Below are 60,948 nucleotides of genomic sequence, written 5' to 3' on the forward strand. Positions count from 1 at the left end.
TAGCCTCCCAAAGTGCTAGGATGGGTTTACAGGTGTGAGCCACCATGCCCAGCCTGGAATGCTGCTTTTCTAATGAGGGGTTCCATGCCTGAATAGATATTCTCTTTTAACTCAGCATTTTGGGGGCTTGAGAGAAAGGTGGGAGTTGCTAATTGTCAGCTTGAAACTTGCCAGTTTGGAAAAGTTGAGTTCCTGGTAACTTAGTCAAATAGGAGAGGTCTTCTGTGCTGGCTGTGAACTCTTAAAGGCCAGCAGCTCCTGGCAGCAGGGAGGGAGCAGGGCAGATAGAGGTGCGGCATGCATTAAAAAAAAAAAAAAAAAAAAAAAAAAAAAAAAAAACCTTACAGCTCTTGCCTGTAATCCCAGTTGGGAGGCCAAGGTGGAAAGATCACTTGAGCCCAGGGTTTCAAGACCTATCTAGGCAACATGACAAGACCCCACCTCTATAAAATAATACAAAAATCAGACTGGGCAGTGTGGCTTACACCTGTAATCCCAGCACTTTGGGAGGCCAAGGCAGGCAGATCACTTGAGGTCAGGAGTTTGAGATCAGTCTGGCCAACAATGGCGAAACCCTTTCTCTACTCAAAATACAAAAATTAGCTGGTTGTGGTGGCAGGTGCCTGTAATCCCACCTACTTTGGAGGCTGAGATGGGAGAATCACTTGAACCCAGGAGGCGGAGGTTGCTGTGAGCCAAGACCATGCCACTGCACTCCAGCCTGGATGACAGGGCGAGACTCCATTAAAAAAAAAAAAAAAAAAAAGTACAAAATTAAGACAGGCCTGGTGGTGGGTGCCTGTATTCCCAACTGCTGGGGAAGCTGGAGTGAGAACATCACTTGAGCCCGGGAAGTGAAGGCTGCAGTCAGCAGGGATTGTGCCACTGTACTCCAACCTGGATGTCTGAGTGAGACCCTGTCTGTCATCATCCTCTCTATCTACACTGGGAATGAAACTTCATGATAAACCCTATGTGTTTTCCAGGAAGAACTGTTTAAATTTACTTGAAGGCAGTATACTGAGATAATTTTGTCGACACTTTTGTTCAAATTGGTTTATTGATTTTTATTTTTTATTTTTTTGAGACAGAGTCTCACTCTGTTGGCCTGGCTGAAGTGCAGTGGCACAATCTCAGCGCACTGCAACCTTTGCTTCCTGAATTCAAGCAATTCTTGTGCCTCAGCCTCCTGAGTAGCTGGGACTACAGGAATGTGCTACCACACCCAGCTAATTTGTGTTTTTTTTTTTTTTTGAGACGGAGTCTCGCTCTGTCACCCGGGCTGGAGTGCTCACTGCAAGCTCCGCCTCCCGGGTTCACGCCATTCTCCTGTCTCAGCCTCCCGGGTAGCTGGGACTACAGGCGCCGCCACGTCGCCCGGCTAGTTTTTTGTAGTTTTTAGTAGAGACGGGGTTTCACCGTGTTAGCCAGGATGGTCTCGATCTCCTGACCTCGTGATCCGCCCGTCTCGGCCTCCCAAAGTGCTGGGATTACAGGCTTGAGCCACCGCGCCCGGTCGCTAATTTGTGTATTTTTAAGTAGAGATGGGGTTTCACCATGTTGGCCAGGTTGGTCTTGAACCCCTGACCTCAGATATCCGCCCACTTCAGCCTCCCAAAGTGCTGGGATTATAGGTGTGAAGTGCTGGGATTATAGGCGTGAGCCACCACGCTCACCTCGAGTTGATATTTAACTTTAGTGAAGTTCAACATAAGCTAGCCCACAAATATTTTTTTTTTTTTTTTTTTTTTTGAGACAGAATCTAGCTCTGTCTCTTTTTTTTGAGACAGAATCTAGCTCTGTTGCCCAGGCTGGAGTGTAGTGGCACAATCTTGGCTCACTGCAACCTCTGCCTCCTAGGTTCAAGTGATTCTCCTGCCACGGCCTCCTAAGTAGCTGGGATTACAGGTGCCTGCCACCACGCCTGGCTAATTGTTTGTATTTTTAGCAGAGATGGGGTTTCAACATGTTGGCCAGGCTGGTCTTGAACTCCTGACCTCAGGTTATCTGCCCACCTCAGCCTCCCAAAGTACTAGGATTACAGGCATTGAGCCACCGCGCCCAGCCAAGTATTCATTTAAAAGATGGGTATGTAATACCCATTACCTGTTAAATAGTTAAACTCTAGGATACTTGTCTAAGATAATAGGATATTTTTGTAACAGTTTGTACATTTCAGTCTTTTTTTTTTTGAGATGGAGTCTCACTCTCCAACCAGCCTAGGCTGGTTGTGCAGTGGTGCAATGTCGGCTCACTGCAACCTCCACCTCCCAGGTTCAAATGATTCTATGCATCAGTCTCCCAAGTAGCTGGGATTACAGGCAGGCACCACCACGCCAGCTAATTTTTGTATTTTTAGTAGAGATGGGGTTTCACCATGTTGGCGAGGTTGGTCTTGAAGTCCTAACCTCAGGTGATCACCCACTTCGGCCTCCCAAAGTGCTGGGATTATAGGTGTGAGCCACCATGCCCAGCCACATTTCAGTCTTAATACTATTCTTGGTAAGGGGTCCATAGACTTTTCCAAATTAAGTGCCAGATAAACATTTTAAGCTTTGAGGGCCACACAGTCTCTGTCGCAACTACTTTGACTCTGCTGTTGCATCACTAAAACAACCATAGACAATATGTAAAAATGAGTAAGTGTGACTTGATTCTAATAATTCCATCTCTGGACACTGAAATTTGAATTTCACATAATTTTAAAATGTAAAAATACTTTTGGCTCGCAGACTGTACAAAAACAGGTGGTGAACTGCAGATTGCCAGTCCTGTTCTAGATCATAAATGATAGCTGCCTGTTAGCAGAATGAAGTGACTTTGGCCCATGTATGCAGGTTTAAAATATGAAGGATGCTTCTTGCCACCTAATCATAACAGTAACAAGCACTCTGTATCAAGAATCGATTTTAGGTGCATTTCCCCATTTCTTTCTCCTAAATCTGTTTTCTTTTTAGTATTCTTAGTTTCTAGGTGAGGAAACAAGGAAACCTACCTATGGTCATGTCCTTAAATTTGGAATATTCCATAACTAAAGAAACTTATGTGACCATAGATCTCAGTGCATACAACTCTGGCTAATAAGCCAAGTTTCTGTTTTTATCCTTTGTTAGTATCCAATAATTCAAGAGTTTTACCAATTGAATCTGGTAGTTTATTTTATTAGATACAGGTGATTTGGTAGTGTGACCATGTTAATGTTAATTCTGATTTCAGAGAGATGGTGTTTAACAAAGATTGTTAATTGCATTTTTGTGGTATAATGCGTACCCCTAATAATTTTAATTAAGTTTTAAAATGGATTAATCTAGAGTAGAGTTACAACCTTGCAGAGGTTTGAGAATGTTGTTTATATATGAAATGTTTCTCAGGCTGGAAGTATACAGTTGCGGTTCACCTTACAGGTGCTGCTGGTGAGTAGCAGCCGGTACCCAGACCAGTGGATTGTCCCAGGAGGAGGAATGGAACCTGAGGAGGAACCTGGCGGTGCAGCCGTGAGGGAAGTTTATGAGGAGGTGAGATGTTCTTTCACACAAATTCTGTTTCGGAGTTTTAAAAACAAGGCCTTTTGCTACATAACACTAAGACAAGGAGATGGGTGCAGCAGTGCTTTTTGTTGCCTGACGCAACTTTAATTTTAATTTTTTTTTTTTTTTTTTGAGATGGAGTCTTGCTCTGTTGCTAGGCTGGGATACAGTGGCACGATCTTGGCTCACTGTCACCTCTGCCTCCCAGGTTCAAGTGATTCTCCAGCCTCCCAAGTAGCTGGGATTACAGGCACGTGCCAACGTGTCTGGCTAATTTTTGTATTTTTAGTAGAGACAGGGTTTCACCATGTTGGCCAGACTGGTCTCGAACTCCTGACCTCAGGTGATTCACCCGCCTCAGCCTCCCAGAGTGCTGGGGATTATAGGCATGAGCCACTACACCTGGCCTTAATTTTTGTATTTTTAGTAGGGACAAGATTTCACCATGTTGGCCAGGCTGGTCTCAAACCCCTGACCTCAAGTGATCCTTCCGCCTCAGCCTCCCAAAGTGCTGGGATTACAGGCATGAGCCATAGTGCCCAGCCAGAAATACTAATTTTTGATCAGTCCTTGCTACTTATGAAGTAAATGACAATAAAAACTTCACAGAAGCAGGAAGATAGTGAGTTGATATGGGGAGAGGTATTGTATTTAGATTTAATAGCCGAGTATAAGTTGTATTTATATACATTTTGTTATAAAAAGGTAAACATTTTATATTTTATCTTTTTTTAATAGGCTGGAGTCAAAGGAAAACTAGGCAGACTTCTGGGCATATTTGAGGTGAGTTAAAAAGTAATCTTCACTTTGCTGATAATAGAATTAATGATTTCTTCCTAACCAACCAAATAATGTGGCAGCAGCCTGAACCAGACATTTCTGTCAGACTAGCAGTAGGCATCAGTCCAGGATTAGGGAGGGAGGGAAGTAAAAGCCACTTTTTCATATGCCATCACGTTTGTTTGTTTATTTATTTATTTACTTATATTTTTTATTTTCTTTAAGACAGAGTCTCGCTCTGTCGCCAGCCTGGAGTGCAGTGGCACAATCTTGGGTCACTGCAACCTCTGCCTCCTGGATTCAAGTGATTCTCCTGTCTCAGCCTCCTGAGTAGCTGGGACTACAGGCACGCACCACCACGCCCAGCTAAGTTTTGTATTTTTAGTAGAGACGGGGTTTCTTCATGTTGGCCAGGATGGTCTCCATCTCTTGACCTTATGATCCGCTTGCCTCGGCCTCCCAAAGTGCTGGGATTACAGGCGTGAGCCACGGCACCCAGCTGACATCACTCCCCCCACCCCCCCCAAATTACATGTTTTATTTTCGTGTTTGTAAAACGAAGAGCTTTTTTCTGGATGGTTTTCTCATCAGCTTTTCATACAACAGTCAAGTAAACCTCGTGGCACTAGCCAGAAATCGTTGCAACTTTGGAACTTCCAAGACAATCTGGCCTCTTATCAATGGGCAGACAGCGACCCTCATTCAAAATGAAGCTGCTAGTCAGTGACATCCGACATTCATTATCTTCACTGGCTGATCGTCCACACCCAGAATGCCATTAAGAGTGTCAGGTTTTAACCAAGCGGTTTTCCATTAAATAACGCTCCAGCATGTTCTGGAATTATTTCATGTATCTTTGCATCTTCAGAGCTGCTCTGCTGTGCCACGACAGCGCCATTGTTCCACACTACCAAACGATCACGAAGGCCTACGTAAAAGACCAACATCACTTTTATACAGCATTATTATGTAGTGATTACTTCTGTTTGACAATACAGTGGAGCTGATACTGAAATGTTTCTCTTAATCCACTGTAGACTATTTAGGGTATAGATATTTTAGGAGGTACAATATTTTTAGTATGACCTAAAGGCTTAGGTCTCATGTATTTTATCTGGAAATGTCCCCATTGCCCTTAGCAAATAATATTGTATGAAATACATAGTGACTTAAAGGATTGTATGAAAATACAAATCTCAGGTACATAGAACAGATGCTAAAAGAACACAATTCTCTTTCATATATTCTCTTATTACTGAAGGCAGAATAGAATTTTCAGGGAGGGAATTTGAATGTGATAGGCACTCTTTGGAAGCCAGGGAGAAAGGAGGTCCAGATGTATTTTCATCCAAGATTCAGACCTAGATACAGAGTATACCAGAAACATGGTCACTTTCCTTTTTTTCAGAGTACTATTTATAGCTTAGTTCAGTCTTTATAGTACTATGAACCATATAAATTTTATTTTTAAGCCTTAGGAAATCAGAAAAAAATCCCGATTCTATAGCACTTGGTAGAATTGATGACTTTTACCAGAATACAGTAATTATTAAGGGTAAAGTTGACCGGGTGTGGTGGCTCATGCCTGTAATCCCAGCACTTTGGGGAGGCCAAGGCAGGCAGATCACGAGGTCAGGAATTCAAGACCAGCTTGGCGAATATGGTGAAACCCTGTCTCTACGAAATAAATACAAAAATTAGCCGGGTGTGGTGATGTGTGCCTGTAGTCCCAGCTACTTGGGAGGCTGAGGCAGAAGAATTGCTTGAACCTGGGAGGTGGAAGTTGCAGAGTGAGACTCCGTCTCAAAAAAAAAAAAAAAAAAAAAAAAAAAGAGAAAAGTCATTCAGGTAGAGTTCAGTCTTTTCCAGAATTCAGCAGTTGCTTCACCCAGTTAAATAGCACCATCTCCTGGTTAAACTGAAAAACATATTGAGGTTTTTACAAATAACATATTTGTCAGTAAGCTGACAAGGTTTTTGAAGAAAACATCTCACATTATAAATAAAGCTTAAATAATATGGGAAGGTAACAGTATTAAGTGCTTTACAAATACTGTTTACCAGGACATGTCAGTCAAAAAATACCTTTCCCCTTAGAAAGTATAAGGGAAAATTGGATTGCCCTGCCCATTCATCCCAGTGATTTTAATGAATTTGTGAATGTAGCATAATAAATGTATTGATTTGTCAGACATAGAAATAAAACAACTGATGCTTAAAAATAATGATGTGTTAAGTGACAGTTGCCTCTAATTTATTGTTTTTATTCCTTCTCAGATATAAAAATATCCTTCCCAACGATAAAAACCCACTGTTTTGAGTAGATTATTCAGGTTGTTTGTGGCCAAAATCGGGACAAGTATCTAAAGTTGTGGACTATGGCAAAGAAGGCTAACTTGTTTAATTTTTAACCTAGAAACAAGCGGGTGCCTGTTTTATTTATTTATGGTTTTTTTTTTGTTTGTTTGTTTTTCTTTTTTTTTTGAGATGGGGTATCATTCTGTCATCCAGGCTGGAGTGCAGTGGCATGATCTGGGCTCATTGCCACGTCCACCTCCTGGGCTCGAGATCCTTCCACTTCAGCCTCCTGAGTAGCTGGGATTACAGGCATGCGCCACCACGCCCAGCTAATATTTTTATATTTTTAGTAGAGACGGGATTTCACCATGTTGGACAGGCTGGGCTCGACCTCCTGACCTCAAGTGATCCGCCCGCCTTGACCTCCCAAAGTACTGGGATTACAGACGTGAGCTACTGCGCCAGGCTATGGACTGTTGTTTATGTGTACCTTGATAGGCCTGTGTAGGAGGAGTGCTTAAAGGAACTGGTGCTGTTTGCTCTTACAAAGGTCCTAAAGGAAGCAGTTTTCCATGGCATTGAAAGGTTGTCATGATTAGCCCCAGGGAAGAGGGGATAGGATAAAAACTATGGGAATGCAGGTCTATTATTTTAATAAGATTCCATTCAACTCTTAAGATTTTCTTTATGAAAATAACATCAGATAGGCTGGGCACGGTGGCTCACACCTGTAATCCCAGCACTTTGGCAGGCCAAGGTGGGCAGATCATGAGGTCAGGGTCTGAGACCAGCCTGACCAACATGGTGAAACCCCATCTCTACTAAAAATACAAAAATTAGCCAGGCGTGGTGGCGCACACCTGTAATCCCAGCTACTCAGGAGGCTAAGGCAGGAGAATCACTTGAACCCAGGAGGCAGAGATTATGGTGAGCTGAGATCGCGCCACTGCACTCCAGCCTGGGTGACTTTTTTTTGTTCTCAAAACAAAAAAAAGAAAATAACATCAGATATACAGAAATCAGTGTTAAAAGTTTAGTACTGGAGGCTGGGTCCTCATACCTGTAAGCTCAGTTTTTGGGAAGGCCAAAGCAGGAGGTTCCCTTGAGGGCAGGAGTGGAGCAGCCTGGGCAACATCTTCAGACTTCTACAAAAAAAGTAGTATGGAGAGCCAATTTCACCACCAGTAGTGATGACGCTGTAGTTCTAGTCTTCTATCTTTTTAACTTTTAAATGTTTTGTCTTATATAAAATCACTTTCGTGCTGGACTGTACAACTGAATATATTTGTGCTGGGAAATATGCTATACTAATCAGCAGTAAGGCAGACTAATTTTTTCCCTTGGAAAATGTGTCAGTGGCTAGCTCCTGTAGATTAAAATGCATTTGCTTTTTATATTCAAGCAGAACCAAGACCGAAAGCATAGAACATATGTTTATGTTCTAACAGTCACTGAAATATTAGAAGATTGGGAAGATTCTGTTAATATTGGTAAGTTCCCTTTTGATATCTGAATACTCTATTCTAACAGAAGGTTGGGAAGATTATGTTAATATAAGTAAGCTCCCTTTTGTTTTCTGAATACTGTTAAGTCAGATGCTATATTTCTGTGTCCAGTTTCCATCTTAGATTATTTCTGGTCACTTCATTTAGAGCAGGGAAGGTAACTGAAATGTAGAGATGCACATTCATCTTAGTTCTTCCCCAGCATGTTGTTGTCCCAGTCATTTGTCAGGGAGTAAGTGGACATTACTTACATGGTTTACTTTTTAAAATGGACTGTCTTGTAACCAATGTCATTCTTTTCTCTAGGAAGGAAGAGAGAGTGGTTCAAAGTAGAAGATGCTATCAAAGTTCTCCAGTGTCATAAACCTGTACATGCAGAGTATCTGGAAAAGCTAAAGCTGGGTTGTTCCCCAGCCAACGGAAATTCTACGGTCCCTTCCCTTCCAGATAATAATGCCTTGTTTGTAACTGCTGCACAGACCTCTGGGTTGCCATCTAGTAGTATAAGATAGAGAGAACTGGGTAGGCCTCTGCCACCATGTGCAGTCTCACGGGGAGAGGCTTGTTTTCCTCATCAAACATCTGAATGACGCTTGCAAACTGTCTGAATTTGCCATGCAAGGTTTTCAAACAATTTGCATGTTTTTCAGATGCTTTCAAAATTAAAAAAAAAAAAAAAAAATAGTGTAAAATATTTCAATAAGCCAAAGCCATGTGGAATTTTTTTTTAGATGCCTTAACTGTGCCACACCCCGCAAACCCCTATATTATTTTGGTTATCTGTTTCTCACAGCATATTTTCAATTTTTTGTCCACTTGACCTCAGTCTGTGATTTATTTTGTCATCAGATTACTTGTGAGTATACTTCCCCCAAAATTGTTTTCTCATTCGCAGCATTAGCATATTCAGCAGATCCATCTGTGGTGGGAATGAAAAATATTATTGGTATTAAAGAAATCCAAGCACCCCAAAACTTGTTTTACAGGATTACAATTTTAATTCAAAAGTTCCAGATTTGGGCTATTTCTGTATGAGCCACTAAGTTATTTTGTCACGGGGCTTAATTTGCCATTTTTGGGGATTTGTTGACTCATTTGTCTGAATTTTCACAACTGGTATTATGTCACTAGCTACCTGATATGCCTATTTCCCTTATAACTCAATAGTACCTTAACACAAAGTATAACTCTATAGAGTTGGTGAATATTTTAGGGAAATATTAGCAAAATGCATGTAGTAAAGACATGAAAACTGTATTCATGGAATTTGGTTCAGCATGCTCAGTTGCCAGTTCCCATTATCGATACTCTTTCTACGCATAATACCTTAGAACCGTGTTTCCCTCAATGTACATTGCTCTTAAAATGTATTCAGTTACTTAATCTAGTGGCCCCCCACAGGAGTGGAGTCTTGAAATCTAACTCTAAATGCCAGTCAGTGATGACTGCATCACAGTTGAGTGAAATGGCCTTCCTGTTCAGCTGTTAGAGACTGAAGATTGTTAGGGCACCTTAGAATGTCTCATCTTTTCTAGGTTGTCAACAGGTACTATTTGTCACATAACTAACTTTCGAGGCACTGGAACATACCTGAACTAAGAATTAAATCTTTTACTTTATACTCATTTAAAATCCAGAATCCCATCTAAAACACATAGTAAGATACCTTATCTGAAACTCTTGCACTTCCCCAACCAGGGCAGAAATGAGGTGGGAGAAGTTTGACTAAAATGAGGGATGGGGGAAAGTAAAAGATTTTTTTTTTTTTGGAGACTCCCTTTGTTGCCCAGGCTGGAGTGCAATGGCACGATCTCGACTCACTGCAACCTCTGCCTCCCGGGTTCAAGCGATTCTCCTGCCTCAGCCTCTCGAGTAGCTGGAATTACAGGCACCTCCCACCAGGCCCAGCTAATTTTGTATTTTTAGTAGAGATGGGGTTTCTTCATGTTGGTCAGGCTGGTCTCAAACTCCTAACCTCATGATCCACCCACCTTGACCTCCCAAAGTGCTGGGATTGCAGGCATGAGCCACCGCGCCCAGTCAAAGATCTTTTTTTATGTAGACTTCAGCCCTTTGTAAATATTGTAACTGGGGAGTATAGAGTAGAAAAAAGTATAGTTAAAACATTTGTTCTACAAATTAACCTTTAAAAATAAAATTACTGCTAAAAATAGAGTGCTGTTACACTTAAGGAAAATTAGTGCCATTTTGAAAATGAGATCTCGTGCCATAAATACAGCTGAACTAAATATAAATGTTCACAAATTAATGTTGTCAAAGGAATGAGTAAAGCAGAAAAACTTTTAACCAGCAGCATTTCATTCTAAAGTATGTAGTGTGATCAAACGTGATCATCCAGAATTTTTATATTTTTTCTTTGTACAGAGGTTACATATTCTGGGTGTTCTTTTATACAGGAAACATTTTAAATCCCACAAATTGACGCTTTCTATCTTCAAATATTTTTTTGGTCAGTAATCTCTGAAATTTCCTTAAATTATATACTTAATATAGCAGAGAAACTGGATTGTTTTTGTATATAAGACTGCTTCCACCTGAAATGCTGTCATAAGTACTGGGGGGTAGGGGAGTGCCTATCTTGTACATGATATTCTTAGAGGTAATAAGGTAATAATGCATGAACTTGTTTTATAAACTCTTGGACTATGTATTTGACATGTAAAATATGTACAGTATTAATGTCAACCATCTCTTTAAAGTTAGCCTATAAATATTGTTGTATAATTTTCTTTGGTCAGAAACATTTGGACTGAATAGTGACACTCGCTAAGGATTTTCAGTGCCATTTAGCAAACCAACTGTCTTTAGTCTATGCAACTAGCAAAAATCTGCATAATGCAACAATACAGTTTTTACACTTCAAATTTTACATGAGGGGTTCTTCACGATTCTCCTGGAACCCAGTCTAGCAAAATTAGAGGAAAGGCCCTAGGGAGATTTATTTCTGTTATATATAGTTAACTCTACTGAGTATAACAAATAGTGTCTACTATCTCAACCCTCCAACATTTGCAGTGTTGGGACTGTCATTTGTGATTTCTTTTTGATGGGGTAGTTGAATAAAATTGGGCAGTGAAATTTTTCAGTTCCATGTGGCTCCCAAATAAAAAACAGAAAATAAGTAGTTTTTTGTGAATTGACTTGCAGACAAAGTAGGAACTGTCCTGCATGATGTTGTTATTTTGTAAATGGATGACATTTTCCAACCAAGCACATGCCATCCAATTTTCTGTCAATCACACTGTTGTATAAAGCAGCAGAACTGAAGGGGAAAAATGATTGTTGTACACACTGAATTGCTTTGCATGGTCTCATTTGAGATAATTGGTGTAAGAATCTTGACTTTTTTATATTTGGAAACATCAAATAAAAATGGAAAAAATGATCATGGCTTTTTGAAAAACACACACACACACGAACTCAGATTTGCAAACCAGCTTTCTGAAACTTTGGGTAAGGTGCATGCTTTTAACTTTGAAATGTATAAACACCCAGTGGAAACGTATACCTTTCAGGGCATAGTGCATTATGTGCCCACCATGGGTTGTTTCAACTTTGGTCAAATATTCCCCCTCCAAGTGGAAGCCTGTCGGGAATTCCACAGTAACACCTTTACTGTTCTCCCATTGATGATCATATCCATTATCTCTTCCTAGTGGTACATTTGTATGATCCTTACTAGTGGAATTACTGGGTTAAAAGGAACTGCTTACCACTAAGATATCAGTATTCTCCTGATGGATATTCTCCATCTTAATGTTGCCAGTCTAATGGTTGCTTTATTGTTGTTCTCCCCACCCGCATGGAGTTGTCATTATTTTAATGAATATGAGCTCTTGACTTACTCTAGAATTCTAATACATTACAGATACTTTCTGCACTACTATCACTTTTATTATTGCAGTTCCATTTAAAAGCATAAGTGGCTAAGGCATTCCCTACCCGCATCGGCATTACATTTCTTAAAACTGCTATCCAAGACCAACTGTAGAATCTTCATGTAAAAGTATTGTTCAAGTGTCATTTAGTTTTTATTAGGGTTTTAATAGTTGGAGGGGATGAGAAACTTGGCCCTTTGCAGTGTTGTCTTCACTTTGGAGGATAAGAATTCTCTACAGGACTCTTGACCTTATTTTTGGTAGAAATGGGGTCTGGCTGTGTTGCCCAGGCTGGTCTCAAACTCCCAGGCTTAGGTAGTCCTCCAGCCTCAGCCCTTGCAAAAGTGCTAGGATAGGCCGGGCGTGGTGGCTCAAGCCTGTAATCAGCACTTTGGGAGGCCGAGACGGGCGGATCACGAGGTCAGGAGATCGAGACCATCCTGGCTAACACTGTGAAACCCCGTCTCTACTAAAAAATATAAAAAACTAGCCGGGCGAGGTGGTGGGCGCCTGTAGTCCCAGCTACTCGGGAGGCTGAGGCAGGAGAATGGCGTGAACCCGGGAGGCGGAGCTTGCAGTGAGCTGAGATCCGGCCACTGCACTCCAGCCCCGGCGACAGAGTGAGACTCCGTCTCAAAAAAAAAAAAAGTGCTAGGCTAATTGACACGAGCCACCTCATCTGGCCTACAGGTCTTTTAAGGCATTTGCTGTTTGATAACAAGCATCTTTATGCCTAGTATTTGTGATAAGAACAAAAAACAAGTTTCTGATCTCAAGGAGTTTATATTCTAGTGGGGTAGAGATAAGTGATTTACCTTGGTGTGGTTTTGTTTTGTTGTTTTGTTTTTTTGAGACAGTCTCGCACTGTCGCCCAGGCTGTGGCACAGTCTCGGCTCACTGCAACCTCCACCTCCCGGGTTCAAGCGATTCTCCTGCCTCAGCCTCCCTAGTAGCTGGGATTACAGGTGCTTGCCACCACGCTGGGCTAATTTTTTTGTATTTTTAGTAGAGACGAGGTTTCACCTTGTTGGCCAGGATGGTCTCAAACTCCTGACCTTGTGATCCGCCTGCCTCAGCCTCCCAAAGTGCTGGGATTATGGGCATGAGCCACCATGCCCGGCTTATCTTGGTGTTTTTACATCCTTTAGTATTTTTCAAGGTTTTACAGCTTTTTATATGTAGGCTTGTATCATCTTCAAAAGCAATACGGTTTTATTTGTAGATGTGATTTCTTCCACGAAATGCGTAATATTTTATGGAGCTGTAGGACAAAAGTCAGGATGAAAAGTAATCTATCTCTGGTGCTACTTTAATACCTTCCTGACTGGTGCCACTGGCTAAATTCGAGCAGTAAGATGAGAGGGCCATTAAGGCCTATTTTAGCAAGACATTATAGCAAAGACCTAAACACTCAAAAGGTTCAATGTCTTTTAGCCAGGGAACTATTCTTTAATTCTTCCACCTTGATATGATTTCAACAAATTATGATACCTGATATTATTATTAATGCATTTTTGTAACATTTGACATACATCTCCCAATATGTAGACTGCCACTCTCCTGATGCTAATCAGTATCAGACAATGAAAGTAAATTTTTCTGTGTTTCTCGGCTTTTACTCAAATTCATTCCTTAAGTTAGTAAAATACTTTTCATTTGGCCATCATTATCAACCTTAAGAAACATGCCTATTGACTAAATATACTAGGAATTCAACTTATCTACAGGAATGTGGACAAAGACTTACATACCAAGACAAGGCACCAGAGTGGAAAGCCATGAAAATAAAATGCTCAGCAGCAAAGGGATTGTAATGGTTAATTTCCATATAGTGGAATATTATAGTCATTAGATATTATAGTCATTAGAAATGACATTCGGGTAAGGATCTGAGTGTGGAAACTGATACACCCTGTCGGAGAGCTACTGAGTAGTATTTATCACAGCTGCATACATACCCTTTCACCCAACAGTTCCACTTCTGGGAATCTAGTCAACAAATGCACAAGTTGCACAACCAAACTATGGTCAGATATGTGTGTTGTTGGACTTAATGAAACTGGTACCAATGTAATATTCAAATGGCATTAAGTCATGGCAATCTATTTAATGGATACTTCGTGGTTACCAAAGAGCTATGTGCTGCCACAAGGAGAATCCTTTCAATAGTGATTGAAAAAGGCAGAACACTAGACAGAACTACCTGTTTTATGCACGCATTTGCATACACTGAAAAAGCTTAGTCACTTAAAGTGAGGTTGTACAGATTTTAGATTTTGTTTTTAAAGGCCTGTATGGTTTAAAAAATGTTTTGGGAAATAGACATGAGCAGTGAGGAATCGGTGCCAGAAAAGCAGGGCAGAGAACTACAACCTACAGGCCAAACCCCACCCCACTGCCTATTTGTATGGCCTTCAAGTTAAAAATTTTTTTTAATGTTTTAGGTGTTTAAAAAAAAAAAAAACTATGCCCATTTGTTTACAAATCGTCTATGGGTTCTTTCTCACTACAATGGCAGAATTCAGTAGTTGAGACAGACCTGTGGCCCACAAAGGCCAAAATATTTACTGTTTTAGAAGAAAAAAACATGAATTGCAAGAACTTGGCCCTACTTGGTTGCTCAGTCCTAATGCATCCTGCTAAAACCTAAGGGAAACAGGGCCAAGTTCAATCTAGTGCAACCAACCTATCACATCTAAGCTGCTTTTGCCAGATCTGATATCTACTCCTGACCTTAAGCCAGAAGACTTTGTAAACTCACTAGGTTATAATAAAACTTAAGCACTATCGATATTTACTAATAGATCATGGAACTATGTCAAAAGCAGTCATATGGTGAGATGGATCAGGAGTCTTAAAAAAAAGGAAATATGCTATTACTAGTTGGTAACATGGGGTTAAATCTTTTCTAATTGCTAAAACATTCTGTCCCCATAGATAAGGTGATTGGCAGAAAGAAAAAGTTCCTTAATGATCACTATAAAATGCTCTACTACAAGGAACTTTAAACGTTCAGGCAGTTATATGTTTCTACAATCCACAAGAAACTGAAAAAAATCATGATCAAATCAGTAGTAGAAGCACAGCTTGGTATCAAGTCTACGTTCATACACTTAGGAGTGCCACCCAACAGGGCCATACAAGATACATGAAATGAGATCAGCTCAAGGGTGACAAAGATGAAACTGGGAGAGGGCTGGGGAGACCCGAACTCTTAATATTCGGTTCCACACTTAACAGGAAAAATTTTAGTCCAGCTCCCATCATGGCAGCTAATGGCAAGTTACCCAGTTAGTACCATAAAGCCAACTCTTAGAATAGACCTAATTTCCATGATAAAATGGAGACTAGTGCAGTGGTGAGTGTATAGTTAAGAAAACAAACAACATATTACCAGTCCAGGTGGTAGATTACAGATTTTTATTATTTACACTTCTCTCAAATTATTACATTCAGCATGTTTTGCTTTTTATGTTATTTAAAATATAAACCTTCATATAATTCCCTAAGATGGATGGCATACCAAGTAGCTAAATGAAATATCATCCCAGCCCAAAAGTACTTATTCATATATTACATTTTTCTTATATAAAGCAATAATTTAGGTACCCTATTATAGTATTTTCTTTTTTTGGCCAGCTTTTCTAGATAAGGTGGTATTGCTACTGCAACTAACAAAAAAAGATGTGGCGGGGCCGGGTGCGGTAGCTCACGCCTGTAATCCCAGCACTTTGGGAGGCCGAGGAGGGCGGATCATGATGTCAGGAGATGGAGACCATCCTGGCCCAACATGGTGAAACCCCATCTCTACTAAAAAATCCAAAAAATTAGCCGGGCGTGGTGGCAGGTGTCTGTAGTCTCAGCTACTAGGGAGGCTGAGGCAGGAGAATCGCTTGAATGCAGGAGGCAGAGGCTGCAGTGAGCCGAGATTGTGCCACTGCACTCCAGCCTAACCTACAGAGTGAGACTGTCTCAAAAAAAAAAAAAAAAAAAAAAAAGTGGCTAGAGCAGCCAAAAAAAAGGTTCCTGAATCATTTAACAGAAAAATAAAGCCTATTCCTATCATTTCCATGATCCCATTTAGCTCCACTTAGGTCACTGTGTTTATAATGTCTTGTAGGATAGATTTCCTTCCCCATTCTCCACAAAACCACCATAGCACCTGTCGCTTTTATCTACTGGTTTGTATTTAATCTTATTTGTAAGTGCTTCTTTGAAATTGTTTTACAAGTACATTCTTGGTGTAGAGTAAGGTTCTATATACAGTCGGCCCTCGATATCCATGGGTCCACTTCCATGGATTCAAACAACTAGATAGAAAATATTCCAAAAAACGTTGTCTGTAGTCAACATGTATATTTTTGTCATTACTCCTTAAACAATAGTGTAACTATTTACATAGCACTTACATTATAATAGGTATTATAAGTAACCTAAATATTAAAGTATGCGGGAGGATTTGTGTAGATTGTATGCAAATACTGCATCATTTTATTGCAGAGACTTGAGCATCTGTGGATTTGGATATCCAAGGGAAGTCCTAGAAACAGTTCCAGACAAATACCAAGAGATGACTTTACTTTAGACCTAATATCTTGCTAGACAGCCTTTGAGAGGACTAAGGGTAACTAGAGCACAAGCAAATCACAGCAAAGTAGACTACAACAAATCAAGAAAGTCAAAAAACATAAAGCTCCTATCAACACCTCAAGATTTTAGAAAAGCCTCTTAACAGGCAATTTTAAATAGAGACTGGGTCCCGCTATGTTACCCAGGCTGGTCACAAACTCCTGGACTCAAGTGATCCTTCTGCCTCGGCCTCCTAAAGTGCTGGGGATCACAGGCGTGAGCCACTGTGCCTGGCCTGGGCAGTCGATTTTCAGGAAGCTGCTTATTAATGTTCAGATTCTTTTCTTCTCTCCCAGAACTCTGCAGATGCTGCTGTTCTGTTCCCTCTGCCTGGAGATGTTCCTCTGGCCTGAATCCAAAAGTCTGTCCAAGTCACTTCCCTTTTCCATGACAGAGTTACAACTATTTGTCTGTCCCCCTTCCCCATTAGAGTAAAAGGTCCCAAAGGAAAGCTCCATGCCATTAACTCACCACCTAATGATCCCCAACAACTAGTGGGCAAACATGAAACACTTTTGTTGAATAATGTTTCCTTTAGCCCAGGGATTACAAAGTCAAAGGCTTACAAGGGGGAAGGACTAGCAGGTGTGCTTGGAGGAGACTCTAGCCAACTGGAGAGTAGCTGGTAAGAAGACATGACATGCTCTTACGGTGTTTGCTACTCAGATCCTCTCAGTTAAGTCCCATGCACGAAGGTGGGTCAGGTTTACTGTTGCCAGATCTTAAGCTCATTCGAAAGTTACCAGAATCCTGCATTTTCATGTAAATCTCCCAATTTTTAAAAATGTCAGCATCAAATTCAGAATGTTTTAACCAGCCAAACTGTGTGGGCCAGGGAAAACAGGCCCAAAGGCCAGGTGAAGCTGCAGTTTTCAACTGCTGCCTTGGCCTCTCCCAGAGCCCCTTAAGTCCTAAGGCGGCTCAGTGAACATACTGGCAGTTGTTTCATCCCACTGGTTGAGAAAGAAAGTCTTATCAAAGCAATGGGGATTCTTACCAAAACTGCAAAGGAAAAAAATGTGATACCATGAAATTAGAAATTCACGGCATTTGAAATGAAAATGACTTATTTCTGTACTTCTGTAACTCACAAATTTAGCAGACATCATTTAGCCATATTTTTGTAGTGCAACAGATTTAAATCTGGAATTTCATGGTTTGTAAATCACTACGTGATACTAGCTATAACCATGAGCGATACTACAGGCAGTAAATGTTGATCTCTATTTCGTTTCTTGAAGTTTTGTGTGGTTCATTTTTAAAGTGAGATTCAGTTTCCTTAGCTATAGTCAAATGCACCCTTTAAACAACCCAAGAACTGTTATGACGACTGCTGTTATTATTTCAAATTTTACAATATTAGGGTTAACAATTTTAGTCTGCATTAAGCTAACATTTGTTACCAAGCAATGCATTTATTTGGAAGGATACCAGTTACCAGTCATCAAAAGCTTTTGTATGTTGAAAATGTAATTTTAATAGTTAATTCTTCATCTTACATAGGAGCACAATAAAATACACCACAATCTGAAGAAACTCCAGAATTACGAGAAAAAGAGTGAAGAAAATTCAGATGGGCTACAATATCCATTACCTTAAACTGCAAGAGACAACGTTCCAACCCAAAGGTTAACACATTTATGTATTTATGACTGGCTACATTTATGACTTAAAAATTACAAGAATCAGGAATTAGATATGGAGAGAAGTGGGAAAGAACAGTTTTGTGAAGGGAGGAATTCTGTCAATAAAGAAGAAAAATTACTGAATTCCAAATTAAAGAATAAAAGGAGCTCCCATAGCAAATACTAGAGGGATGAAAGCAAGAATCATTAATTGAGGACTTGCTACTCTCAAAGGAATAAACCTTTCTGATGACACGCAAGCTGGATGCTTGAGATCTGCTCATCAGGTTTATAAGGAAGACTCACAAATGCCTCAGCAAATCCCAAATGATTATCAGATCAGTGTTTCTTAATAACACATGAGAGGTTACAGATGAAATTTTCAGACAAGAACCAAGAAAAACGTCATAACCCAAATTTTAGGCAAAAATGTGGCACAACTGTGAAAGTCCTACATGTCAGTCACAACTGCTATCTTTGCTGTGACTTTCCTGTACAGTAATTTTTAAACATTGTGGCAAGACACCAATGATCGTCTAATCAGACAACACAAACACATTTATTTCAAATTCCTAGGAGGTTAAAAAAAGGTCAGATACTGATGCTTTATGCATGCTCAGGGCCAGTTTATAAATACTCCATTCAGTACTATCTTAACACAAATCTGCATCAGCGAAAAGAAACTGGCGAAATCCACCTCTTGCCATTCAATTTGTCAGATGGTGAAGACCAAGACAGAATGTTCCATAGTTTTAATTTTAAAATACGATTGTCACATTGGGAAAATGAAATAAACACAGTAAAATAAACTGTACAAAGGCAAAGTAGAATAACAAAAAATATTTTACTAAAACATAAGATTTACAGAAGTTTCCAGACAAGCCATACAAAATGGTCACAAGCTTTTTTTGAAGGGGGGAATCTACACTTGACAGCAATGTTATTAGTGAGGGCTGTGATGTTTGTTTAATGTTCCCATTTTGGTTCAAACAATCAAGCTTGTCCATCTACAGCGTCTAAATAAAGTTAGACTTGGCTAGAGAGCATATTCTAAAGACCTGGTTAGCTGCTTTTAACCAATGCAATTAGATCACCAAAAAAAAAGGGGGAAAGGAGCCCATAAAATTAAAAATAAAACTACCTCCCCCCTCAAAAAAAATAAAATAAAATAAAAACACCCACACCCCTGCAGCTAACCTGACAACTACCTTCATTCACAGTGCTTTATACTTAAACCAGGATGGGGGAAATGAATAAAAGCAGGGAGGGGCCACTGCTTTTAAACGTTTCACAACAATCCAGATGATACTTCTAGCCTCTGTTCATGCTTTATGACAGTGAATCAGGACAAGACATAGATTTGCTAATGTGCATTTAATCACCAAAGGACTGAAGATGTCTGGGCTTTTTTATTCTGTAATGTTTCTAAGACTGTGTCCATTAAATGCAAACAAAAAGGAGGAAGTCTTGGCAGAACAGGAGAAGTGATGCACACTTGATGATCGGATCAATTTAAATATTATTCATGGCATATAGCCTAGTCCATGCTCTAGCTGTAGACAGAAACAAACGCACGATTATTATTTTACTTAGTTCAATATGTTACTTTCCAAACTATAAATGGCAAACAAACACTATTAAGTTAATTATGGAGATGCCATGCTGTAATCTCTTAAATTCATGCCTTTTTCTATAAATTGGATCAGGGCTGAAAGATTTTGTATATGTCCAATTACCAAAACACTACAATAAAATTCAGAAGTTCTAGAAAATTCAAGAGGATGAACCAAGTTGTCCATTTCTGGATACACAATTCTCCCCACTAATTTTCTTAAAATCTGTAGCAGAAGCTTTTTGACTCCAAATTCTCTAGCCATAAACAGCTGAATACTTTCATCAAATGGGTTACAAAAACAGTTCAAAAGTTTTCCAGTGTTCTTTACATATAACTAGATAAATGGTACACACTCATTATTTGTTAAACCAGGTGTAGTTACAAGAGACTCCAAGATCTCCCAATTACAGGTTGTCTTTAAATTTGGGGGGGTTCCCATAGCAGGCCATTTTGTTATAAGAGGTATTTACATACTATAAGCAGGATCTCACTCATTACAATATATATTTTTTTCTATTTATTTTCCTTGCCAAGAGAAACTTTAGAGAAGTTTAAGTGGCAATACAAATTTGTTTGTAAAAGTGGAAGTGGTGTGAAGGAGAATAAATATTAGATACCTGTTTCTATGGCTTGGGCTTCGTTGGTCTTCCACTGCTCCGCTACATCATTTGCTAATGGATCATCTGGATTGGGAGCACTTAACAAGGCCTGGATCGATAGCAGAACTGTGCGGATCTGCAGTGCTGGGGACCACTTATCTATGAAGGCAACAGGCCCAGTATGATGAAGCATGAAAAAACAGGCCCAGACCTGCTTCACTTCCCTCCCGCAGACCTCTCTGGTCTTTGTATATTTACATTCTAAACATGGAATGCTTAAGAGAAAAAGGAGAAAGCTTAATAATAGCATATGCTGATAAAGATAACACTTACCTTTCAAAATATCTAAACATATTCTTCCCAACTTGTCTACATTAGGATGATAAATTTTGGTCATGAAACGTACTTTAGGGGCTGCCATTGGGTATTCTTCAGGAAGGAATAGTTCAAGTTTAAAAGTCCCTCCCTCAAAGGGGGAATCTTGAGGGCCAGCAATGACCACATGAAAATAACGGGCGTTGCTCTCATCTGGTTCTGCTTTGATGCCAGGAACTGGTTCTGCCAGCAAACGCTGGGTTTCCTACAACAGAAAAACAAACACATTTGTGAAACAAATGTCATTTTACTAGACACCAAAAGTAAAATTAGAAAGTTCATCTCGCCGGGTGTGGTGGCTCAAGCCTGTAATCCCAGCACTTTGGGAGGCCGAGACGGGCAGATCATGAGGTCAGGAGATCAAGACTATCCTGGCTAACACGGTGAAACCCCGTCTCTACTAAAAAATACAAAAAACTAGCCGGGCGAGGTGGCGGGCGCCTGTAGTCCCAGCTACTCCGGAGGCTGAGGCAGGAGAATGGCGTGAACCCGGGAGGCGGAGCTTGCAGTGAGCTGAGATCAGGCCACTGCACTCCATCCCGGGTGACAGAGCGAGACTCCGTCTCAAAAAAAAAAAAAAGAAAGAAAGTTCATCTCTTGGAAATAGGCATAACAGAACATCTCCGATCTTCCAACAGGATTTATTTAGTTTATAAAATGCAAAATTCAAAAAAATTACCATTTAAATAATTACAACCAGCTGAATGCAACTGCAAGCAAATACCAATGATGCTGTCATACATTTTGGCTACAAATGTCTACAAATATGTTGATAATAAAATTAGGTTAATAAAACTGATATTTTACTGAAGGAAAATAAAGTAACATTAGGATTACACAGCTTAAGTAAGGCAACTTGCTCTAAACTCAACCAAAACCAAGCTATTTAAATTTAAAAAGTAAAATTAGGTTTTTTTGGTGATGTTTTATTGTTTGTTTTTGAGACAGGGTCTCACTCTGTCACTCAGGCTGGAGTGCAGTGGCAAGATCTTGGCTCACTGCAGCCTCGACCTCCCTGGACCCAGGTGATCCTCCCAACTCGGCCTCTGGAATAGCTGGGATTACAGGTATGCACCACCACGCCCAGCTAATTTTTGTATTTTTAGTAGAGACGGTATCACCCTGCTGGCCTCTTGGCCTCAAGTGATCTGCCCGCCGAGTGCTGGGATTGCAGGTATAGGCCAACACACCCGGCCAAAAATTAGTTTTTTTTTTTTTTTTTTTTTTTTTTTGAGACGGAGTCTCGCTCTGTCGCCCAGGCTGGAGTGCAGTGGCCGGATCTCAGTTCACTGCAACCTTCGCCTCCTGGGTTTACGCCATTCTCCTGCCTCAGCTTCCCGAGTAGCTGGGAATACGGTAATACAGGCACCCGCTACCTCGCCCGGCTAGATTTTTGTATTTTTTAGTGGAGACAGGGTTTCACCGTGTTAGCCAGGATGGTCTCGATCTCCTGACCTCGTGATCCGCCCGTCTCGGCCTCCCAAAGTGCTGGGATTACAGGCTTGAGCCACCGCGCCCAGCCAAAAATTAAGTTTTTAAACCCACTGAAAACTTCCCCTCTGAAAAATGTAATGGACTAAAGAAAGGAGATAAGAGGCCCAGGTACCTGAACAGGGCTAAAGAAATATATTTAACAATGCTGATTAGTCTAAAATTGACAATTAACTTCAGAGGAACCCTTAATACTCCCAACAAACATATCATTAGTTGTCTCTTTCATCATTCTCCCTCTCTCCTAAATAACTGTATTATTCTTTCCCTTCTCTCTTCAAACCTCCAGCATCTCAATCCCTATTCTCACTTGTGGCTGATGTTCTGCTTCCTATTTCAGGACAAGTTAGATACTTCCATCAGTTCCCACTGTAGCATCTGGACATTTCCCTGCATCTGCACCTATACGCTCTGGCTTTTCTCCTGTATAGATGAAATGCCACGTACTCTTAGCTAGGGCCAATCGGTCTTCTTGAGCACTAGATCTTACTTATCTCTGGCTTGAAATGTTTGTTCCTCAGTGCCGTAAAGAAATAGCACTTGAACATAAATTTACTTAGTAAGGCCATTTTTACTTCCTGCAGAAAGGGTACACTCGCCAGGAATTTTGCCACGAGAGTACACTGAACAAAGGAGACAGGGTCATTTATAACCTGACGCGTCCACCCTACTGCTGTGTCCGGTTTCCATTGGCTCGAATGGGACCTCGCATTCTATATTTATCCTGATTGGCTAGCAACTTAGAACTTTTAAAAGAAGTACAGGTAGAGGGGAACACAGGAAGGAGGAAGTAACTTGTGGAATGCTGAGAAAGGTAAAAAGGAAGAGGAACAGGCTATGACCTACTGCTTGCTTGCAGCAGTATAAGCATGCCAGGGCAAATATTTAGGCTAAACTGTGGGAGCTAAGAACATGAAGTATATTGATTTCTTTATTATGGTTAGCAGATATTTAAGAATGTTAGCACAGGTCTTTGAATAAATTTTGCTTCTAAGAGAAGTTACTATTTATTCCTAATTAGATGGGGAGGAAAGTCTTTGAAGAGGAACCTCTACTTTGCTTATTTTTTTTTTTTTTGTTTTGAGACAGAGTCTCACTCTTTAGCCCAGGTTGGAGTGCAGTGGCGCGATCTCGGCTCACTGCAAGCTCCGCCTCCTGGGTTCATGCCATTCTCCTGCCTCCGCCTCCTCAGTAGCTGGGACTACAGGCGCCCGCCACCGCGCTCAGCTAAGTTTTTGTAATTTTAGTAGAGATGGGGTTTCACCATGTTAGCCAGGATGGTCTCGATCTCCTGACCTCGTGATCCACCCACCTCGGCCTCCCACAGTGCTGGGATTACAGGTGTTAGCCACCGTGCCCGGCCCTACTTTACTTTTTACACCTCCTTCTCAACTATTCAAGGACACTGAATAGCATCTCTTTCCTATTCTGAATCATCAGTTCTCCCTTCTTTACTGGATCTTTCCCCAAACTACACAAACTTGCTGTTATGTTCCCATAAAAGGAGAAAACTAAACTTACCCCCACTCACCCAAACAGCTACTGCTACTGCCCCTTGCTTTGCTCCTCTTTGAAAAGATCTGTAATTGCTCGTCTCCAATTTCTCTCCTCCTCTTCTGTCTTGAACACACCCTTCAATCAAGCTGTAGTTATCACTAACTTGTTTGTTAAGGTCACCAAAACTTGTTTGTTAAGGTCACCAATGATTTCCACAAGGTTAAATCAAATGTCCAGTGCTTAATCTTTATCTTACTTGACCTAAATGCAACATCTTATCCAGCTGGTCTCCTTCCTCTTTGCAAAGCTTTATCTAACTTCCTATCACCACATTCTCATGGCTGTCTTCCTCCTTGTCTGGCAGCAGCTTCCTTTAGTTTCCTTGTTGGTTTCCTCCTATCTCCCACCATGGCAACACTGAAGTGCACCTGGGGCTCTGTCCCAGGGCTTCCTCTCTGTTTATACATTTCCACAGTGATCTCATGTAATGCAATGAATTTAAACACTAAATAGACTCTATAAGCTGAAGCCTCCCCTAATTCATATCCAGCCCAGACCTCTCCCCTGATTGTGCCTCTTGCCTCTGTAACTCCCTGCTCGATATATGCTCTTCAATGTCTAATAAGCATCCCAAACTTAACATGATCTCCCTACCCACAACCTTTGCTCCTCCCATAAAGACTTCCCCATGTCAGTTATTGGCAAACCCATCTTTCCACATGATCCACCTTTTCCTTCATATGCCACACACCATCTAGCCTGATTGGCAAAAAAAAATTTTTTTTTAAATACCTCAAATTCTACCCATGATAGGACTGTTTCTCACCCTTCCACTGCTACACCTCTGATCCAAGCAACCATCAGCTCTCACCTGGCATACAACAACACCCTCCTAACCTGTTCTTCCTGCTTCTGACCTCACTACCTCCCTCGCAGGTCTATTACCCACAGACCCTTTAAAAGTCATAGTCCTGAGCCGGTGCGGTGGCTCACACCTGTAATCCCAGCAATTTGGGAGACCGAGGCAGGTGGATCGCCTCAGTTCAGGAGTTTGAGACCAGTCTGATCAACATGGAGAAATCCCGTCTCTAATAAAAATAGAAAATTAGCTAGGCGTGGTGGCGCATGCCCATAATCCCAGCTACTCAGGAGGCTGAGGCAGGATAATCGCTTGAACCGGAGAGGCGGAGGTTGCAGTGACCATAGATCATGTCATTGCACTCCAGCGTGGGCAACAAGACCGAAACTCCGTCTCAAAAAAAAAAAAAAAAAAAAAAAGTCACAGTCCTTGTAATGGGCCCCCAAAAGAGGCTCTATATGATGCCCTCACTCCACCTACCTCTCTGACTCATCTTCAGCTATTCTCCCTCCATCCCCTACCTTCTCTGTTCCAAACAAAAATTAGCTTCCTTGTAGTTCTTTAACCTGCCAGGCATCCTCTCACCTCAAGGGCTTTGCACTTGCTCTTCTTCCCCAAAATATCCATATGGCTTGCTCCTTCAGCTCCTAAGATCTTCATGTTTTCTCAGTGAAGCCCTCGTAACTGAAATTGCAAACCCCATTCCACCCTATCCTGCACACTCCCTATCCCCACTCCTCAGCTTTATCTCCACAGCACTACTAACAAATCTCATTTCTACTTATTTTGTTCAGAATTTAAGCTCCATGAGAGGACGGATTTGAGTCTGTTTTATGGACTGCTATATCCTCAGCATTTAGATCACTGCCTGGCACAATAGATAATTCAATTAATATTTACTGAATTCTGAATCTCTTTGATGTTATAAAGAGAGGAAAATAAACTATCAGAATTTCATCGTTAACATCATTAAAGCAGGGTTATTTTCAAGGCAGGATGTGCACATTATGGAAGGAAAACAAAAGGAGCCACTCAAGTATAGGGAAAATAAGTCTAATTTCTACTTATATTTATTTTTAACCAGAAAAATAATCATACTTAAATAAGCTTTTAGGTATGAAAAACAATAAATGAGATTATTTTATTTACACTGCCTTCACCTAAGAAAAATAATACATCTTAAAGTGTTTCATTCCACAAGCTACAGGGCGTATGTTAAAAACAACAATAACAACAACAAACAACTTCTCTCTCAGCACAGTAATATACTGAAATAGTCATAAGATGTAAATACAAATCAAATGCTTCCCCAAAATGTGTTAATTAAACCCATGGCCATTTTAGGTAATGTCTCTGGTATTTTAAGACTAGTTTTTTGGGCCGGGCGCGGTGGCTCAAGCCTGTAATCCCAGCACTTTGGGAGGCCGAGACGGGCGGATCACGAGGTCAGGAGATCGAGACCATCCTGGCTAACACAGTGAAACCCCGTCTCTACTAAAAATACAAAAACTAGCCGGGCGAAGTGGCGGGCGCCTGTAGTCCCAGCTACTCGGGAGGTTGAGGCAGGAGAATGGCGTAAACCCGGGAGGCGGAGCTTGCAGTGAGCTGAGATCCGGCCACTGCACTCCAGCCTGGGCGACAGAGCGAGACTCCGTCTCAAAAAAAAAAAAAAAGACTAGTTTTTTGTTTTGATCATGGTAATATAAGAGCAAGTGAGAAACTGACACGTTCTTTAGGTTCAAACTAAAACATTTTTAGAGCATTAAAAAGCTCAAGAGGCAATAATGAAGCCTCTGACCTTGGGAAGTCTTTTAACATTGTGACCAGAACAAAAGAGGCTGGTCTTCATTTTTTAGGAAAAAGTTAAGATATTAGGGATGAAGAGCAGGAGTAGAAGAATGAGAAAATAACTGGATGGTAAAATTCCTTGAATTCTGGGCTCTCCTCACCTCCATCCTTTAATTTTACCCCAGATCTTTACGTCTTTAGAAAGCCATAAATTGGTTGACTGGAAAAAAAAGAAAGCCAGGGCCCAAGAGTCCCAATCCACTACTCACCAGTTACACAAAGTAGTAGCAGCTCTATATCTACTATAAAAAGCTACAGAAGGGCCTCCAAAAGCATATCCCAAAATAGCTTCAAAATCACTCTCAGTGCACAGTGGCAGAGATAGATATGGCATTTACTTTCTCATCTTCAGTTCACCCTCAAAATCAGATATTCTTTGTCAAGAATGTACATATTAAGCACATCATGTGACCTGATCAAGCCTAGATTTAATCGGAACACATTCTAAAATAAGCTTTTGCATGTAGAAAACATTTTGAAATAGTTCTTATAATATATGCTGCTCTCAAGTTCTAATGGACTGACACAAAAACATGCCTAATTATTTCACTAAACTGTGTTGGTTTCCCTAACAAACTCACAGCATAAATTGTGGTAGGGAAAAAAGGAATAAAATCCAAACTAAATGAAACAAGTCTCAAATGGCAGCATCTGAAAAAGTCTCAACCACAGAAACTGATGTCAATTTTTTTCCTAAAAAGGCAAAAACCGGTTAGGAAATAAAATCTTTCCGGCTACTATTCAACACATGACTAACTAAAATACCTTCTGGTTTTACAATATTCTTTGGTGGAAAGACAGAGTACAGTATGATTTCTTTAAGTGAAGAAGTAAAGGGCTAAACTTCCTGCTGTTTCACTTATCTTTTTTTTTTTTTTTTTTGAGACAAGTCTCGCTCTGTTGCCCAGGCCGCAGTGCAGTGGTACGATCTTAGCTCACTGCAACCTCAGCCTCAGTTCAAGCGAGCAGGTCTGGCTAATTTTTGCATTTTTAGCAGAGACGGGGTTGCCCGTTAGCAGAGACCATGTTGCCCAGGCAGGTCTCGAACTCCTGACTTAAAGTGATCTGCCCGCCTTGGCCTCCCAAAGTGCTGGGATTACAAGCATGAGCCACCACACCCAGCCTTATCTATCTTTTGGCATAAGAAATTTACATTGCAGGTGGGACGCCATGGTTCATGCCTATAATCCCTGCACTTTGGGTGGCTGAGGCAGGCAGGGGAATGACTTGAGGCTAGGAGTTCCAGACCAGCCTGGGCAAGCATCAGTGAGACCCCATCTCTACAAAGATAAAAAAAAAGAGTTGACAAATGAGATCACATAGGAAGGCCATAGTTGTTTACAGAAAAACAGAAAAACCCTTAAATGCATTTTGTGATTCTATTATGTTTAAAAGCAGTCCAAAGAGTGAATCCCAAATAGAAGTGAGTTTAGGGCCATGCATAACAGAAAGTACTGTAGACTATGTTCAGGAAATTAGTTACTAAAATAAGACAAGGAAGTTGGTAAAGGAGTAGGGTATGGCTTTAAACGGCAACAAAATTAAGTCTAAAGGAAGGTATCTCATCTTATAGAATGCATACAATAGGTAATGCTAGAATTTTTTTTTTTTTTTTTTGAGATGGAATCTTGCTCTGTTGCCCAGGCTGGAGTGCAATGGCGCATCTCAGCTCACTGTAAGCTCCGCCTCCCGGGTTCACGCCATTCTCCTGCCTCAGCCTCCCAAGTAGCTGGGACTACAGGCGCCTGCCACCATGCCCGGCTAATTTTTCTTGTATTTTTAGTAGAGACGGGGTTTCACCATGTTAGCCAGGATGGTCTCGATCTCCTGACCTCGTGATCTGCCCGCCTCGGCCTCCCAAAGTACTGGGATTACAGGCGTGAGCCACCACGCCCGGCCTACAAGTATTTTTAAAAGGAATCAAATATCTAATTATCAATAGATCTACTGGGACCTGAAGAGCAAAACCTAGACTCAAAACTACAGTAAATTATACTGTAGTTAGTAAATTATAACAATTGACATTCTGTCAACCAATCTCTATTAACCAGGACTCTTATTTTTAAGTTGAAAAATAATTTGTGCTCAGTACGAAGCAGTATCAGGTCTTAGATTTCTTCTCTAAGGCAATGATTACATTATATGCAGTAAAATTTTTGGATAATAAACAGTATTCTTAGAAAGAGTACTAATTTGTGTATGAGAAAAGTTGGTACAGTTAGTAACTATCTATATCCCAGTGCATCCTGTCTACAATGATTAGGTTTTTTAGAATATTATCTGAAACACAAACTGCAATGTATGACCAGTAGTATCAACTGTATATCTTTTAGCTCATCTCAAACAAGAGCTGTCTGATAACTCAGTAACTGCCAATTTCATTACTGAAAAATAAGTGTTAAAAAACTGGGTGATGCCTCAATGTTACCTACTCTGTAAACTCCAACCTGTCACTACATCTTTAAGTGACTCTAAAATATTAACAAATAGGGTTCTGGGCAAAGTTTGTGTTATAGAAAAAAATATATAATAAAGAAAAAACAAATTATGAAAAATGTATAAAATAAAACAAACAGGGCTCCTTTTTTGGGATCACTAATAAAGCAAGTCAATTCTTCATTACTTACACAACTGTAAATTACTTATGAAAATCTGCAAGTTCACCCTCTATGTGCGAGTGGACATTTTTATTTATCACTTTTTTTCGTAGAGATGGGTTTCTCTATGTTGCCCAGGCTAGTCTCGAAGTCCTGGCCTCAAGCAATCTTCCCGCCTTGGCCTCCCAAAGCAATGGGATGACAGGCATGAGCCACTGCACTTGGACCCATAAGTGAGCATTTAAAAAATGTTACCACCAGCCTGGGCAACACAGCAAGACCTCATCTCTCCAAACCAAAAAAACTAAAAATATTAGCTGGGCATGCTGGCATACACCTGTAGTCCTAGCATACTTGGGAGGTTGAGGTGGGAGGATAGCCTGAGCCCAGGAGTTCGAGGTTACAGTTAGCTGTGATCACACCACTGCACCCCAGCGTGGGTGATAGTGAGACCTCGTCTCTTAAAAAAAAAAAAAAAAAAGTTAATTATCATCAATGGACATTTTCAAGTGCATACCCTTTGGTTCATTTTATCTGTAAGTCCTGTGAATTTTACATGACTTTGTATAACATATAACATTATTAGGAACGTATAACATCTCATTATAGTAAAACTGACTGCCTATTTTCTAGCTGGGATTAGAAACGGAACCAAAGTTTTGCGTAAGCTCTCCACTACACTACTTCTTTACAAATCATAAGGCCACCTAGAGATACACCAAGATAAAAATGGTTGATGAGGACTTTTTTCTACAGCACTGCTGTCCAACAGAAATATAATGCAAGCCACATAAGTATTTTAAAATTTTCTAGTAGCCACATAAAAAAGTAAAAACTGGTAAAATTAATTTTAATATATCTAAAAATGTATTCAAAATATTATTTCAACATGATATCAGTATGAAATTAATGATGTATTTTATCTTTTTTCATTGCCTTCAATGGCCACTGTGCAATTTACACTTGTACCACATGTTAATTTAGCCATATTTCAACCACTTAACAGCCACATGCAGTGATTAGTAGCTCCCATAGTAGTCTGGACAGTGAAACACAAGACAATCACGTTATAATGTTACTGCCTGGTCATTAAGAATTTAACTTATTTCACATAACGGGTAAAATTTTGTACAGAAACTGTAAAGCATCATTGTTTTCCCCTCAAAAAATTCTATATAAAAAGTATTGTCAGAACATTTGACATCACTAATAACAGGAATACATGTAACAAGAGTTACTGTTTGCTACAGTCACAAGATTGTGTTTGAAAAAAACAATTTGTGTCAAAAAAATTAAATGAACAAAAATTAATTCAAACAAGCTAACTGCATGATGAAGTAAAGAGTTCACTAAGGAACTATTTTAATTATGGCAGTACACACTACCCCCTAGTGGATATAAGACATCATCTACTTATTTCACTACCTTTCCTTTGCAAATGAAAAAACTGATGCTCTTAAAAGTTACTGTACCTAAGTTTGCTAAGTTTTTTAAACTTACATTATACGATCACTCCTTGCTTTGGTTTTACCAAAGCAAGGTTAGCACCCACCTAAACACTGTCCTTGGAAAAGACCTATAGATTCCAACAGTAAATAAAATGAAAATAGCTTAAGAAAACTTAATAAAAGCAAACCAAGCAAATCTAAGACAATTTTGTATTCCCTTTCTGCTTTCACTTCTTGTGCCTATCTTGCTCCTAACCACTTAGACTCCCCTAGATAAGCTAACTGGGTCCATGAGAACTTCCTAAAAATGCCTATCCTAAAGTCAAATGGAGAATAATGGTTCTCAAGACATGCGCCTCCCTTGTTCTTTCTTTTCTCCTCTACTCCCACATACTTAAATCTCACAATTTCTTAGGTGACAGATTCAGAGAAGGAAAAATGGAAGAAGCTATTTCTAAGACTCTGGGTACCAAAGACTAAATCTCAGAGTACTTTAGACCAGAGTATTCCTTTTTTGGGAAAAGCTTTATTTATGAGTTGCTAGGTAACAAATAGGTAAGTACTCTCTATTCTACTTGAAGTAATAATGAATACAGGGGGCCAGATGCCTTGGGCTAGAAATCTCTACATCCTAATTTTTTTCCTCAACCCAAGACCAGATCAATATTTCTGTGAAGTTCAGTGAAAAGGAATGGAGACTTGGGAGCTGGAGGGACTTCTGGAAGGCAAAGTATATATAATCTGAGATACATCAGAATGTATCTCAGGTCTGAATTAGTCTGAAAGTTTCTCCCTTGTACTTCCAGTTTCCTGTTCAGTACTACCTCTCCACTTACTGTAACTACGCCCAATAACTGCTGATTTACTTCTCAGACCCTAAACTATTTGAAGAGGGGAACCCCAGATAGTAAATGGTGGTAAATTCTAAATAAATGCTTGTTCAGTGAACAAACATGCAATGGTTAGGTACCACACAGAGCTTATGAGGAATACTATATCTGCTGTGTTCATCGGTCGGTAAATTCCATCTCAGGAACAGCATTTAAGATTATTTCAATCACTGACAATGACAATGAACAAAAATCAGACTAATCCTACTAACAAGCTATCCCAGCAAGAAGAAAAACTGTTAAGCTGAATTCCTTTATTTCTTGTCTGTCACCTCCCTCCCCAATTCTTTTGCCCACTAAACACATTAGGTTGTATTGCAGTCTGTGGATATTTTCCTCCCCATCAGTCTGTAAGCCCCATAAAAGCAGGGACCACATGCAGTTATCAAGCACTGCTTCAGATATGCAAAGAATCAATAAAAATCTCGGGTAACAATTAAAAACAAACCATGCCAAATACTGACTTAAGTGCTATAGATTATTAGCTCATTTAATCCTCATACTCATTTTACAAATGAGGAACAAAGAGTAATCAACCAAAGCTAGTGAACAACAGAGCCAAGATTCAAATCCAAGCTGTTGGGCTCCATTCAGTCTGGCTTCAGAGACTGTTTCTTAATCTTTTTTTTTTTTTTTTTTTGGTGGGGGGGACAGAGTCTCGCTGGAGACTAGAGGGCAGTGGCCCAATCTCAGCTCACTGCAAGCTCCACCTCCCAGGTTCACGCCGTTCTCCTGCCTCAGCCTCCTGAGTAGCTGGGACTACAGGCACCCACCACCTTGCCCAGCTAATTTTTTATATTTTTAGTAGAGACAGTGTTTCACCATGTTAGCCAGGATAGTCTCGATCTCCTGACCTCGTGATCCGCCCGCCTCGGCCTCCCAAAGTGCTGGGATTACAGGCATGAGCCATCAGGCCCGGCTTACTACATAAGCAGTAAATGTCAAATGTTTGGCAGGGACAGTAAACAGCACAGGAGTTAAAATGGCTATTTTCAATCCTTCATAACTGTGAAGTGGTGCTTCATGAAAAAGGTAAATTTAAGCCATAATGTCATTAATTTTTTTTCCTTTTTGAACTGGCAACCAGAAAAGTATAGTCTTATTAAGATAAACATAGAAAAAAACTGCTTTGATTGAAAAATTGGTGTATACTATTTTGACCTGGAATTATCTATTAGATGGTAAACCATTTTGCCCATCTTTGATACTGCATGAAATCAACATGCTCTAAAATGTTTCGTGATTCTGAAATATGAATTTACTTACAAATGTTTATTCACTGCTTATTTTGTTCATGGCACTGTGGTACTAACTAACTGGAAGGAAGAGCAAAACTTCTTGGCATCCAGCAGTTTATTTCATTGTTTGAGTAGTCAAGGTCTTAAGAGAAGGTACTGGAGGTGTGAGTTAGGATACTATTAATATATGAAGAGCAGAGCCAGATTACAGGGCTATTATGTTCTTGTTTATTTCTAGAGTCATTTTTTGAGTTTTCTGGAAAGATTAAAAACCTTGTCTCCATCTTTTTTTCCTCTTTGTTTTTTCAAAGATTTCCAAATATTGGCATCACAGCTAAAGAGGGTGTCAACTATTCCTTCATAAGACACTCATGAAGTTCTTGTTGGTAAAAATGTCCTTTGAATATTCAGCACTATAATTAGTAGACTCATGGCAGTTAAGCTTCTCCATTTTCTATGGTTCCTGATTTGATGAATGACATAACACTTCATTGCCTGAACTTTTTTTTTTAGCACCAGCTCAAAAAATAAAAACAAGACTTTAGTGATTTAAATAATGTAGCTGTCTATCTTAATGAACTCTGTATCTCAGGAATGATTTGACAGAGATGTCTCAGAATGCTGAATGAAAAGAAAGGACCTAGCTTAGTAACACAGTTCACTGGGATTGCTGTGTGCCATGGTCCTCAAGGCACTATTAACAAACCCATTGCATATTTTAGGTTCTGGGAGTGGGTATATAACTTAGCAGGTGAGGTAGGGATATGTTCTTCTGTATTCATCCTGATTAAAATTAGGGAAAATTTTTAAAAGCTTGTTTTATGTGGTGAACACTAAAATCATAAGATTTATTAGCAAAAACTAATGAACTTGTTTTTTTCTTTAATCCATTTTATGTAAAAAATGATGTAGATTGTGGGTTTTCTTCTTTCATAAAATTGTACTTGGTTTTTCAAGTTGGTAATTCATTTCAGGCCCTTATGTGTAGTTTTAGTCATCTGTCTATGTTAACTATTAAAAAATTCCCCCACTCATTCATATGTTCCTTTAGCTCCCACTCCTTAGTATAATATTGGAGCTGGGAGATTAAGAAAATTGTAAAAATTTAAAGTAACTTGTAGAAAAAGAAAAACTTACCTGTGGTCACACAAAAGGACTGCCTGGAAGCATTTAGGGCAAAATGAGGTTGGTAGTGTGCATGCAGCACTCCCTGTGCATCACAAGCAAAGAAATAATCCATTCTGGAGAGAACTGCAGTTAGTTACCACTAAGATAGCAACAGAGTTCTAGTGGTAGCATTCTGTGCTTGACATCAACAATCATACCGCACACACTGTAGAATGTGTTGTACACAGTGTGAGCAGTGAAATCACCGTGATGTGATTCTGAAGTTTGTTCCTGGCTCCCTCTTTTCTTTGGCCCTCCTGAAGAATGTGTGAGGTACCTAATAATTCTTAGTATCATTTCTGCTTAAACTAGCCAAGCTGGCTTCTGTTGGTTGCGAAAAATAAAGTCTAAACTCAATAGGAAAGGAAGTGAAGAAAAGGTAAGAGTTAACAGACCAGGGCAGGAAGGGGTTTGGGGGCTGGTAAAGAAGTTAAGAAGCTAAATATCTCTTTGGGATTAAATGAAGTCAAAAGAGGAGAGCATATAAGTCAACTAATCTCTTTATCAAAGAACTTCTATTTAAGAGCTTGTGAAGGAGGAGCTAATTACACACTAGACAGTTAAATTCAACTAAGCAGAGCCTGGTGTACCTAGTGCAGGGCAGGGCAGGGCAGGGCAGGGCAGGTCGGGCGGGGCGGGGCAGGGCGGGCGGGGGCGCTCAAGAGTTAGCACATCTGAATTTAATTCCAATTTTAATTGTACCAATGTGATACGTGACCACAGACAAATCATTGACCTCTCCAGCCTTCTAAAACGCCCCTTGAACATTTAAAAGGTTCTCTCTAGCACTAAAATTGACTGAACACTTTATTATTATTAGAATGAGTTAAATCTTATTGCTATATGCTGCTTTCTACTGGAAGGTCCCCTTTTGTAACAATATTCTTTAGGCCTATAATTACTGTTCTAGTCTTCCCTGCTGAAGGAGAAGGACATTATGAACTGTAATCCTGGTATTTATGCCAACGTTCAATATCTAAATAAAGAGAAAAATTGTTGCTAAGGGCATCTGCTTTTTTCCCAAGTTGTTTTTTTCACTTGCTCATTAAAGAAATACATAAAATTAATTTAAATAAAATTAACCATTCTCCTAATAACCAAAATCCAATTAACATTCTAAATGTTTATATTGTTGTTCTGATAAAGACAAAAGCCCTTAAAAACAGTTTAATATGTCCACATTTTTTCACTCCTGTGATACTGTAGCCTGCTTTCCTCAAGGCTGGTTGATTTACAGACAAATCAACATTCTTTAAAAACCATAGGGCATAAACAGGTACTTTTCCTGGCCTATAAGCTAGTGGCTATACTAGTATAGCTACCATGTATTTACTTACTCGACCCTTTTTCTTCAGGTTACTTCTGGTTTCAAATGCAGCAATCACAACAAAATTTAATGCCTGAGGACTCCGTAATAGGTAAGGCAAGACAAGAACAGATGGAAGCAGAGCAGATGAACTTTTCAGCGAAGCAAACAAAAAACAAGTTACATTTCGCTCAGATTTGCATTCTCAATCCAATTGTGCCAGTAACATAATTTTGTATAAAATCCAAACCATCAGGAAAGAAAAATTAAAATAGTCTCTCACACTCTGCATACTAACTCTGAGATAAATTAGGAAGCATGGAAGCATGTAGATATTGGAGGGCTGTCTCCCTCCCAGTAAGCATCCTCTGGCAGGGCTAACCATAGCGCACAGCTTTCGGGAGAGGACCATTCATATGACAGTCTGCATAAATGGCGCCTCTTAAAGTCATACAGTGAAAGGGCCTAAATACTTTGGATTAAAAAATAAAACTTCAATTTAGCAGTTGCAAAGATAAACTTTATTATTACCTAACCCACAGAAAATGGATTACATATATAATTTTAATAAAATCAAAATGTTATTTACTCAAAACATCCGATTTTGCTATTCACTGTTGGTAAATGAACATTCACTGTGCTTTCACAAAATCTATGCCTCACTTCAGAGAGTTATATTTAATGTTATCTATTTTGTGAAACAAACACATAAATGAACAAACCATTTTCCCACACACTAGGAAGACACTCAGTCTTTTTATGTTTATGGTGAAGCAGCATCTTTGCCAAGTCAGAAAACAGTAATAACCAGCACTACATAAAGCTCAGTATTATGTTAGGATCTGTTCTTTACACGCTAATCCTTCCAATTACCATAGAGCTAGATTAGTATATTAAGCAGATAAAGAAGCAGAGAGGTCAAATGAGGTTACCCAAGCTATTATTCGGCAGAGCTAGAAATCAAACTTAGAGTCTGGCCTCAGATTCTTTGCTCCTGCCATACATAAACATACATTTCATATTCCCTAAATCAGTGTTTTACGCTGGAGAATTAGGAAATAAGGCTCTCTGAGCCATAAAACATTTTAGTCACGAAAAGCAGCATTTCTACCATCTTGAAAGTCAATTGTCAATTAAGAGGTCAGCAATAGACAACAGTAGGAATGAACCTTCTGTAAGCCATCCCTTACACACTTTCCTACCTTACTGTCTCTCCAACTAAACTAGTTCCTAGAGATCAACGCCTGTATCTAACATTTGCAGACCTAATGCTGGACACCACAGTGTGTCTCGCATTTCTTACCAGTTAATGAACAGATCAACTGCAGAACTACCTGAGACCAACCCCACAGAGTAAAGAAAATTACTGACTGGGTAAAAAGGAAATTCAAGAATTTCCAAAACTGGTAGGCCTAGCCAGGCGGTGACTGTAAAGAGCAGGAGTATGCAGAAAAAAAGACTTGCAAGACTCCAAACCCAATCTTTACAAACTATTTCACACTTCTGTCCAAAAGCCTTAGCTTTGACACTATCCCTACAGGTCATACACTTAAATGAACCAAATACGAAGCACCAGAGATACCAGCCTTATCATTTCTTTTGCCCCTCTAAGCAGCTTCAACAATCTAATAAGCATTTTCCTCGATTTAAAAAATGATCATTGCCTCAATAGTCATGAGTTGACACATTAAAGATGATTCTTTCCCCCTATCTCAAGGTTTTGGGAAGAATCTGAAATGAAACAGCTTAGTTAGAGACTTTAATATTTCACAGATTACCAATTAGGTCTGAAATTTGAACAGTCTTAAGAGATCCAGCTGGAGTAAATAACTCAGCAGATTTTTTATTCTTCTGTGATTTCAGATTATCTTGTCCTGCACTACTAAGCCAGAGGAGGAAATGATCCAGACAACTCAGACTTTAATGTAACTGAAATAAGCACAAACTTGCATACTAGGGCTGATGTGTTACACTAGAGTACCTATGGACAATAATACTGAGTCAAATTCATCTACTTCATGTGGATAGCTTGAGCCTCCGAAAGAATGCAACAATACATTCAAAGAATCTAAATGCTGGAATCAGTTTTTCCTAGCAACACGAGCCTGCCACGTTATTATGTGAAACTGCATCCAAAAAAAAAGTCATAAAAGTAGCCCTGGGAATAACTAATTTAAATAGTGTAAGTAAACATTAGTTTTCTTGAGGAAGGAAATCAGGTGGCTGGAACACAGGTAGGAGACACCCTGCACGTCAAACAAGCTTAATCAAAACAAGAGCAAAAAACCCTATAAAACCTCTAATCCGACAAGTCTGAAATCAGGTCACATACTGCAACATCTCAGGAGCTTCTTACCCATCCCTATCTATCATGGGCTGGGCCAGGCCAGGCAGTTTTCTATCTTTAAAATCTCTGCCTTAGCAAACTAGTAAATCAGACATAAAGTCAATCAATGTCTCTCACTTTCCTTCTACACTTGATGATGCTGGAGGTGGGACTCTGCCAGGGGCTCCTAGTTTAAGTCTGCAGATAAGGGGCTGCTAAGGGAAAACTGCAAGAGAGAACAGTGCTGTCTCCCCTCTCATGGGTGCATCAGCAGATTTTTTTTTTTTTTTTTAAGCTCATCATCTATCATTAGTGTTAGTGTATTTTATGTGTGGCCTAATTCTTTTTTTTTTTTCTTCTGTCGTCCAGGCTGGAGGGCAGTGGCATGATCGTGGCGCACTGCAGCCTCTGCTTCCCAGGTTGAAGCAATTCTCCCACCTCAGCCTCCCAAGTAGCTGGGATTACAGGCGTGTGCCACCACACCCAGCTAATTTTCATATTTTTAGTAGCGACAGGTTTTCACCATGTTGGTCAGGCTGGTCTCAAGCTCCTGACCTCAAGGGATCAGCCCGCCTCAGACTCCCAAAGGGCTGGGATTAAAGGCGTGAGCCACCGTGCCCAGCCATGAGACAATTCTTATTCCAGTGTGGCCCAGGGAAGCCAAAAGGTTGAAAATCCCTGTTCTACAGCAATGCAGGCTTCAAATGTGACTAGTTTTATGAGAGCCAATACAGATTACCTATCTCCTAAAAATTCTACCTTGCTTCCCTTCAGCACTGTCACTTTTTAAAATATTTTATTTAGAAAACACTTGGCTAAAATATTTACGAAGGAATGAAGTACTAATACATGCTACAATATATATGAACCTTGAAAACATGCTAAATGAAAGAAGCCAGAAAGAAAAGGCCACATATTGTATAATTCCATTTATATGAAGTGTGCAAAATAGGAAAATCCATAGAATCGGAAAGCAGGTAAATGGTTGCCAGGGGTTGGAGGTAGAGTGACTGCTAATGGGTACAGGGTTTTTCTTTTTGGGGTGACAAAAATCTTCTGGAATTAGCAAGTGATGATGCTGTACTACTGTGTGAATATATGAAAAATCACTAAACTGTACACCCTGAGTGACTCAATTTTATGGTATGAGAATTACACCTCAAAAAAAATAAACGAAGCATTTGAGTTTTCCTTCAATATTCAGTGAGATTTTGGAATCTTACCGATGAATTAGAGATTGGAATAGTAAAAGTAAGTGAAGGGGAAATAATTTATTAATATCTATTATTTGGCTATTTAGTATGTAACATATTTACAGCATATTAACAGAGTTTTCAGGTTTTTGAGACAGGATCTTGCTTTGTCACCCAGGCTATAGTGGCATAATCTTGGCTCACTGCCGCCTCAACCTCCCAGGCTCAAGTGATCCTCCCATTTCACCCTCCCAACTAGTAGCTGGGACTACAGACGTGTGCCACCACACCTGGCTAATTTTTGTATTTTTTGTCGAGATGGGGTTTCTCCATGTTGCCCAGGCTGTTCTCGAATTCTTGGGCTCAAGCAACCTACCTGCCTCAGCCTCTCAAAGTGTTGGAATCACAGACATGAGCCACCGCACCCAGCCAACAGAATTTTTAGTAATGAATATATATTCATGAACTACACTTCTGAAGAAAAGAAACTTCAAATTAAAAGATTACTTTTGAAGTTAAGTATCTGTGATCCAAGCATAGACATGCTGACTCAAGTTACACAGTCTTAGTTCAAATATCTCCTGGGTAAGGTATGTCTAACCTAGAATGACATTCTACTCCCCCTACTCTACTTTTCTACTTACGCTTCAAAATTCAGCTCCAGTATCATCCTCTAAAAACCTTTCCCTAAACCAATGTTGAGGGTTTTCCAGGCCAGCCTGTCACTTTGGTGTTCCCATTGATGCCTTTGTATTCTATATACAAAGCAGCGCTAGCTGTATGGTTTTACTTTTGTCTCCCATTCTACCCATCTTTGCATTGAAGCCAAGCACACATACGACCAGTATTTCTGCAAAGTGTACACTAAAATCATCAGGAGCTCTTAAAACAACAAAAATACGTTGGGCTGTCAATGTTATATTTACAAACATCCCCAGATAATTCCGATGCAAAACCATGAACTAAGTATTCAGACTAGAAACAAGTGTTCAGAGAAAACAGCCAGTACATTCTTGTCTTGGCATCCTTGTCAATACATCAGCAGCCCTGCCAATTAAACTAGGAGAAGAAATAGGCAAGGTCTGGCCAAGTACTTCTCTAATCACAGTCGGTGCTGGCCCCTGAATAGAGCTTGCAGCACTTTTTAGTTTAACCCTTACCTGAACCACAACAATAAAGGCAGGGTCCTAGACAATGTGCTTTATTTGAAAAAGTAGAGGCCGGGCACAGTGGCTCATGCCTGTAATCCCCAGCACTTTGGGAGGCCAAGGCGGGCAGATCACGAGGTCAGGAGTTTGAGATCAGCCTGACCAACATGGTGAAACCCTGTCTCTACTAAAAATACCAAAATTAGCTGGGCGTAGTGGTGCATGCCTGTAATCCCAGCTACTCAGGAGGCTGAGGAAGTAGAGCTCCTTGAACCCAGGAGGCAGAGGTTGCAGTGAGCCACGATCGCGCAATTGCACTCCAGCCTGAGTGACAGAGGGAGACTCTGTCTCAAAAAAAAAAAAAAAAAGAAAAGAAAGAAAGAAAGAGAAAGAAAGAAAACACAAAACTCAACTTGATATATAAATGAATGCAAGATATTTCCAATATATTTTTAGGCTTACTGAGAAAAAAAATTATTGTTTAAAATTCATCTGATTCAGTGGTACTTTAAATACAGTCATGAGCTGTATGAGTTTCAGTCAATGATGAACTGCAAGAAAGACAGTGGTCCCCTAAGATTGTAATGGAACTGAAAAATTCCTATTGCCTAGTATTTACTATACTATACTTTTAATGATTATTTTAGAGTGTACGCCTTCTGCTTATAAAAAAAAAAAAAAGTTGACTGTAAAACAGGTTCAGGCAGGTCCTTCAGGAGGTATTCCAGAAGGCATTGTTGTCATAGGAGATGACAGCTCCATGTGTGTTACTGCTCCTGAAGACCTTCAAGTAGGACAAGAGGAGCTGGAAGACAGTGATACTGATGATACTGAATAGGCCTAATATGTGTGTATGTGTCTTAGTTTTTCACAAAAAAGTTTTTTAAAAAAGATTGTAACAGAGAAAAAAGCTTATAGGATATAAAGAAAAAATATTTTTGCACAGCTGTATGTGTTTTAAGCTAAATGTTAATACAAAAGAATCAAAAGTTTAAACATATAAGTTTATAAAATAAAAAAGTTACAGTAAGCCAAGGCTTATTATTGAAGAAACATCTAAAAAAATAATTTTTTGGTAGAGCCTAAGTGTACAATGCTTATAAAGTCTATCGTAGTGTACAGTAATGTCCTAGCCCTTCAAATTCACTACCACTCACTCACACAGGGCAACTTCCAGTACTGCAAGCTTCCTTCATGGTAAGTGCCCTGTACAGGTATACCATTTTTTATCTTTTATACCAGATTTTTACTATACCTTTCCTATTTTGATACACACATACTTCCCACTGCATTACAACTGCCTACAATATTCAGTAGAGTAACATGCTAGGTTTGTAGCCTAGGATCAAGACTATACCATATAGCCCAGGTGGGTAGCAGGCTACACTATCTAGGTTTGTATAAATACACTCTATGATGTTCACACAATAATGACATTACCTATGGTGCATTTCTCAGAAAGTATCTCCATTGTTAAGTGATTCAAGACTGTATATTCTGCTGGTAAGAAAGAGTAGCAAAGAGTCTCTTTTCACCAGAACCACAAACTTCCTCAAATCCAGGACTGGCTGGGTGGGGAGCGGGAGGAAAAGAATATGCTATCCAGACCAGAGGCATTCCATCTTAAGGTGAACTATGTTACTAAACAGGGTCTCATGTTTGTAGGAAAATCTCTAATTAAATTACAATAAAGAGACTTCTGATAAAAAAAAAAGAAAAAAAAACAAAGCGGCAGGCTCAGTGGCTCATGCCTGTAATCCCAACACTGTGGAAGGCTGAGACAGGATGATCACTTGAGCCCAGGAGTTCAAAACCAGCCTGGGCAACATAAGGAGACCTTATCTCTACGTAATATATATTACGTAGAGATATATATATATATATATATATAAATACTTTTTAAATTAGTTGGGGATGGTAGGTGCATGCCTGTGATCCCAGCTACTCGGGAGGCTGAGGCTGCAGTGAGCCATGATCACGCCTGGGCAACACAGTGAGACCCTATCTTAAAAGAAAAAAACAAAAAACATGGCCGGGTGCAGTGGCTCATGCCTGTAATCCCAGCACTTTAGGAGGCCAAGGCGGGCAAATCATGAGGTCAGGAGTTCAAGACCAGCCTGGCCAACATGGTGAAACCCCATCTCTACTAAAAATACAAAAATTAGCCAAGCATGGTGGTGGCCACCTGTAATCCCAGCTACTCGGGAGGCTGAGGCAGGAGAATTGCTTGAACCTGGGAGGTGAAGACTGCAGTGAGCCAAGATCGTGCTATTGCACTCCAGCCTGGGCAACAAGAGCAAAACCCCATCTCAAAAAAACCCAACCAACCAACCAACCAACCAAACAAACAAACAAAAAACACAACCCCAAAACAAGTAAGCTAAGCACTTAGATCCTGTTCTTTTTTTTTTTTTTTTTTTGAGACGGAGTCTTGCTCTGTCGCCCGGGCTGGAGTGCAGTGGCCGGATCTCAGCTCACTGCAAGCTCCGCCTCCCGGGTTCACGCCATTCTCCTGCCTCAGCCTCCCGAGTAGCTGGGACTACAGGCGCCCGCCAGGTCGCCCGGCTAGTTTTTTGTATTTTTAGTAGAGACGGGGTTTCACCATGTTAGCCAGGATGGTCTTGATCTCCTGACCTCGTGATCCACCCGTCTCGGCCTCCCAAAGTGCTGGGATTACAGGCTTGAGCCACCGCGCCCGGCAGATCCTGTTCTTAAACATGTTTCCACTTCAAATGATACAGTATAAAAACTCATGCACTGCTAGTTATTATCTAGGAATAGATATGTTCTGGCATAATCTATCTTCAGTACCCACAGTCTACAGAATCAGACTGCCTGGGTTCAAATCACAGCTCTACAAATTAGTAAATCCCTCTGTGCAGGTTCCCATAGCTATAAAACTGGAATAATACTAATATCCATACATCATAAAACTGCAATTAGAACTAAGTAAATTAATGCATGAAATATGCTGAGAACAGTGCCTGGTACACAATGCCAATGTAAGGTATCTATTTTTACATAATAAAAACTGTATGACCAACCTCACTTCAGGAACAGTTGCCACACTGCACGCTGATGAATAGTTCACAGACTAAATATGAATTTCACAATTAGAAACACTTTGTTTGCCTAACAATTCTTGATGCCAACTCCTTGAACACAGTTATTACACAGTAATAATTACTTTTGATGAGACCCTGATTCTATTATCCATCACATACTATATTTCTAGATAGATGCCATGCTTTCTGTCTCTCCTTCCAGCTTTCATATCCGCTGCCCCATGTGCCCAAAACTCCCTCCTTCTCTTGGCCTGGCCAACTCTACTCTTCAAGTTTAAAAACACTTCCTCGGCTGGGCGCAGTGGCTCATGCCTGTAATCCCAGCGCTTCAGGAGGCCGAGGCAGGCAGATCACGAGGTCAGGAGTTCAAAACCAGCCCGACCAACATGGTGAAACCCTATCTCTACTAAAATTACCAAAATTAGCAGGGTGTGGTGGCATGCACCTGTAATCCCAGCTACTCAGGAGGTTGAGGCAGGAGAATTGCTTGAACCTGGGAGGCGGAGGTTACAGTGAGCCAAGATGATTGCGCCACTGCATTCCAGCCTGGGCCACAGAGAGAGACTCGTCTCAAAAACAAATAAACAAAACAAAAAACACTTCCTCACTTCCTCACCAGATACCTTTCCTTCATCCTTAGACTATGGTAAATCCTGTGTATTTCCTCTTTTATAACACACCTTACTGTAATTTCTTGTTTCATAACTGTGTTTTCCATTACACGGGGATGCTTTTCTTGTTCACCTGGCTTACTGGTAAATACATATTATGCATTCAATGAATGTCCAATTAATTGAACTGAAATACATCTTATGAATGGATAATAAAGAGACAAATCACAAAGTTACAGAAAACTGATATTTGAGCTTGGGATTACCCTATATTACTAAAACCACTTTGTCCCTGCCTTATACTAAGATGGTAATCTAGTTGTCTTTAAGAGTCACACACACACACACAAACCAGCTACTTACTAACATTTTCCTCAGTATAAGCTATAAAGGAATCTTAAGAAAGTTATAGAGCAATAAAAAAATCACCAAGATCATGCCACTGCACTCCAGCCTGGCGACAGAGAGTGGTCATTAACACGTGTGGAAAAAATTCTAAACTTCAGCAAAGCAAATGCATAACATTTCTAGTCACAGTCATTTAGCACAGTGAATACTAAAGTGCTTGATAATTTGACAAAACTTAATTTCAATTGTGCAGGAGTTGATCAATCTGGACTAGAGGAACTGCTTGACACAGAGGAACTTAAAAAAGAATACTGAACTGACTGCTATTTTTAACTTACTTTCAGTTATGCTCACATTTCATAATCAAAACATTAGATAGTATATTAAAACAGTATCTTTAGAGCCTGAAAGTTTAATCACTACCAAAAGCAGTCCAGGGATTCTTAACATGGAGCACATGGAGACCTAGGGAATCCACAAATAAACTTGGCAAGAATCTGAATCCCCAGAAGTCATACATTAAAAAAGTAGCTTTTCCTAGGAAGAGGTCAGAAAAATTCTTAAATGAGACAACTGAAAGAACTAAAGAACCACTGTTCCTGGTCAAATTTTTACTATACGAGCTTTTTTTTAAATTCCAAAGGTGATTTTAATTACAATTTATAACAAATCCATCTTCATCATGTTTTTTTTTAATTTTAATTTTTTTTTTTTAGAGACAGGTTCTTGCCTCTATTACCCAGGCTGGGTTGCAGTGGTGCCACTAATAGCTCACTGCAGCCTCAGCCTCCTGGATTCAAGGGATCCTCCTGCCTCGGTCTCCTGTTAGGATTACTGCATGAACCATCATACCTGGCTAAGTTCCCCTGCCCCCCCCGCCCCCCGGAGGTAGATATATTTCTGAAACATCATGGTAACTTTTCCATGCCTTTTTTTAGCTGGAAAAAGATATTATCAGACAAGTATTTTCAGAGCTTAAAACAATAGGTAGGCTGGGCACGGTGGCTCACACCTGTAGTCCCAGCACTTTGGGAGGTCGAGGTGGCAGATCACTAGAGGTCAGGAGTTCGAGACCAACCTGACCAACATGGTGAAACCCCGCCTCTACTAAAAATACAAAAATTAGCTGGGTGTGGTGGCACGCACCTGTAATACCAGCTACTAGGGAGGCCGAGGCAAGAAAATCACTTGAACCCTGGGGGCGGAGGTTGCAGTGAGCTGAGATCATGCCATGGCACTCCAGCCTGAGCAACAAGAGCAAAACTTCATCTCAAAAAAAAAAAAAAAAAAAAAAGCCCAAGACAGAGTGGTGGGGCAGTGAGGAAAGCTACTCTGGAGGCTGAGGCAGGAGAACTGCTTGAACCTGGGAGGCAAAGGTTGCAGTAACCCGAGATCATGCCATTGCACTCCAGACTGGGCAATAGGCAAGACTTCCGTCTCAAAAAAAATAAATAAAATAAAATAAACAGATAAATAAATTTTTAAAAAGGTGAGTTTTCTAAATCACTCTTCTTACAAAAAAAATACCTTATGCACTAGAATACCTATCAGATGAGTGGCTTTTAAACAGTAAGAGGAAAAAATAATGTGTGTACTTAAAAAAAATCCTAATTATTAAAAAAGTAAACTCAAGTCTCAATGTAAAATCAGACTGTATCTGATTTTTAAGAATTTGAGGCTAAATCACACTAAACAGAAAAGTAAATTTTTCCACTGCACTTCAGCCTGGGTGACAGAGTGAGAAAAATTAATTAAATGTATTTTTTTTAAAGTAAAATTTTTCAGCACCATAGAAAAGGGACCGGTGGGGAAGGGAGACATAAAGTAAATTTTGGGAAAGACTGGTAAAATTCTAATTCCAGCAGGCTGACTCACTAGGTTTTAATCAAGTAAGTCAACCCCCAGGGTAAGTTAACTACTTTTTCCCAAGACTGTATTTTATCATTTTCAATATTACTATTATTACTATTTTGAGACAGGGTTTCACTCTGTCACCCAGGCTGGAGTGCAGTGGTGTGATCTAGGCTCACTGCAGCCTCAACTTCCTAGGCCAAACCAATCCTCCCACCTCCATCTCCTGAGTAACTGGGACTACAGATGTGTGCCACAACACCTAGCTAATTTTCACTTTATTTTTTGTAGAGACAAGGTCTCACTATATTGCACAGGCCAGTCTTGAAACCTTGGAATCAAGGGATCCTCTCACCTCAGCCTCCCAAAGTACTGAGATTACAGGCATGAGTCACAGTGCCCAGCCCTCATGATTCATTTTGAAAAGAAGATTAAAGGAATGTCAGTCACTATATCAATTTAACATGTAAAGCTGAAACAGATTTGGTTTTGACCAAGGCCATAACTATAGATCTCATTTATTGGTTGCCAAAAGTGATCCTTCTTTATGACAGGATTATGGAGAACCTCTCATTTGAGAGGTTTTTTTTTTAGGTACCTCTTAACCTTTATGACTTTAAGCTTTTAACTGTTTTTTTTTTTTTTTTTTTTTGGTGGAGATGGAGATCTCACTATGTTCCTCAGGCCGGTCTCAACACATGGCTTCAAGCAGTCCTTGGGCTTCAGTCTCCCAAAGAGCTGTTATTACAGGTGTGAGCCACCGTGTCCAGCTTCAGTCACTTTTATTGGCTAAAAGAGCTTGGTCCAGGAGATAAGGCAGAAAAACGAAACTAAAAATTCTAGCTTAAAACAGAAGTACCAAGACTCAGTATTATTCACACTTGTGCAAAATGCCATACATACAAAACTTCATTACAGCATTGTTTATACAGCACAATTTAGGAAACAATCTGAAAGTTATGAATAAGCAATTAGTTACAATAAAGTCTAGGCCAGGCACGGTGGTTCATGTCTGTAACCCTAGCACTTTGGGAGGCCAAGGTGGAAGAATCACTTAAGCCTAGGAGCTCGGGAACAGCCTAGGCAACATGAAAAGACCCCATCTCTATTTAAAAAGTATTAAATTTCCAAAATTAAAAAAAAAATAAAAAAATAAAGTCCAACCAGAAGGTTCCATTAAACAGTCCTTTGGAAAAAAAAAATGAGCCAAAGCAGGACACTATGGTGCATGCCTGTAATCCCAGATACTGGAGGCTGAAGGTAGAGGATCATCTGATACCAGGAATTTGAGGCTGTATGTATATAGTGTACTATGATAACGCCTGTGAAAAGCCACTGCACTCCAGCCTGGGCAACCAAGTGACAATCTGTCTCTTAAAAAGAAAAGAAAAAAAAAAAGAGTCAACTTGAAGATACACAGGTGGTTAGAGGGGAAGAGAAGGGAATCAAGGTATTTGCATGAGAAGAAGACGCCTAACTTACAGCAGAAAGTTGCTCTGGTCTTTTTGTAAGGATACACAATAAAAATAGTGGTTGAAGTCAGGAGCAGTGGCTCACACCTGTAATCCCAGCACTGTGGGAGGCTGAGGCAGGTGGATCACTTGAGGAGAAGAGTTTGAGACCAGCCTGGGCAACATGGTGAAACCCCATCTCTACTAAAAATTAGCCAGGCGTGGTGGCATATGCCTGTAGTCCCAGCTACTTAGGAGACTGAGGCAGGTGAATCGCTTGAACCTGGAAGGTGGAGTTTGCAGTGAGCCAAGATTGTACCACTGCACTCCAGCCTGGGCAACACGGGGAGACTCCATCTCAAAAAACAAAAGACTCATGTCTTGTTTTTAAATGAGCTTATGGGTGAAAAATGAGACTAGCTTTAACTTTTAGTTCAGACATTGGTTCAGATAGAATATACTAAGCAGTAACAATGTCAAATTATTGCTCATTGAGATTAAGGCTCATCTATTCAGTTCGTCTATTAATATTTCAGTATCTACTATGTGCCAAGGATTGGTCTAGGCATGAATGAGCAATATGTGGGACATCCAAGAGTCCCTAACTTCAAGAAGGTTTAATGGGGAATAGAGAGAAATAAACAGTAAATAACATAACTTTGAACAGTAATAAGCACTTATACAGAAGAAAGGGAGATAGGAGGATAAAATTGAGGGGGAAGGAAAAGGAGTACTGGTTTATACGGGACAGGTTAGGTAGAGGGTATGACATATGAGCTAAGAACGGAACAAGTGGACAAAGCAAGCAATGCAACAAACAGGAGGAAAGTCCTGTGACTGGAATAAGCTCAACCATTTATTGTTCAGGGTACACCAAAGCAACAGTGTGGCTACAGTGGAGTGACCCAAGGAGAGAAGCACAGATGCACTCAGAAGTAGGCAGATTCCAGATGAATGTATGGCCTTATAGCTAATGGAGGGAAAAGGCAAGATTCTACTGTAAGTGTGATGGAGAACCTCTACAGAGTTTTTAGCAGGGGAGTAACATGGTCTGTATTTTAAGAAGATAACACTGTTGCTCCAAAGTAGGCTAATACAGCAGGCCAGGCAGTAAGTGATGGAAGTGAACAGAGGTTTGAAAGAGACGGAGGGAAAAGTGTCTGATTTAGTACATATATTGAAAGCAGAACCTACAGAATTTGCTACTGGATTAGATACAGGAATCTAAATGAGAGAGCAACTCGGTGAATAGTAGCCCAGAAAATCATCTTGTATTTGTAGAGTTAGTCATTTTACAGTAACAAGAGACAGGGGAATGTTACACTAATCAAGATCCAAATTCTGCCTCTTACCAGCTTTACCTTAGGAAAGTCATCAGTTTCTAGACTGCAAAATATATTCACAAAAATGTCTGTAAGAATCAAATGGTTAAGAAATCTACAAATGTAAATAATGATCATTATAAGTTAGAAAACATCATATTAACAGTCATGCAAATCAAACCATCTTATTTTAATATTTTCATTAGATGAGAATGGTAACACTGATGTTACAATCAACACTAAATTTCATTCTTTGAAAGTCAAAGGTCAGGCAGGGCACAGTGGCTCACGCCTGTGAGCACGTTGGGAGGCTGAGGTGGGTGGCTTGTTCGAGGTCAGGAGTTTGAGATCAGCCTGGGCAACATGGCGAAACCCCGTCTCTACAAAAATTAGCTGGGTGTGGTGGCATGCATCTTGCAGTCCCAGCTATTCAAGAAGCTTAACTGGGAGGATCATCTAAGACCAGGAGATCAAGGCTGTGGTGAGCCAAGATCCTGCCACTGCACTGCAGCCTGGGAGCGGAGTGAGGTGAGTCTCAAAAAAAGAGAAGAAAGGAGAAGAGAAGAGAAAAGACAAGAGAAAAGAAAAGAGAAAAGAGAAAAGAAAAGAGAAAGAAAAGAAAGTCAAAGATCACCCAGAAATAAAACAAATTAACAGTTCAATCAACAAAGTCATGTCCCTATTGCCTCAGGACAATACTGCTACCCCCATCCACCACATAGAACTTTGTATAGTGATTGACAGAAAACAGGCAACTTTTAAAACTAAATTCTGATTTTTTTTAAAGCATTGTCACTGATTATGGAACAACCTACGTAACACAAGCATGGACACTTTTGAAAATCTAGTATTTTAGTCTTCCGCAAGGATTGGAGAAAACCATCCTGTTAAGCTATAAATGACATTAAACTAATAAGATAAAACCCAAATCAAGGTACCATTCATTAGATAGATGTTCTCAACAAGATACCGTAAAATTAAGATTATATATCACAGTATGAGTTACTTAGTTTGAACAGCAAAATGTAAATGCCCAGTACAAATTAAATTACTGTGTGCCAAATGAATTGAATCATGAGGACTTCATCTTATTGCCTTAAACCATTTCTGTAAATTTATAAACAAGGTTCCACAGAATTTATTTTTTCATCCAAGGCTTTCATATTACCGGGCATATCTTCATAATCAAAAATAGAAAAATGCATGTTAAATGTTTAGCTCACTATGTATTTAGAAAATTATCATGAATGTCAACTCGCATTATGTACTTAATCACCTAAGTAACAACAAAAACAAGGATATTTGGTAAATGGTTCTATCACTCCCTATTCATTTTTTCAACTGGGGCCTCAATAAACATGATCTTTGGGGACCATGTGACTGCATTATAACTAAAAGCACATTGTAAGGACCTGCCAATACATATGACAATTAAAACTCCTTGGACAGAATCCTAGATAAATCCACACACAACAAATTTCGGACTATGAAGGTTCACATTATTAGACTCCAGGGCTCCCTGACAATCTGTTACACTTCTCTCATTTCTAATAATTTCTACCATACAAAAACGTCTTATTTCTCTGCTTCAAGCACCCTTAGGTCAGTGACATCACCCTCATCTCAGATATATTTAAATGCAATTGGATGAAGCAGTATACAGTACATCATCCAATTGAAAGTCTTCCACTTAGTATGCACCTCCTCATAGATTTTACAAGAATGAACAGGATTAACATACACGTTCACCAGGTTATATTAAGCAAAATGATGCTGCAATTGAGTCACTTTAACTGGCGCATTTAGCCACATAAATGTTCAACTAATTTCCTTCATAAAAACTGACACAAAAATTTAAGGTGTAGTTGTTGTGGATGACAAGGAATATCTCACATCGGAAGACTTGTCGATATTTGGTGAAGACTTTACAAAATCAAAGAATCCAAAATGTCATGGTTCCGTATATACTTGTCAAAGCACAGTATTCATAAGTAGCCAATTAATAATTAAAACACACAAAATTGAGAGGCAAAAGACTTCACGAGATCCCCCATAGAGGCCAAGGTAGGAAGATCTCTGAAGCCAGGAGTTTTGAGATCCGCCTGGGCACTATAGCGGGGCCTCATGTATACGAAAAAGAGAGGAGAGAAGAGAAGAGCGAGAATCCCCCATAACTGCGGCCCTCCCCCAACCTTGTGTTAGAACTATTTCCTCGGAACAGCTCTGAAAGAGTTTGCCAACCAGAGTAAAATCACTTCGCAGAGATAAACGAGCGGAAACGTATTTAGAAGAGAGAGACTACGAAAGCAAGGGCAGCGGGGCGCGGACCCGTCCCCGGACTCAGACAGCCGCGGCAAACAGGGGCGAGCATGTGCTGACCGCGGCAAGACGCGCGGGCCTCCCAGAACCACTTCCCGGGGCGCAGGGCCCCGGCCGGCCTGACCCTCCGGGTTCATTCATTCTGTACCCGCGGCTGCCGCACCTCCGCGCCCCCGTCGGCGCCGAGAAGAGGGGCTCGACTGCCAAGGGACCTTGTCAGGCCACAACCCCCGCCAAGAGTCCGAGCCCCGCCGCTATTCCCGCGCGCCCGCGGCCTCCGGCGGGGGGTGGTCTCAGAAGCTACGGAGGGCAGCGCCCAAGCCCAGAGACCCGCAACCTTGCCGCCCCACCCTCCGCCGGGGCGCTGGCCACGACTCCCTAGCCCGACGGGCGCGCCTGGAATCCCCGGGTCCCCGCTGTCCGGCTGCCCCGCCGCGGCCGGAAGTCTCCCCGGCGCCCCCTCCCCAGCACCCGACTTCCCTCGCCGCCGCGGCCAAGCCCTCTCCGCGCCGCCTCGGGCCTCCCAGCGCGGGCTGCCGGCCGAAGGCGGCGAGAGGCCGCGCTGCCTGCCCAGCTGAGCCGACGAGAGTCCAGCGAAGAGCTGGAGGCTGGCCTGGGCGGTTACCTTGATGATCCTGCGGGGCAGCCCGGCCATCTTGTCAGAACCCGAGTTCGGCCTCTGGTCGCGTCTCCGGCTCCGCTCGCCTCACGCACGAGTGGAAGTCCCAGGCTCCACTTCCGGGGGACGTTGCCGCGCCCGTCGCCGCAGCCGCCGCCTAGGCCCCTCGGGAAATGTAGTCCCTGCTCAGGCGCGGGCTCGGGCACGGGCGGGCTTCCCTCCGACCTAGCCCCCTCCCCCACGCGCCCCGCCCCAACCCCGGCCGGGGATGGCGGAAGTGACGCTCCGCGGCGGGGCTGGGACTTTGGAGACGCCTCGCGGGGAGAGGCGGGGCTCCGGCGCTCGTGGCCGAGCCTGCCGGCGGCGGTGGTACCGCGCGATTCGCGCGCGCGCTCTCTTAACCGTGGCCACGCCCGCGCCGGTGGACGACGTAACAGAGGCCTGGCCTACGACGTAGCCCATTCATTCACGCGTTCGTTCATTCAGGTCAGCCTGCATTGCGTGGGTTCCCTGCTGGCTCTGCAGTGAACGACTGCGGTGGGGCTGACCGTCTTGCTCCTTCCTCAAAGGGAGGGCAAGACCGAAACTCAGTGGCAAAGCTCTGACTGGGGGTCTTTCCAGTTACTCACACCCTGTTGGGGAGTTTTGATGTTTAAATTGTATAAATCGGGCCTCTGACACGCCCCGTAGGCCCAGGGTGGACTGAAGGAAAAGGGTTTGGAGCCAGCTGGAGGCGGTAAGACCTAGACCTAACGGACTCAGAATTGTTAACAGAAAGAATGACCAAGGAGAGGTTTAAAGAACCCAGAGTAATCTGTAAACCAGAGATTACCCATAGAGTGCGAGGTCCTATGACAGAATTAGAATGGGGTGCCCGAAAATTGAATTGTTGGGGAAGCATTTTATGCTGATGACGGATGGCTTGCTGTGTGATGGACTGTTTGCAAGCATTTTGCTTCACCTTCACAGCAATAGTATGGAGGAGGTGTTTCCATTTTACAAATGAGGCTTAGAGGGTTAACTTTTTCCGAGGAGCTGTTTTGTCCCCAGGCAGATCTGCCGAGACCTGGCCCTTAACTACTTAACCACAGTGTTTCCTGGCACACTGACAATAGATGGTGAATAAATGAAGAAGGGACTGACCATGCCTTCCAGGAACTTAGATTCCAATGGAGAAGAGAGACCAGTAAACAATTAGTTACAATCCAATGTGTTAAGGGCCGTAGTAGAGGTTCCTCCCAGGTGCTATTTTAGCAGAGGCATTAACTGCTTGAGAACTCAGGGAACCTTCTAAATAAGTGGAGTCCTAAATAATGAGTAAGAACCTATCTGACCTTGTAGGGAAGAGTATGCCAAGCATAGGAAATGGCCTGTGAAATGGCATTGAGCTATGAGAAAGAAAAAATAGTGCACTAAAGAAACTGGAACTCTGAATACAAGAAACCAACTAAGAACATAAGAAATATTTTGTGCTGGTGCGATGCTAAATGATTACATAAATTTAATACATCATTTAATTATAAAACAGATGAGGTAGGCTCTATTATTAACAGAACGTTTTAGATGAGAAGCCAAGGTTCAGAGGTAATAATGAGAATTTCAAATAACCAGAAGTCTGCAATAGGTGGTTCTGTGACTAGGAGAATCTGCAAAAGTAAATGAAACTGGACAAAGATACTTTTCAGAATATTTTATAGAGGACCCAGGATAATTCATGCTGGTAGGCAGAAAGGCAGAGTGCTATTGTGTTGGGAGTGTGTAGGTCTGCAGTCTGGGCAGGGCTTAGCAGAAAGGGGCACTCTGCTTGTGCTGCATCATTCTGTGCAACCAGAAGATTGGCTTCCTTGATGGTTCACAAGGCCGGCAAGTTGGTGCTGGCTGTTAGTTTCACTCCAAGTGGGCCTCTCCCCGGGGCATCTTGGGCTTCCCCATTGCATGGTGGCTGGGCTCCAAGAGTAAGTGTTCTAGCAAGCTAAAATGGGCACTAAATCTCCTTTTTTGACCCAGCCATGGAAATCACATGGCCTCGTGGAAGTCACATGGCATCACCATAACCATAATCCATCAGTCAGCCAGCCACAAAACCCCCCCTGTCTCAAGGGCAGGGGACATGGACACCACCTCTTGAAAGGGGAGCTGCAAGACTCTAGAAACTAGCAGCATATATGTGATGGAAGGTATGGTTGTGGCCAACTTTGGGAAGAAACTGCCACTCATAGCTGCCTTGGAATCACCTAGGGTACTGTTTTTTGTTTTTGTTTTTAAAAAAAGCATTCCTGCAGCTGGAACCCTTCTCCCAGGTATTCTAATTCTCTAGGTCAGTGCTGAGACCTGGGAATCTGCATTTAAAATTGGGGTAATTTTGATAGATACTAACACTTAACGGCAAAAAATTCTGAACAAACGAGAACAAAAAACGATAAGCAAAGCAAAAAGAGGTGCCGGGTGCTGTGTTTTTTTAATTTTTTGAGACAGAGTCTCTCACTCTGTCAACCAGGCTGGAGTGCAGTGACATGATCTTGGCTCACTGCAACCTCTCCCTCCAAGGTTCAAGCAGTTCTTCTGCCTCAGTCTCCAGAGTAGCTGAGATTACAGGTGTGTGCCATCGCCCCTCGCTAATTTTTGTATTTTTAGTAGAGATGGAGTTTCACCATGTTGGCTAAGCTGGTCTCGAATTCCTGGCCTCAAGTGATCTGCCTGCCTCGGCCTCCCAAAATTCTGGGATTACAGGTGTGAGCCACTCCACCCGGCCTCCTTTTGTCTATTTTCTGTCACAACAGACAATAAGTATCATTCAGGTTAAGAGTGAGAGCTCTGGAGCCCCCAGTCTGGGTTTGAAAACACACTTTGCTTAATTTCTCTGTCCTTCGTTTTCTTCACCTATTAAATACACTTACCTTCATGTGGTGGTTGTGAAGTTTAAATTATGTAATTTGTATACGGTACTTAGAACAGTACATAGCACTTAGCAATCACTTATTTTTTTGTAATTTGATAGAACCATGTACATTTTTCTTTAGGAAACCATATTTTTAAAACTTGATAGTATAACCTTGTTTGGTAGAGATTGGATTGTTGGCATAAATCTATCTGAGAGTATTAACATTTTAACATACACATTTTTCCTGTCTCTCCGAATTGTTTTTTCTGTTCTTTTCCCTCTTGAGGACAGCTCACACTATACTCATCTGGAAACGAAAATCTGAACTTCTGATTCATATAAAGCCTGTGGAACAGGATACATTCTAGAAGAACAGGTTGTCACAGGGCTGAGATATGGTTCTCAAATTAGAAGGCTAGTTAAGAATCCTATTTCTATATCTAATACAGAGATAGACAACAAAACAGTGGTTACCCAGAGCAGGTTGTCGGGTGGAGTGATGGAGAATCAGAGATGTAGATCAAAGGATACAAAGTAGCAGATATTTAGGACAAGTCTAGAGAGCTAATGTACATGAGAAGCTATAGGTAATAAGTTTACAGTATGTATGAGATTCATGCTAAATAAGTAGATTTTAGCTACTGTTGTCACAAAAACAAAAACATAGGTAACTATGTGAGATGATGGGTATGTTAATTTGCTTCACAATAGTAACCTGTTTACTATTGATACATGACGTATTCCATAACATCATGTTGTATACCTTCAATATACACAATAAAATAATTTTGTTTGGCCAGGCGCAGTAGCTCACCCCTATAATTCCAGCACTTTGGGAGGCTGAGGCAGGTGGATCACTCGAGGTCAGGAGTTCGAGACCAGCCTGACCAACATGGTGAAACCCTGTCTCTACTAAAAATACAAAACTAGCTGGGTGTGATGGAGCATGCCTGTAATCTCAGCTACTTGGGAGACTGAGACAGGAGAATCACTTGAACCCGGGAGGCAGAGTTTGCAGTGAGCCGAGATGGCACCATTGCACTCCAGCCTGGACAACAAGAGCTAAACTCTGTCTCAAAATAAATAAATAAATAAATAAATAAATAAATAAATAATTTTTTGAGGCAGGGTCTCACTTGTTGCCCAGGCTGGAGTACAATGGTACAAACATGGCTTACTGCAGCCTTAGCCTCAACCTCCCAAGACGCTGGGACTACAGATGCACACCACCACGCCCGGCTAATTTTTAAATTTTTTTAGAAACAGGGTTTCACCATGTTGCCTAGAATGGTCTCCAACTCCTGGACTTAAGGAACCCCTCCCACCTCAGCCTTCTGAAGTGCTGGATTACAGGTGTGAGCCACCATTCCTGGCCAAAAGTTATTTGTAAAAATCCTACTTACTATACCCATAAAATATGGATAAAATAAGATATCTAAAAACCTAACTGATCATGTACCTCATAAATATATATACTTACTATGTACCCGCAAGACTTTTTTTATTTTTTTTATTATTTTTTATTTTTTATTTTTTGAGACGGAGTCTTGCTCTGTAGCTAAGGCTGGAGTGCAGTGGCCAGATCTCAGCTCACTGCAATCTCCGCCTCCCGGTTTCACGCCATTCTCCTGCCTCAGCCTCCCGAGCAGCTGGGACTACAGGTGCCCGCCACCTCGCCCAGCTAGTTTTTCTTATTTTTAGTAGAGACGGGGTTTCACCGTGTTCGCCAGGATGGTCTCGATCTCCTGACCTCGTGATCCGCCCGTCTCGGCCTCCCAAAGTGCTGGGATTACAGGCTTGAGCCACCGCGTCCGGCCAAGACTTTTTTAAAAAAACTAATTGGAGGGCCGGGGGCGGTGGCTCAAGCCTGTAATCCCAGCACTTTGGGAGGCCGAGACGGGCGGATCACGAGGTCAGGAGATCGAGACCATCCTGGCTAACACGGTGAAACCCCGTCTCTACCAAAAAATACAAAAAACTAGCTGGGCGACGTGGCGGGCGCCTGTAGTCCCAGCTGCTCGCGAGGCTGAGGCAGGAGAATGGCGTAGACCCAGGAGGCGGAGCTTGCAGTGAGCTGAGATCCGGCCACTGCACTCCAGTCTGGGCGACAGAGCGAGACTCCGTCTCAAAAAAAAAAAAAAAAAAAAAAAAAACTAACTGGATTCCTTCAGAGGTGGGATATTTAGCAGCTAGAGAACACATGTAAAAGGGAGGCTTTTTACTGTATACTCTTATACCATTTGAATTATGAACCATGTGAATGTTTTACCTATTCAAAATGTGAAATATGTATTCAGTTCACTAATTTCAATAGATTGCTCAGGAGGTATTGAAAGCTGTAGCTGAGCAGGAATTATATAATACACTCAAAACTCAGCAAAAAGATGCTGGTCCAGGTCCATGGTACTGAATAAATGATGACAGTGACAGATAGCTTCACTAAGCTGAGCAGTGCTAGCCATATCTCTTTTTTTGAATTTCTTTGTTTTTTTTTAAGAGACAGGATCTCACTCTGTTGCCCCAGGCTGGAGTGAAGTGGCGCAGTCATAATTCACTATAAACTCCAACTCCTCCCCACTCAGCCTTCACCATGCCTGGGTAATTTTTAATTTTTTTGTAGAGACTGGGTCTGGCTATGTTGTGCAGGCTGGTCTCAAGCTCCTGGCCTCGAGAAATTAGTCTGCCTCTGCCTCCCAAAATGCTGGACTTACAGGTGTGAGCCACCACGTCTGGCCCAGAACTCTTTTTCCTTTTTCTTTTTTTTTTTTTTTTGAGACAGAGTCTCACTGTGTCACCCAGGCTTTCTTTTTCTTTTTCTTTTTCTTTTTCTTTTCTTTTTTGAGACAGAGTCTCTCGCTTTGTTGCCCAGGCTGGAGTGCAGTGGTGCGATCACAGCTCACTGCAACCTCTGCCTTTCGGGTTCAGGCAATTCTCCTGCCTCAGCCTCCCGAGTAGCTGGGACTACAGGCACACATCACCATACCCGGCTAATTTTTGTATTTTTTAGTATAGATGGGGTTTCGCCATGTTGGTCAGGCTGGTTTCGAACTCATGACCTCAGGTGATCCGCCCACCTCAGCCTCCCAAAGTGCTGAGATTACAGACGTGACCCACCACGCCTGGACCAGAACTCTTAGCTAATTAGCCTTTTATTGGTTCTTGGTCAGGCCACACTCTTCTCCTTGTTTCCAGTCTCTGCTCCTTCTGGGACTCAAAGTGCAAGTGCCTTTGCATTATCTTACGGGGCACAAGCAAGCAAGAATGAATGCTATGTTGGAGGCGTTAAAGGAGTCCCATTGTATGAGAAACTCTTACTCCCCCAAACAATATTTTACTACCCCTTGCTGCTTCCTCATTACCCACCCCCAAATATTCCAGGTTTTCTACTTTGGTCTTGTAATGGCAGAGACCTAAGTGCTATTTACCCTATAGGCAATAACTTAGGACATATGTGCCTGATCTCAGAGTCAGGGATCTTCTTTGTCTTGATCACCACTGTATCCTGGGCCTAAGTGCAGGGACTGCTACATGTGTGCTCTCAAAAAATACTTGTCAAGGGAATAAATCAACCAGTGCAGGCTGAATATAAACACCTGTTTGAGAATGGTTGCCATAGTTTCATGATCCATAAGTGAACACTTACAGAAAGCACAGGATGTTTATGTTAATCTCTAAACCTTTCAACTTGACTTCCTGGAGAGCAACAGAGTTTTTCTACAAACTAATGCTTTGCAGAAAAAGAATAGAGTCGTTCAGTTTGGAAAATGGTGTATCAGTCACCTTTAATAGAGGTCCTATTTCAATTCACATACAATTGTCATCAGGCAGAAGTATTTGTTTGCAAGTTCCCTAATTGTTTCTTGCAGCATAGGGAAACTGTTTCGTGGGTGAACAAGATAGGATTTGTGAGAGGAGGGTTCATGAACACTGACTCAAACAGGCAGTGGGTGGGGTGGGGGTGTGGAAGGAAAAGACTGCTCACTGATTTTAGAAAAGGAAGAAAAATTGCTTGGTGGCTTATATTCATGCCTTCACATAAGACATTGAGCACTTACAAACTGTTAACCAACACAAGACCAGACCACAAGAAGGACCTGAGTGGAATCTTCCAGGGTCACAGGCAATCCCTAAGGAGTGCTATCTCACGTGAAAGACCCTGGGAAACACGAGACCCAGGAGAATCAGAGTAATACAGCTTTACTTTGTTTAGTGTTTTATGCTTTACAAAGTGTTTCTGAATGTTATCTCACCCAGTGACAGCTTTGAGTACCTTTAAGTGCATGCACCACTAGAGTGATTTTGTAGGACCCATCATTGATTCTGCAATGTTCCTATAAAAGTAAATGGAGCCGGGTGGGGTGGCTCATGCCTGTAATCCCAGCACTTTGGGGGGCTGAGGCAGGCGGATCACTTGAGGTCAGGAGTTCGAGACCAGCCTGGCCAACATGGTGAAACCCCATTTCTACTAAAAATACAATAAAAAAAATTAGCTGGGCGTAGTGGTACGTGCCTGTAATCCCGGCTACTTGGGAGGCTGAGGCAGGAGAATCGCTTGAACCCAGGAGGTGGAGGTTGCAGTGAGCCAAGATCACGCCACTGCACTCCAGTCTAGGTGACAGAGCAAGACTCTGTCTCAAATAAATAAAAGTGGATGGAGGGGAGTGTTCCACACATATATTCATCTCCTTTCTCTGAGCCAGTTCCCAGTGGAAACAGGATTCCAGAGGTTGGTGACTCAAGACATTTGGCCAGAAGCCTGGCTGGAACAGGAACTCTGCAAAGTAGGGCTCACTTCTCCGCCTGTGTGCCACCCTTTTAGGTTCCCAGGAGAATTGTTTGCTTTCCACGTCCTTGGGCTTCAGTCGCTTCGTAACTCTGCCAGTGACTGCATACTCAGCCCCTACCCAGCCTAAACTGTTCTCCCATTTCCTCCCACCTGATGTGCCCCACCCAAGTTTCTTTTCAATTCACTCCCATCACCTTTCTTCCTCCTTCACCATCACCCGTCTGTCTCAAGTCTGATTGATTTCTCCTATGTTTCTCTATTATGTCACTTGCTATCTGCAAAAAACTGCTCACCTGCTTCTAGTATGATTAGAAATGTTTTTGAAATTGTTGTTTTTCTTCTGAGTACAATGATTTGGGATCCGATATACCCTGGAACAGATGTTTCCACACTTTGGACTGCTTGCTCACCTCAGAGGCTAGTTGAACATACCGGTGAAGGGGCCCTGCCCAGGGTCTTCTGAGTTCAAGTCATAGTCCCCATGTCTCTGTGTTTTTAACAAGCTCCCTAAGGACCATTGAAGGGTCTAAAGCTTGAGAGTCAATGTCATGTTATGTGATCTTTTCAAGAAAAGCAAAACAGTTGCAACAGGAACCTTGACTTATAATTTACTTACTCCTGTTTTTCTAAACTCTTCTGATCCAATACCTGTATCTTTCCTCCTGCCTATTCAAATTCTTTTGGTTCAAGTGTGAGATATTTCAGATTGTCGAAGTTTAAGTTGACCCCTGGTATTCAGTATTCCAGATTGTTGGGTTTTGGATGTTCAGTATTGTTCACCTCTTTCCACTCCTGAATTATTAGTATTATTTTTTGAGACAGAGTCTCGCTCTGTTGCCCAGGCTGGAGTGCAGTGGTGCAATCTCAGCTCGCTGCAGCCTCTGCCTCCCTGGTTCAAGCAATTCTCCTGCCTCAGCCTCCCGAGTAGCTGGGACTACAGGCACGCACCAGCACGCCCAGCTAATTTTTGTATTTTCAGTTGAGACAGGGTTTCACCATGTTGGCCAAGATGGTCTTGATCTCCTGACCTCAGTGATCTGCCCGCCTCGGCCTCCCAAAGTTCTGGGATTACAGGCGTGAGCTACCATACCCGGCTTTCCACTCCTGAAATTATAACCAGTTGAAAAACACAACAGATGGAAATTAAAATATTGCTTTCATTATTAATAAATCTGATTGAAGAATATAGCTCTAAGTCAGCAACCAGTTGGGCTTACTCATGTTCCCCCACTAGCCCCATAATTGCAATTATAGCTCCATAGTCACTTAGCACAGCTAGACAACTGCAAGCTCCTTAACCCAAGACAGCAAATGGGAATGCATGAGGCCAGAGGCAGGGACAAAAAAAAAAAAAAAAAGGAGAGAGAAAAAATGGGAGGAGAGAAAGATAAAAGGCTGAGCAGACTGAGTTCATTAGTTTTAAATTCACCAATCAGAAAACTTATTCCTCTTGTAATCCCAAAACCACTTGACTTTTTCTTATGCTTCTGCTTACTTTTTGTTGTTGTTGTTGTTGATAGAGATGCTGTTGTAACATCCCTATTAACCACAACAACAAAAAGTAAGCAGAAACATAAAGATGTTATGTGTTCAAGACCAGGCTAGGCAACATGTTGTTAATAGAGAACAACATGTCAGTTTCTATGACAACTCCCTGAAAGCAACCCCAGATCACAACCTGGGCAATCTCATCATTGCTTTGAATGTCCTATAATGGATCATACTTGCACTCCCTCTAACACCATAATTTTCTCATCTGGTTGCCTTTTCACAAGTGATTCTCCACCCCATCTGCCTGATGGTTTCTTGCCCTCCTCCATGAATGTTATATGTAA

General features: G+C 41.2%; 2 protein-coding genes across 3 annotated transcripts in view; one reads left to right on the forward strand and one right to left on the reverse strand.

The window, feature by feature from the left end:
• The window catches only part of NUDT4 (nudix hydrolase 4), a 24,744-nt gene extending 13,228 nt beyond the window's left edge, over window positions 1-11,516 (forward strand). Inside the window, exons 2-5 of one of the 2 annotated variants that reach the window (XM_010383934.2) lie at window positions 3,405-3,515; window positions 4,266-4,310; window positions 8,008-8,095; window positions 8,417-11,516. In XM_010383934.2, the coding sequence (XP_010382236.2) occupies window positions 3,405-3,515; window positions 4,266-4,310; window positions 8,008-8,095; window positions 8,417-8,622 (450 nt within the window). In that variant the 3' untranslated portion in view covers window positions 8,623-11,516. The remainder of the gene's footprint in view (window positions 1-3,404; window positions 3,516-4,265; window positions 4,311-8,007; window positions 8,096-8,416) is intronic. The other variant, XM_030938322.1, reaches the window with a different exon arrangement.
• A 6,579-nt stretch (window positions 11,517-18,095) lies between these two features.
• Window positions 18,096-51,849, reverse strand: UBE2N (ubiquitin conjugating enzyme E2 N). The gene is made up of 4 exons (XM_010383933.2): window positions 51,453-51,849; window positions 20,811-21,057; window positions 20,496-20,636; window positions 18,096-19,816 (listed from the first exon to the last, which is right to left on the reverse strand). Exons 1-4 carry the CDS (start codon window positions 51,480-51,482, stop codon window positions 19,776-19,778), a joined length of 459 nt encoding a protein of 152 aa, XP_010382235.1. The 5' UTR covers window positions 51,483-51,849; the 3' UTR covers window positions 18,096-19,775.
• Between the last annotated feature and the right edge of the window lie 9,099 nt (window positions 51,850-60,948).

The sequence above is a fragment of the Rhinopithecus roxellana genome, chromosome 10 (genome assembly GCF_007565055.1).
Source record: "Rhinopithecus roxellana isolate Shanxi Qingling chromosome 10, ASM756505v1, whole genome shotgun sequence".
NCBI classification, from domain to species: Eukaryota; Metazoa; Chordata; class Mammalia; order Primates; family Cercopithecidae; genus Rhinopithecus; species Rhinopithecus roxellana.

Excerpts from the sequence above, each read along its gene's own strand:
- UBE2N (XM_010383933.2), bottom strand. The coding sequence starts at position 51,482 with ATGGCCGGGCTGCCCCGCAGGATCATCAAG. Across the intron at positions 20,637-20,810 it reads ATGTTTAGATATTTTGAAAG|ATAAGTGGTCCCCAGCACTG; the intron begins GTAAGTGTTATC and ends TTGCCTTCATAG. Across the intron at positions 19,817-20,495 it reads AGCCCAAGCCATAGAAACAG|CTAGAGCATGGACTAGGCTA; the intron begins GTATCTAATATT and ends TTCTGTCTACAG.